General features: G+C 45.2%; 2 protein-coding genes across 7 annotated transcripts in view; both read left to right on the top strand.

Annotated features, from left to right (window-relative positions):
• The window catches only part of FAT3 (FAT atypical cadherin 3), a 644,128-nt gene extending 626,739 nt beyond the window's left edge, over window positions 1-17,389 (top strand). For 5 of the 6 annotated variants that reach the window (XM_084895365.1, XM_084895366.1, XM_084895363.1 and 2 more), the window contains 6 exons: window positions 1-32; window positions 3,243-3,901; window positions 7,700-7,813; window positions 10,229-10,288; window positions 11,092-11,127; window positions 11,740-17,389. The exon at window positions 1-32 is cut by the window's left edge and continues 122 nt beyond it. In XM_084895365.1, the coding sequence (XP_084751491.1) occupies window positions 1-32; window positions 3,243-3,901; window positions 7,700-7,813; window positions 10,229-10,288; window positions 11,092-11,127; window positions 11,740-12,362 (1,524 nt within the window). In that variant the 3' untranslated portion in view covers window positions 12,363-17,389. The remainder of the gene's footprint in view (window positions 33-3,242; window positions 3,902-7,699; window positions 7,814-10,228; window positions 10,289-11,091; window positions 11,128-11,739) is intronic. The other variant, XM_084895364.1, reaches the window with a different exon arrangement.
• Window positions 17,390-54,593: 37,204 nt separating this feature from the next.
• On the top strand, window positions 54,594-65,090 carry MTNR1B (melatonin receptor 1B; the record flags this gene model as incomplete). The annotated part of the gene is made up of 2 exons (XM_084893561.1): window positions 54,594-54,819; window positions 63,860-65,090. The coding sequence occupies 2 exons, from the start codon at window positions 54,594-54,596 to the stop codon at window positions 64,729-64,731; spliced, it is 1,098 nt and encodes a 365-aa protein (XP_084749687.1). The 3' UTR covers window positions 64,732-65,090.
• Window positions 65,091-72,089: the final 6,999 nt, after the last annotated feature.

The following is a 72,089-nucleotide window of genomic DNA, read 5'->3' as shown; positions in this document are numbered from 1 at the left end:
TGCAGTTGCAAAGCTGGGCTCACTGGAGTCACGTAAGTGAGATTGTTCAAGTCTTTTATCCTGTTTCTTGTTGTTAAGACAAAACAGTAAACAGCTAACTGGAATGAAATATTTTCCAGTGACAGGACAGAAGAAGGGTTAATATATATACTAATAAAAGGATAATATGCTAATTAGAATGGAAATCTTCCAGACATCCTTCCAGACAAAGCCACGGTGGCAGGAGCCAAGGAAAGAGGCAGTTAGGGATGATCAGTCGGACAAGGGGGAGTAGTTAGGGGTGATCAGGCCAGCAGAGAGGGAAGTTAGGGGCGATCAGGCTGGCAGGGGAGGGCAGTAAGGGGCGATCAGGCAGACAGGCAGATAAGCAGTTAGGAGCCAGTGGTCCCAGATTGTGAGAAGGGTCCAGGATTGGAGAGGGTGCAGACTGGGTTGAGGGATCCTCTCCCGCCCCCCCCCCCCCACTTCTACCATGCACAAATTCATGCACTGGGCCTCTAGTCTATAATAATAAAAGTGTAATATGCTAATTGGACTGGTCAACTGAATGACCTTCCAAACAAAGGCACAGTGGAGAGGGGCCGAGGCAGAGGCAGTTAGGGGTGATCAGGCAGGCAGGCAGGTGAGCAGTTAGGAGTCAATGTCCCAGATTGTGAGAGGGATCCTGGATTGGAGAAGGTGAAGACTGGGCTGAGGGATCCTCCTCCCCGCTACCATGCATAAATTTCGTGCACTGGGCTTCTAGTCTTTATATAAAGAGTGCTTACGAGTGACTAATGTTAATAGGGATTATTTCTGGGTAATGTGGTTATGAGTAATTTATCTAATTTACTTTATACTTCTCTATATTTTCAAATTTTTATATAATTACCAAGAAAACAATTCTTTTAAAGAAGGTCATCTCTGACCCCTAATGCTTCCAATATAATTCTGAGGCAGACATACTATCCATTTCCCTAGAAATTATTACCAGGACTCTACTGCTTAGCATTTTATGATCATTCTGAGAAACTAAAGCCTACCTTTCCTTTGCAAATCTTTTCTCTCCCACCCCAAAGAAATGAGGAAATTAAAGTGTTAGTTGAATGAAAAGGAAATATTTTAAATTTTTACTAAAATGCCACCTTCATCCATCCTTGATGGCTTTAACAGTCTATATATGTAATCTCAAGCAAGTGATAGACTAATTACAGATGAGACTTATGTATTCATTAAAGCAAATCTCCCGAGGACTTTACCAGGAAATACTTAACCGACTTTGAGTCTTTGGATGAAATTTAAAGTAATAAAGCTGCATTTATTTTTTAAATACTCAGTGATTCTGACTAATTTCCAACTGACTTCAGTCTATTAAAATTAGGGACATTTGACTACATTTTAAGAAGTGGATTACCAAAAATACAGGTGTTGGGGCCTTTTAAATGAATATAGCAGAACAATTGCTCAAGTACAGAAAAGGGAAGGAAAAATGGCTCTGTGTTCTCAAATAACTTCAAACTAAGAAAGAGTAAGAGTTAAATGTTTGCCTTATAATAATACTCAAAGCAAGTCTTGGATTGTTTTAAAGAGAATAAAAGTAATTTAATTACATTTCACTAGAATGTTTTAGTCATTTTTTTCCTAGTCATCTGCATTAGCATTAGCTTTTTTTTTTTTTAATCCTCACCTGAGGATATGTTTTGTTTGTATGTATTTAAGGATTTGAGAGAGAGAGAGAGAGAGAAACATCAATCGGTTGCCCCAACTCTGTATGGAACCAGCAACCCAGGTATGTGTCCAAATGGGAATCAAATCTGCAAACTTTTTGGTGTAAGGGAAGATGCTCCAACCAACTGAGCCACCCTGCTGGGCTGCAGTTAGCATTAGCGTTCAACATAGGCATAACTTCTGGAAGTTATGTAGACATGTAGCCCTCTATGCACCTACCCACCTATTAACCTATCACACCCCATTACCCCAGTTGCACAGAGGCCAAAATTTACTGTAACCATTACAGGATACTGTCAGAACTAAAGACTTCCTCCTCTCAAGAAACTCCATATAGGGTATGTAGAGTTTCACAGGTCTTTATCTGTAATTCTACAAAACCTAAAGTTCAGAGAACTGACAGGATTGTGGATAAATGAGTGGCAAACGAATGTGGTGCTCCAGACAGCCAAAGCTACTATAGAAGACTATTTCTAGATTTAATTTCTTTCATTTAGTGTAAATATCTATATGTTTTACTGTGGAAACACTGGTATACTGGTATTTGATTTTGGGTCCTATGCCTGTTTCTTGGGTGGGGTGGATATTTTACATCCTATCTAATAAAAGGGCAATATGTAAATTGACTGTCACTCTTACACACAAGATGATTAGATGCCCCCATGTGGTCAAAGATGCCCCCATGTGGTCAAAGATGGCTGCCCCCATGTGGACACAAGATGGCCACCACAAAATGGCCAGCAGGGGAGAGCAGTTGTGAGCAATCAGGCCAGCAAGAGAGGGCAGATGGGGGTGACCAGGCCTACAGAGGAGGGAAGTTGGGAGGGACCAGGCCTGCAAGGGAGAGCAGTTGGGGACATTTGGGCTGGCAGGGGAGCAGTTAGGCATCAATCAGGCTGGCGGGGAGTGGTTAGGGGCAATCAGGCAGGCGGGCGAGCAGTTGGGAGCCAGCAGTCCTGAATTGTGAAAGGGATGCCCAACTGCCTGTTTAGACCCGATCCCACTAGGATGGCAGTCGAACATCCTTCGAGAGGTCTCAGATTGGAGAGGGTGCAGGCTGAACTGAGGGACACCCCCTCCTACCCCACCCCTATCTCCCATGCATGAATTCCATGCACCGGTCATCTAGTAATATAATAAAAGACATGTACTATATGTCATTTCTAAAATTGCAAAACTTTAAATTCTGAAATGTATCCGGCCCCAAGACTTTGAAAACCAGAACCACCTCATCAACAGCATCCATCCTTTCTCTTTTTGTCCTCTTCTCTCCCAAAACAGCCTTTCCCTTGCCCCCACCAGGGTAGGGGTCAGACAACCTGGGAGAGAAATACCTTAATGCATGCTGGTGATCCAGGCCAACACACACACACACACACACACACACACATACACACCATCACACCCTTTTCGCGGTGCTTTCTTTTCTTTTCAAGCCATCGGCTTTCAATGGAGCTCCAGGGTAGGAAGGCGCCTGCGTGGTCAGGCCCGAGGCTGGAGAGAGGGCGCATGTGTGTGTGTGTTTGGCCCCGCAGGTGCGAAGAGGACATCGACGAGTGCGAGCGGGAGGAGTGCGAGAACGGCGGGTCCTGCGTGAACGTGTTCGGCGCCTTCGTGTGCAACTGTACGCCGGGCTTCGCGGGCCCGCGCTGCGCGCTGCGCCCCGTGCTGGTGCCCAACATCCAGGCGGGCCACGCCTACGTGGGCAAGGAGGAGCTCATCGGCATCGCCGTGGTCCTCTTCGTCATCTTCATCCTGGTGGTCCTGTTCATCGTCTTCCGCAAGAAGGTCTTCCGCAAGCACTACTCCCGCAACAACATCACGCTGGTGCAGGACCCCGCGGCGGCCGCCCTGCTGCACAAGAGCAACGGTGTGCCCTTCCGGAGCCTGCGGGGCGCGGGGGAAGGCCGCAACCTCTACCAGGAGGTGGGACCCCCGCAGGTGCCCGTGAGGCCCATGGCCTACACCCCCTGCTTCCAGAGCGACTCCAGGAGCAACCTGGACAAGATCGTGGACGGGCTCGGGGGCGGCGAGCACCAGGAGATGACCACCTTCCACCCCGAGTCGCCGCGCATCCTGACGGCCAGGCGCGGGGTGGTAGTGTGCAGCGTGGCCCCCAACCTGCCCGCTGTGTCGCCCTGCCGCTCCGACTGCGATTCCATTCGGAAGAATGGCTGGGATGCGGGATCTGAGAGTGAGTAGGAAGTTAGGCGACATTATCTATTACCTATACCAGTGGTTGGCAAACTCATTAGCCAACTGAGGCAAATATCAACAGTACAACGATTGAAATTTCTGTTGAGAGCCACATTTTTTAAACTTAAACTCCTTCTAACGCCACTTCTTCAAAATAGACTTGCCCAGGCCGTGGTATTTTGTGGAAGAGCCAAACTCAAGGGGCCAAAGAGCCGCATGTGGCTCGCAAGCCGCAGTTTGCTGACCACTGGCCTATTCCACTGGCAGTCATGGAAAGCCACAGGTGTGTGGGCACTTGAAAAGGGGATTCAGGGAGGGAGAGAGAACCCGCAGAGACAGGCACTCGTTATGACACGTTCTGATATTGTGCTCACAGATCAGCCGTGAAAAACTGCTCTCGTTCTTATCCCCATTTACAGATGGGGAAGATGAGGCCCTTATGTGGCTAGGGAGAATCTAAAAGCTAATGAGAGGTACTGCAGTGCAGGGCAGCCAAACCCTAAAGCCCTTGCTCTGCTCACATTGGCCCATGATGGGCGCTAAAGCAAGCAGTATAGCTACAGGAGTGATGCCCAGAGAGAACGCTGTGGAGGGTGAGAGGAAGAGAGTGTTTCCAGTCTTACAGAGTGCAGACATGAGGTCACTGAATGGTACTTGCAAATTTCTAAACTTCCCACCAAGACCAATTTCTCAGAGCAAAGTCTGTGGGGTAAAAAAGACTCAAACATACAAGTCAGAATCTCAGAATCTGCATAGGTAGGGATTCTGGAATCTCTGTTTTTAATAAGGCTCCAAGGTACCATGAACATCTGAGTTTGGATTATAGATCCGGAGAAAGGAGGACATTCCACATGACCAGAAGGAAAGAAAGATGTTCTATTTGACTGGAATGCAGGGTCCATGAAACAAGAGAGTGAACCACAGGCGGGAAGAGCGGTCTGGGCCAGATGGTGGTATTTCCCAGCCCTGAGCCTCATGCAGCAATATTCTAGGCCAGTGGTCGGCAAACTCATTAGTCACCAGAGCCAAATATCAACAGTACAATGATTGAAATTTCTTTTGAGAGCCAAATTTTTTAAACTTAACTTCTTCTAACCACTTCTTCAAAATAGACTCGCCCAGGCCGTGGTGTTTTGTGGAAGAGCCACACTCACGGGTCCAAAGAGCCGCATATGGCTCATGAGCTGAAGTTTGCCGACCACTAGGCAAAGGGAAGAGCCACAGGTTCAAAGGCCTGGGGGTGGGAAAGCCCTGGGCATGTTGAAGACCACGGAGGAGATCAATGTAGTTGGAACTTGGTGAGCACCCGGGGGGCATGGGTGCATTTGAACAAGCCTAGCTCGGGTTTTGAAGCAGCTGAGTGCCATAATCTAATTTATATTTTTAAAAGATGGCTCTATTCCTTGTAAAAGAGACTAAATAGGACCAATGAAAGAAGGAAGTAGACTAATTAGATGGTGTTTGTGAACATCTGAGTGAGGGATGGTGATTAGAGCATGGTCCCATACATCAAAAGGTTGTGGGTTCGATTCCTGGTCAGGTCACATACTTAGGTTATAGGTTTGATCCCAGTTGGGACACATAGCTGATTGATGTTTCTTTCTCTTCTTTCTCCTCTCTTTCTCCTTCTCTTTCTCTTTCTCTCCCTTAAATCAATTTATAAATATATACATATATATATATATATATATATATATATATATATATATATATATATATATCACCTTGGGTGACGATTAAGAAAAAAAAGCATCGCTGCAGTGTGGGGATCATCTTAAATCCAAATAACTTGCCTAATGGAAAGTAGCTAGTAAGAGGGGGAGGTGACAATTCAAACCTGGTGCCCCAGAGTTCAGAGCCTGTGGTCTTACCAACACTGCCTTTGGAAGCTACAGCAGGAAGGAGGGAGATGGATGTAAGAAAGAGAGAGAGAGAGCATCCCTTGATAGAGACGGGCCTCTGTTCTATTCTAGTGCTGCCCAACTGTTCTACATCTGCTGACTCTGGATTTCTAGAGACACATTTATATTTTAAGTTGATGTCTTTGGACTCTTTGCCATAAATATAGTCTCTCCCAAATCATCTGTAAAGTTAAACTTGCCAATCAATTAGATCAAGCATGTCAAACTCAAAAGCTAAAACGGGCCAAATGCTGGTAAATGAGGCATGCAGCCTCCAGGCCATGAGTTTGACATGCTTGCACTAGATAAAGGAAAGGCCCCTTTTTATTTAACAATGAAAAAGTGGGGTTTGAATAAATGGATACATGGAGAGAACAGTTTTATGCACAGCACCATATTCACCAGGATAGATCATTTGTCATTCTCTCCCTTGTGTTCAGGGCTAAGCCTAGTGCCCACTTTGTGCTTTTCAAAGGCACATCTTCATATTGGCTGTGGTGTGGCTGTTGGGAGGTGAATTTCTCCCTCTTGGGCATCTCTCTCCACTCAGATGAGTTGTTTATCTAGCTTAGGGGTGTCGAACTCAATCAGAGAAGGGGCCAAAATCTAAAATCCAGCCTAAATCGCGGGCCGAATGGTTTACTGAACAGTCATAAACTGACAATGTCATAAACTGACAGCGGAGTGCAGTGATGACAGCGCGGTGCGGGCCACATTGCAAGGCCTGGCGGGCTGGATTTGGCCCGCGGGCCTTGTGTTTGACACATGTGATCTAGCTCATCATTTTGCTGTGTCTTCAGCATCTGACAGATGCCCGGTACTGCCCTCATCCTTTGTGGGAGAATCAGGGATTTCCCCAGCCACAAGCAGGAGCAACTTTCCCTTGAGTCACAAGTCTCCAACTCTTCATACCATCATGCCATCATGGAACAGGGTGATTTGAAGCTTTCCTGGTGATCATTTCCCTCCACCCACTTCGTAATGTGACAGCTTTATTTCCAGAATCCACCTCAGGCCAAATTTCACATTTCCCCCCAAAGTATTATTGGGTTTTCTTTCTTTATTAAGCAAGGTAGTTAGCTGGCGAGACAATCTGTAGGTGGCTAATTCATTTTTCACTTGACAGTTTCAAAATATAGCTTGTTTTTATTGTTTTCCTTAGTCCATCAAGGAGAGAAAGAGAGAGAGATTGAGAGAAAGAGAAAGAGAGAGAAAGAGAGAGAGAGAGAGAGAGAGAGAGAGAGAGAGAGAGAGAGAGAGAGAGAGAGAGAGAGAGAGAAGGGTATTTCAGTCTGTCTTTGTATGGCAAAGGAGGAAGGGTGTGGATAAGGGCACCTCTACACAGCCCACTGCCCTCCTGAGTGCTGAACACTGTCATTCCCAAAGCTGATGCGACACTGCCCTCTAGAAGGCAGTGCTGAGAACTCCACTCGCTCCCCAGAGATGGAAGTCAGGATAATGCAAAGGCATTCTTGCCTATAAAATATGTATACCCCTGTTTTAAAAGGAGTCTCCTTTAACCCGGTGTTGACACCACAGGGGTTCATGTAAATGATTTAAATTAACTCTGAATGGCAGAGAGCAGCCCCAGCACTTCATCCCGGTTCACTCTTCAGTTAGACTTCCCTTTGAGGAGGGAGCAGCTACTTTGGGCTGTCAGCTGTTTGGAAGCTCATTTACCAAGGGTTAAGGGTTTGAATCCATAATGTAAATCACTTGATTGACAGACGGACCTTTGCCCCCAGTGGCACAATCAATTCTCTACTGTGGAGCTAAATTATTTTCTCTGAGCAAATGAAAGAGCTCCGAGAGGCGAACTCCGGGGGTGGCTAGGCTGGAATTACGCATGAGGTAACCAGTGTCATTTCTGCTTGTTCTCTCTGCTGTCCACCAAGACAAAGGAGTTGATGACCCGGGAGAAGTGACCTGCTTTGCAGGCAGCAACAAAGGCAGCAACTCTGAAGTGCAGTCCCTGAGCTCCTTCCAGTCGGATTCTGGCGACGACAATGGTAAGAAGTCACAGATCTGTCTCCCCGGGGTGGCTTCCGCCTCCTGTGCTGACATCAGTGGTTGTGAGGAAGGGGATGTGACCAGTTTGGGTTCTTGACCTGATCCTGGGCATTTGCACATGTTCACCAGCTTTCTGGTTGGCCCCATTGTTGGGCCTCGTTGCTGAAGGAGCATCTATTGAGCTGCAACTGTGAGCAGGCCCGGGGATCTGCATCAGAGGTTGTTGAGGTTCCTTTGGGCCTCCAGTAATGCGTCCTCTTTGATTTGGTTCGTGATGGAACTGCCTCATCCCAAATGATACCCACTAGCAAACAGTGTAATTTAGTTGTGTGTGTTTTTTAAATTTTACTAATGATTATCTCTTCACTATACACCCAACCTCCATATTAATAGAAATTAGTTAAGAGGCAAGACCTTCCCATAAAAACTCCTTCCCATAGAAGTAACATCTTTATTCAGTTGAACCCCCTTATGATCACTTGGGGTCAAGGGCCTCTGCAGAACCTATTGAATATGATTCATCAGCTCCTTAGAAAAATGCACATACACCCAGATGTTGCATGCAATTCCATGTGGTTCATGGATCTCCTTGACACTCCAAAGCAGCTACTTCTGCCTCTTGTGAACTTACATTAATGAAGAAGTTGCTGGACTGGGTTTCCAGGGCTGAGGAACCAACTTTGGGGGATGGGTTGTGCTCCTTGTAGCAGAAATGGTATTACTACAGAAAGAGTGGTGAACCAAGAATAATTTCAAATATTCGTCCACAGAGATAGTTAGCCTCACCTATGTCATTTTGTCATTTATAAGCAACCAAGGCCCTGTACACAAAATTCAAGAACTCAGGGGGAGGGGGGGCCTTCAGCCCAGCCTGCACCCTTTTGCAGTCCAGGAGCCCTCAGGGGATGTCTGACTGATGGCTTAGGCCCCCCCAGTGGGGAGCGAGCCTAAGCCAGCTGTCAGGCATCCTTAGCGCTGCAGTGGAGGCAGGAGAGGTTCCAGCCACTACCTCTGAGCACGCCAGCTGTGAGCCTGGCTTCTGGCTGAGTGGTGTTCCCCCTGTGGGAGCATACTGACCACCAGGGGGCAGCTCCTGCACTGAGCATCTGGCCCCTGGTAGTCAGTGCACATCATAGTGACTAGTCGTACCACCATTCATTTGATTTGCATATTAGCCTTTTATTATATAGGATTAGCAAAAGTTGAATATTTATTATTTTATGTCATCATCCAATCCATAAACCCTTGTTGAGTTTCTTCTGTGTGCTGAGCCCTATGCTGGACATTTTGTGCCCAGAAGTACAACGTCGTCTTTGCCCTCCAGGCAAATGCAGGAGCAGGTGAGCTCGAAGGCCATAGCAGTCATGGACATAAAATAGTCCACTTTCACCACCACCACCCCAAAATCACTTCCACCCCAAGACCTGGCACCCCTGAGGGTCCTCCGTTTATCTGGCTGTTGGGATGACACACTATGTAGCAGGGCATTTCTTCTGACCGTTTTTAGGAGGTCAAGTGCCTGCCTCTAGGTCTGTTTGCCTGAGTGCCCACTCCTTTTCTCATCCCCAGCCAGAGGAACAGCTGTCACCGGTTTGTATTTTGTAGAGGAGCAAACGAGAACAGATAGTTTCCAAACTCCTGGCAGCAAGCAGCTCCCGCAATGATGCCACGTTGACTTTTCTCGTGGGCTCTGCTCTGTGTGCTCTCAAGTCACACGCTCAGACTTACACGTTTAATATCCTGGATGGGTCCTTCCTGAAGCAGGAAGTACTTGGAGTTCTCATTAGTTTTTAACAAGTTGCTGGTACCCAGTGTTCATGCAACTCCTATAGCGAACAGAAATCTCCTTCCCTGATCCTAACTATTTCAGAGGTCAAATGCTGATGTCCGTCTACACTGTACTGGAGAGAACTGGGCCTTGGGTCATTCTAGGCTACTGTGGCATTGTGTGAGAGTGAAGCCACCAGTCCTGCAAAGGTTATCCTCCATCATGACATTTGGTCGTGGCGTCATGGCTGATCAACAAAGAATTCTCTTTGGGAAGAGTGAGGTCTCCTCTAGAGCTTCTGGGAGTTGCTAATGAGAAGTCAGCCTGAGCTTGACGAGCCATTGCCTTCCCAGATTGATTTCACTGGGCCGTGAAGTGTGAGTTTATGGCCCAGCAATCCCTGCCCATCCTGCCTTTCAGGAGGAATGGCCCCGGATGTGTGCCATTTCCCTTCGGTTCCCAGGATCCTGGGACACTAGAAAAAAGTGTCCACTGGATGGACTGTGGGAATGCTCTGGGTGTTCGCATGCTACATCTTTGTTGTTGCTATTGCTGTTGTTAAGAAAAATTAACATGTGTTTAAAATACATAACTAACCTGAAGCTGTCCTCCCCCCTCCCTCCTGTCTTCTTTTCCTGGCCACAAGCATCCATAGTGACTGTCATTCAGCTTGTCAACAATGTAGTTGACACTATAGAAAATGAAGGTATTTACTTTTTTTTCTTCCATAGCATTTCGTTGTGTAAAGAGTTATACTTTTGGAAATATCGCATCCTTGTTACTTTGAACTAGGGGTGATTTTGATCAGCCAGCAATAGAGGAGGCAATACACAGGTGCTTTCAAGGGAGACACTGGATATTTCTCCAGGAAATTGGGGTAAATTTTCAAATTTTGAAAAAGAATCGAGTTTATAATTTTTTCAAATAAATGGGATGCTCTTTTTATAAAATTTCTTCCAAGAGAAGAATACCCAAATACTTGGAATCGAGATTAATGCTAAGTTCACTCTGACATGCAACATGTATTCACTGAGCACCTACTATGAGTGGGAATACGTAAGAAATCATTCAGAGCTATGATATAATGGGAATCGATTTCAATCGGGGAACTTACATTAGTGTCATGATACAATTAGGGCCTAGTGTAGATGGGATTTATCTTTTTATTTCTTAGATCAGTGGTCGGCAAATTATGGCTCGCGAGCCACATGCGGCTCTTTGGCCTCTTGAGTGTGGCTCTTCCACAAAATACCACATGCGGGCACGCACCTACAGTGCGATTGAAACTTCATGGCCCACAGACATAAGTCAGTTTTCGGCTCTCAGAAGAAATTTCAATCGTTGTACTGTTGATATTTGGCTCTGCTGAGGAATGAGTTTGCCGCCCACTATCCTAGATCACAGTGGGGAGAAAAAGAGGCATGTTTTTAAGTCATCTAAAATGTTCTCCTTTGCCCCCTGCACATGGCTTGGATGATCAGCTTTACCTCTCACTTTGTGTTTAAACAGTGTCTGTCATGGATCAAGGACAGAACTACAACCGAGGTGACTCCGCTGTGACCCCAGCATAACGTTTTACTTCTGTGTTCTGAATTGCTGAGTTCGTTCTTACCCCGCCTCTCTCCCTCCATTTTTCTTTGATCGGAGTTTTGCATGTTCCAGGTGTCTTGTGAGCTTGGTATTGGAGGTGGAAGCCCTGCCCACATCCCTCCTCCCCCAGCTACTCCTCTGCGTGCGGTTCATCCATGCGCGTGCACACCTCCCTGACTTTTGTGGTCCACAGGACAGCTGACGCGTATCTCCCTGGGAGCATGCTGCCAGCCTGGCTCTGCACTTGGCGTAGGGATAGGAACAGAGGCCTAGAGGATGGGGTGGGGGTTCTGGGATCCCCAGCAGGCCCTCGCTGGCCATCTCCATGGCATGGCTGGGTGGAAGGTGCTGCAGTCCCAGCGCTCAGAGCTGCCATTGCCTTGCTCTCCCGGGGCCAGAGCATGGGCTGGCCCCTGATTGAGCCTGAGAGGAGCATGCACGTGACTTGGCTTCTTAGGGTCGGTCCCCTGGATGTGAATTGCATGCCAGGTCCCTTATCTGTTCCTCTCCAAACCCTGCCCCCACTCCAGCCTGGAGGAAATTAACTGTCAGCTTCTTTGCTCACAGCCTATCACTGGGACACCTCTGACTGGATGCCGGCCGCCCGCCTGTCGGACATCGAGGAGGTGCCCAACTACGAGAACCAGGAGGGAGGCTCTGCCCACCAGGGCAGCACGCGGGAACTGGAGAGCGACTACTACCTGGGCGGCTACGACATTGACAGCGAGTACCCGCCCCCCCACGAAGAAGAGTTCTTGAGTCAGGACCAGCTGCCCCCTCCGCTGCCGGAGGACTTCCCGGACCAGTACGAGGCCCTGCCGCCCTCCCAGCCCGTCTCACTGGCGGGCACCCTGAGCCCAGACTGCAGGAGGAGGCCCCAGTTCCACCCCAGCCAGTACCTCCCGCCTCACCCGTTCCCCAACGAAGCAGAGCTGGGGGGCCCGCCCGCCGGCTGTGAATTCAGTACTTTTGCCGTCCACATGAACCCGGGCACCGAGACGGCGGGCCCAGCAGACAGCGTGTCTCTGTCTTTGCACAACTCCAGGGGCACCTCATCCTCGGATGTGTCGGCCGGCTGCGGCTTCGAGGATGCCGACGTGGCCATGAGTGACTACGAGAGCGTGGGCGGGCTCAGCCTGGCCAGCCTTCACATCCCCTTTACGGAGACGCAACACCAGACCCAAGTGTAGGTGCTTTGCACCAGCGGGTACGGAAGGAGGCTGGCTGGGCTTGTGTCTCCGTGCAGAGCCGTGTGCTGAGCGCGGAGGAAATGCAGGTTAATGACCTTCTTCTCAAGTCAAGCTGTTTCAAGTCAGTGGGTGAAAAGGAAAAGGCTCAGAAATTGTTTCTGAGAGGGGACTGATCGCCCTTGTAGTATGGTACCTGCATTCACGAATCAAGAAAGCTCGCCGAGGTTTTAAAGGGGGAATACATGGCACCCCCCGAGGTACACGTCGGTCTTGGATGGCTTTGTGCAGTATTGTGCCCTGGAAAGTATTCCGGCATCAGCCCTTGCAGTATTAATAACTGGCGACAGTGCGCAAAGAGGCATGTGATTTTCAGCCAGTGGTGGGGGAGAGGGAATGGAAATACTAGTTATCATGGTTGGAAAAGTTAGTCCCTTAGGCAAAAGAAAAGAAAAACAAGTATTATTAAACAAACAAGGAAATGGGCGGAAGCCTTTAAAAATCAACTTTTTTTTTTTTTTTTTTTAAATAAGCTGCCCAATTTTCAGCTATAAAATTAGGTTTAGGTATCATGTTTAGTATGCTTAGTTATTTTTTGTTTGTGTTAAGCATCCAATATTATCTAGTTGGGTTTTGTGATCTTTGAGAAAGGTATAGTGAAGAGGAACGAGAGGATATTTGGGTACCGCTTTGTGGGCTGGGGGGGGGGGCATTAACATTGTTCAAGCATTAGAAAGAAGGTGATTATCTGTTTTCCATGAAACATTCCTGGCTGTAACTACAATTTTAACACTCCTGCAGCAATTGGCCTTTCTTCTGAGAATCAGGAAATAAAAATGGGGATGGGGGAGTAGCATTTTGGTACTTTATTCTCTAGAATGAGAGATATTTAGAGGTTTAAGCAGAATTCACAAATTTAGGGAGGGAAATCAGATATAACACTTTCAAAGTTTTACAGGCAGATAATCACAATTCTTGATAATGCAGATACAATTTGAGTGTTGTTCTACATTGGTTAGCATCACCACTCTAAGTCCAATTGTGTTTGTAGAGAAGTAGATTCGTTTTTGTGTATAAATTATAATAGTGTGCGTGTGTCTGGCCCATGTACAAGCACGTGCTTGCACTCAGTAAGGCTGCTCTTGAGGACCGAGAACGTGGGCGTCTTAGGCTATGGACTCAAAATGCTGCCTGCGAGGCGGACCTTCCAGTTTCTCTGATCTCGGTGATGTCAGAGAAACACCAAACGCCATATTTTACTCCGGTTCAGTTAACCTTATTTTGGTACTGCCATTTATATTAACTTAAAGCAAAACTGTGCTTTTAAAAACAAAAAACAAACAAAAAAAACACAACAGTATTTTGTTATTTTCCAGAACTAAACTCTTGTTTGAAAAATGTGTAATGTTTCATTACCCCCTGGGGTTCTCCTCTATCTGACATGTGGACTTTGGCCGCAGTTTTCCAAAACTGACAGGGGAATCATCCCACTGGAAGTACAATAGCTCAGCACTCGAAGGTGAATGTTAAGACGTTGAGTGACTTTCCTCTTTCGCTTCAATCAGATGGTGGCTGCATGTGCGGTGGCCATGGTAAGTAAATGCATATTTGCACTAGCTGCTTCATGAGCAACTCTGTGTCCACAGTTTCTGATGACACGTGGCATTGGTGTGTAATTGTGCCGTCCCAAGTCTGCGTATCACCCACTCAGACACATTTTTAGTTGTTTCAATTATATTGAATCCACTTCTTTGTAGGAGTCAGTGTTTCTGAAGTTTGTTGTGTTTAAAAAAAAAAAAAATCCTTTTCGTTGTCAAGCTTCCTGAGTCCACAGATACATTTCACAAATGTTTCGGCTTTTCTCCTCTTCCTGTCTCTTGCTTAGACCTACTCGCCGAAGCATTATCTGCACCATGGGCTTGAAATGCATGCATTTCAACCAGGCTGCTTTGCAGGATAAAAATCTTTGGTATTTTTTTTCTTACGTAAGAAGCACATTTGCCAGAATCATGGAGAAAATGACGGGCTAATGGTCTAGAATGGAATCACTGCTACACTTTTTAATGATGCGATGTCATAAAAACCATCAAAGTAAAACCAACAATTCATTTCTCGCCCCCAGGAAATATGAGAAGGAGATTAATGCCAGCAAGTCACTATTGCTTACACAGCATCCCCTGCGGGGAGAATGCCTGACTGACACTGTAATGAAGGAATAAATAGAACCTAATGCGGTTGTGAAGTCACCCAGGAAAACCGTGCCCTCCCTTGGCTCTGACCTATATAAAATACCTCTTTCATCAGGAGAGCTTCCCTGGCTTTCTGCAGAGTAGCTCTGCAGCTAAATGTGTACCAGACAAGCATGGTATGCTTTTATTCATCACCCTGTGAACACATAGCTTTCCACTTTCTGGAAAATTGGACTTCCCTGTAGAGTATGAAATGGTGTCCCATCAGATGGAACTAGGTGGGATGTCTGCTGATTTCAAGATCTGGAAGGGTCCTTAAGATTTGTCCAGCCCTCTTGTTTTTGTAAAAGAGGGAACATGCCCAAAGAGGGGAAGGCTCTAGCCCAACCTCACTCAGGAGGTTAAGTAGCTGGGCACCCATTTGGCCAATATTCTTTCCATGTGACATTGGTCACCGCCATACTGCATGGGACATGGCATCTGCTGGACCTTCTGACTTCCCACCCTTCTTGCTTAGAAATCCTGGAGATTATGTTTTTGGAAGTCTCATGAGTGAGATTTTTTTTTTTTTTTTTTTGAAACCTCATGACCTCATGTTGCCTAACAACTCCGCTAGGGAGCGTACAGTTACATAATTCACACATTTCTTTGAACAGGTATCAAAAAGCTGCTTTTACCAAATGAATATTTTCTAAAATGAGGATGGAAAGATAATTACAGAATGGAACCCAGACTGGTCATCAATTATGGTGATACTCAGTGTATGAGATGACCGACTAGGTGCATTTTGGTTCTTCCTTTTTCCCCCCATACCAGGCCTGGTGTCTGTTCCCACTCCCACCACTGTGCTGAACCACGTGGAAATGATTGAAGCCAATTAGTGTTTTCTTGTTTTGCTCACATGTATGTGCCGCCCCCTGGAAGCCAATGCCATGGCCTGCTGTAGGCACTTTACTTGTATGGTGCACATTCTGGTTAGAATGGATGTTTGTCCCATGGGAAGCAGGGCTCTGGGGCTGTAAAGGGTGAATGAAGTAGGTGTGGCTGCTGAGTTCCATTCCATGCCAGCTTCCCATATACTCACGTCCTGCCCATTCACAAAGCACCACTGCAGAAGACTTAGCAATAGGAGTAGGTCAAGCCCGAGCAATGGTTTGCCCTATCAGAGAACCAGCGTGAAGGCCCAGAAAGGGAATTGATGCTGCATTCCTGGAACTTCCCTGGGATTCCCCTTAGGAATCACTAATACAGCCTCGAAAAAGGCAAGTAAGATATACAGGGGTGAGTAAAAGTAGGTTGACAGTTGTTTGTATGGAAAAATATATATATAATTCAAGAATAAATAGTACAAGGATAAACTCCGTTCCACATACTCACAGCTAAAAACATCAACTATCTCCTGTTTACTTCCATCCACACCCCACCTCCACTGTCCCCATTAATGCTGTGTCTACATAATCAAAGTCAGGAAATTGAGGAAAGATATAGCAAAATAAATCATTTGAGGTCCAGAAAACTCTTTCATATGAGAAAATTCAGGAAGACTTAGTGTTCACTTTGCAAGGGTCACCCAGATAATTATCTTTTCTCTTTCCTCTGCTTCCCTTTCAAGACACAGATATTGATAAAGTGATTAGGCTTTTATGTCTTATGTTTTTTTAGCTTCAAACCATGGGGCATGGGGCTTGGGAAAGGCATTTCTTCAGCATCATCATTTTGTGTGGTCTGTGAGCAGGTGGTTCTGTGTTTTCCCCGGGTTTTGTCCTGTGATGTTCAACTGCACATTATTGTGGTGAAAATCCACAGTGTCTTGAAGCTTCTGGTTGTATAATTCTAGGGTTTAAAGTCACCACTGGTGGCTTTGGCATTGGTTACTATTTAGCCAATTGGCTAAGAGGTAGGAAAAGAATGAAGGTTTTCTTTCCTTAGGTAATAATGAAAGCAATAATTACAAGTATGTAATATTACACAAAGGCCATAATAAGTCTCTTCCAATGTTTAGGATGCACTAGAGAATCATACAGTCACCTGGAGCGTGTTTGGACCCATTAGTATGTACTGTAGTACCCTTCCAGCAAGCCAATACCTGAATTGCTACTATTGAACAATTTTATGAGCCCATACTACTGCATTTCGGAAAGTGAGAAATGTGTGGGGAACGGAAGCAGTTCTTTGGAAGCACTGTACTGGAGAGGTTGTCTTGTAAATGTACCTGTTGCAAACAGGCTGGTTTGTAAAAGATGTATGTTTTGGTGTTAAAAATGTTTATAAAATTGTATATAACGGTTTCAATTTTCCAAGCTTTTGTAGATAACTGTATTTGATGCCTATCAGGATGCTTTAATTTGGGGGTTCGAATACATTTCTAAGTCATCCATGCTGTTGGTCTGCAACCTTCTGAGGTCACACCATGCAGACACATACAAGGATGTGGGGTTTGAAAATGGTGTTTTCTTAATCATTTCAAAATGTACTGTCAGCATCCTTTGGTTCTACCGTTTCCATTCAACTTTCTCTGTTTTCAAGCAAATGTTCTTATTGGCATTTTTTAAACGAGTGTGTTTTGCCGAGTTACTCCGTCCCTAATATCAATGCCATTTCAGATTCAGGCTGAAACATATCATGTCTTCACACACATGTGCACTCACCTCAACTTGCACACACACATCACACACCAAACCTTATGCAAAGGGGAAAGCCAACACTTGAGGTAAATCTTGCCCCTGGTGGAAGTGGAATGTTTCTGCATCTATTGCTGTTGGCAGGATTCGTCTGGTGTTCTTTTTATATAAAAAAAAAAAGAAAAACAAAAACAACAAAAAAGACAGCCAAAAAACAAAATCCCAACAGTGTACAGGTTTATAACTTACAAAATTTGATGGTTACAACAAGTTTTCAAGTAAAAAAAAAAAAAATGAAACTAGCTGTTGTGTTGACTCTTCTTTAAGTGTCTCCTTCTATTTGTCTTCAGTCACAGGGCGTATGGCCGAAGGGCAGTCCGTCTCTGCAGGGTGGGTGGGTTTTTGTTTTTTTGTTGTTGTTTTTTGTTTTTTCAGAGACTTCTCACCTCCGAAAAGACTTCTACTGGTCCTGGTGCACATGTGCTGGAGTCGCATGCAGCTCCTTCCTGGGCATATAACGCTGTGGGGTTTTCCCCTGATGAAAATGAAAACCGGGCTGGAGACCAGGACAAGGGAGGACCATGGAATCCTACTGCTGCAGAAATCTCTGCTAGACACAACCCCACACCTTCAAGGCAGCCTCCCTTACTTGAAATCCTTGTTGTGCTGGCAGAGTTCAGTGTGCTGTACCCTTCTGATGGCCTGACCATCCCCACTGTGGTATGCAGGTAAATGCTTAAGACCAGATGCAAAACTGGGAGCACCAATATGTTGTACTTGCCAATGTCTATAAGTATTTCTATCATGGCTGATGGCAAGTTACCAAGGTAATGTGAACTCGCTCGCAGTATTTTTAACAGTGGCCCAGTAGGACCCACTGTCCACATACCACTGCCTGCCCACCAACACCATAAACTAGAGTTGTGTCTTCACTGTCTTTGTTTTCCAGGTTCCCAGGATAGTACTGAGCCTCATTAAATGCTTTTGATGGAAAAATAAATCAATGATATGTCCAGCTAAATCCCCTTGACCTCATAAATTCCTTCCTCACTTTGGTGAATTTAGAAACTTCAGTGAGAAGGATTTCAAGAGAGGTGAGAGCTAGAAGTCTCTTCCTTTTCCCTCAACACACTTACAGTGATACAGTCAGGAATTGAGCACCAGGAACATATTTGTCCATGTCTTTTACATGGACACCCTTGGCAGAAAGAGAGCTGGTTTACAGTTCCATTAATGCCTCAGAAATGGTAGAGCAACCCAGAGATGTCAGTTAAGAAATTGCATTGGGCCCTTGCTAGTTTGGCTCAGTGGATAGAACGTCAGCCTGCGGACTGAAGGGTCCCAGATTAGATTCTGGTCAAGGGCATATGCCTGGATTATGGGCTCGATCCCCAGTATGGGGCATGTAAGAGGCAGCCGATCATGATCCTCTCTCATCATTGATGTTTCTGTCTCTCCCTCTCCCTTCTTCTCTGAAATCAATAAAAATATATATATTTTTAAGAAAAAGAAATTTTTTTACAAAATTGATCGGTACATTGGGCAAAGGGGAAAAGAAAAGACTTTTCATGTCAATCTTCATTCTCTGCTGGTTACTGAGAAAAATGGCTAATTCCAAGCTTGGAAATAGGCCTCTGTGGAAAGGTCCCTTTTGTGTGTGTAACTGGGTCAGGGTCCCCAAGAACACTCCCAGGTTCAATTCCCTAGGACTAAGCATATACTTGTGCTCATGACTATCGCTAATCTGGGAAGCTTATTACACTCTCAGCACCGAGAGTTTTACTAGAGTCAGATCTTGTCAGCAGCCTCTGCCCAGGGTGCACCAACATTCCAGACTCCCAGGAAGAATGCAGGTGTTCAGCATAAATGATAGCCAGGCGGTAGAAATACTCTCAAATTCAGAACCAGCCAAGAGCCAACCCTGTAAGCAGGCCTGACAGAGGATAGCATTGGGCCTTCCAGTCTCTGCCCAGTCCCTCTGGAATTTCTACCTGGAGTGGACACTCCTGTTTGCCCAACCTCTCAATAATTAACAATTTCCATTTTTCATGGACCCTTCCATGTGGCCTGCCCAGGACTGCTTCTCAAATCATCTGTCTGCCAGCAGAGGAGCCAACCCACACAGTTCTGCCAGAACATCCCAGGTGAATGCAAGCTGGTCAATCAAATGTGACTATTCAATACTGGTTGGAGCAAAAAGTATCATTTTCAGTAACTAGTTCTGGGTAACTGCTAGTTTGAGAGGCAGTTTCTAACCCAGATATTTGTCTTGAAGCATTTTGGCCCAGTTCTCAAAATTCCTACATTTTTGTCTCCATACTTTTGCTTTTAAATTCTAATTAATTTCCAGCCAATTATGCTTGCTCTGTTCTGTTTTTAATAAAGAAGATTTGGAACAATCTAAGTATCCAACAATAAATGATAACTTGAAACAATGGCACAAAAATTAAAACAGTCTGACAAGCAGAGCAGGAACAAGTAGGTTAAAGGTAGAAAATTCAAGCCCTGGACAGTGATGTTCAGTGGTTGGTACATTGGCCCGTGCACACCCAGATTCGATTTCCAATCAAGGGCATATACCTGGGTTGCAGGTTAGATCTCTCTCTCTCTCTCTCTCTCTCTCTCTCTCTCTCTCTCTCTCTCTCCTCTCCCCTCCCCTCCCCTCCCCTCCCCTCTCCTCTCCTCTCCTCTCCTCTCCTCTCCTCTCCTTTCCTCTCCTCTCCCCTTCCTCCTCCTCCCTCCCTCCTTCCACTTATTCTCTATAAAAAAAAAAAATCAATGGACTAAATATCCTCAGGTGGGAATTTTTTTTAAATTATAAAATTCAAAACCATTTTTAAAAAGTGTTCCCTTATTTTTTCTGCTGCTATTTCTCCACTCCCTCTTTCTTTCTCTTTCCTTCCTCCTTTTCTTTCCCTTCTTTTCTTCCTTTATCTTTCTTCCCCTTCCTTCCTTCCTTCCTTCCTTCCTTCCTTTCTTCCTTCTTTCCTTTTCTTTCTTTCCAAAGCAGCACAAGGTTATTACAAAAATGAGCAAATGAAGACAGGCAAAAGAAGGTCATAACCCCTGTAGGGTGCCTTCAAAAATGCACAGATAATGAAGATTTCCCATGTATGTACATAGACACTTATGTAGATGGGAGGGGGTTACATAATGGATCCTATTTTACATATTGTCCTGACACTTGCTATGTCCCTTAACAATCTAGCTTGGACACCTTCACAGGTCAGTGCTGCAGTCTTCTTAATGGCTACCTTGTTTTCCACATTATGATCATTCCATGATCTATTTAACTGTGCCATTCATTACAGGGAATGCTCCCGGAACAGGTGGGCACCTGTGCTAGGGTTTCTGAAGAATAGGTCTCTGGAAGCAGAATTTTTAGATTAAAGAGTATTGCTTAGTGGATAGAGCATCGGCTTGGGGACTGAAGGGTCCCAGGTTCGATTCCAGTCAAGGTCATGTACCTTGGTTGCAGGCACATCCCCAGTAGAGGGTGTTCAGGAGGCAGCTGAATGATCTTTCTAACTCTCTATCCCTCTCCTTTCCTCTCTGTAAAAATCAATAAAACCTATTTTTTTTTAAAGAGTGTGTCCATTTTTTAAGTCAGCGCATTTCTCCCATTTTAATTGCCTTCAAAATGGCTTCATCCAAGACTAACCATACCATCATTTCCACACAGTATGTAGCAACTAGATAGCTCACTCCACTGAGTGCATGGAAATGGCCCATGTTCCAGAAGCCACTCTCCAGAGATTCTCAGAGACCTTCCTTTGGAAACTGCTCTGGCAGCTTACCTTCCCCCTGAGAACTGACCCATTAGGTCTCCACTTCTATAAACACTGTCACCTGTGATCCTCTCTCTGCCTGTCCAGGGCAGGGCTCACCGAGGAGGGCTGACGGCCGGCTGGCCGAACCACCGAGAACGGATCCTCTCTGACACACTAAATGCCTCGCTCTCAAGTCATACACTTGGACAGGAGGGTCCAGGCAAGACAGATTTTGCCAAGAAAAACCTGAGCACATTCCACAGAGCTTGAATGCTGAGGTGCTTATAACATCAGGTGTGTCTGAATGCTTGTTATTTCACAACCTTTAACACCTTTAACCTTGAGAATGTTCATTTCTGCAATGTAAACACACACACACACACACACACACACACACACACACACACACGGAATCCTTAAAACATGTCTTTCCATATGAGCTTTTGTCTGTTGAAAAAGAAAGGGGAACATTAAGAGGAACCACAGTGTAATACGTTAGAGGCTGTTTACAGGCCAGCAGCACTGACCTCACCAGGTGCTTGCTGTACAGAATCCCAGACACACCGAGCCCGAATCAGCACGTTAATAAGCACCCCAGGTGATTCGTATGCCCGTGAATACCCAGGAAGCACGCTGGATCTTGGACGTGGACTCTGATACCTACCTGCCGTGTGGACTTGGGTGAGTTACTGAGACACTATGTACTTTGGTTGCTTCATTTACAAAATGGGTCAGATCCAAGAAGATACTGATGCTATGCATGCACAGAAACTAGTACAGTGCCTGACAAAGAATGATCACTCAAAAATGGTAGCCACATGGCATTATTTCCTAATTTTCACCCACGTCCCACTGGGTAAAGGAGCTTCCTCCCCGCCGTCTTCCTTTTCATCATTTCCAGGAGTCCCATCCAGAGTGGCTGCTGGAGAAACAGTGGTCATAATGACTCAAAGTATTAAGAAAAGTTCTTTGAATTAAAGCTCAGGTGTTCCCTGGAGTCATGCTGGCTGAGAAAACCCTTTGGGGTCTTACCCAGCGTCTCGTTTAAATAAACGTGTTTTGCACAGATGGGAGGTTTGGGGCTTTGATGCCGTTGAATATCGTGTGGAGGCTCATGGTCTCTCTCATCCAGGCATTCTCTAATGAAGCTGAGCCGCTGATCAATTTCAGGAGCTGCTTCTTGCAGCAGAGCCGTTAATGCTGCATCATTGCTGTGACCCAGAAGGAAACGGCATTTAAGTAATTTAACGCAGTCCCTGAGGAATTCGGTGAAAGGTGACCGGATCTTGGTGTGTGGGAAGGCTACCGGGTCCGAATGCTTGTTCCAAATGGTAGGAAATTGACTCTGAGAGGAATGAGATTAAAATGACCACGAGGGCAGCAACTTCAGGGACAAAACTAAAATGCAGTGATGAGACACCCTGTGTAAATAACTCACCTCGCTCAGAACACGGCTTAAGATGGGCCCTGAGCACAAAGGGGCTTTTCACGTCTCAGAATATAATTAATTAAGAACTCAGGATAATTAGAGAAACATAACCTGGAGGCATGCCACTGAATTCTTCCGATCATTTTAACAATGAGAAGATGTAAGTTTCCCATCTTCTGGCATAGATTGTAGATTTGGATAATGTGAGGAGCAAGGTTCACACAGTGCAGTCAGCAAATTAAATTATTTCTTTTGATTTTGACTTTCCAGTAAAAATAGGGATCAAATAATTCAATTTAAATCATGGAAATGATCATCAGAGTTGAAAAACACTTGAGAGAAAAATGTACAAATTGCAATGGAATCTCGTGTCATTCTTAACACTAAATGGCCACAGTTGCTCCCTTTGTAAGTGTGTGTGTGGGGTGTGTGTGTGTGTGTGTGTGTGTGTGTAAATCTATTTCATTATCTGATGTTATATGCTGGGGTGAGGGTTATGAATAAATTATTCCTATATATAATGGAGGCAAACTCGAGTTACTAAGAAATTAAGCTCACATTCCTTGACAGGAAGAGGCTGTCAATTTTTAGTCTCCAATTAGTACTCATAGAGTTAAAAATTAAGAACTAAATTCACTTTTGATGAACCCAGCATTCACAGAAGATGTACTGTAATCTACTGTGCTTGAATTACCCACTTTTCACATTATTTCAACAGTGATTATTTAAATATTTTCAGGTGCACTTGTAATGCTTTAATTAAGACATCAGTTATCCAGCCTGCCTTTTCAAGACTGTGAGAATGATTTTACGATCTCCATTGCCTCATTTTGTACCATACAATCCCTACTTTAATTGTGCAGAGATCTCTCAGCGCCCCACCCAACAGCATAGATTTGGTGTCAGAGAGGCCTGTGTTTGACTCCCTCTGCTGTGGGTTGAATTATACTCCCTGAGAAGGTACGTAGGCCCTAGCTGGTTTTGCTCAGTGGATAGAGCATTGGCCAGCGGACTGAAGGGTCCCAGGTTCGATTCTGGTCAAGGGTACAGACCTGGGTTGCAGGCTCAATCCCTGGCCCTGGTCGGAACATATGTGGAAGGCAACCAATCGATGTGTCTCTCTCACATTGATGTTTCTCTCTGTCTCTCCCCACTCCCTTCCACTTTCTCTAAAAATCTCAAAAAATCAATGGGGAAAATATACTCAGGTGAGGATTTTTAAAAAAGTAAGTTGAAATATTAGCTCCACCTCTCCCATGCCTGTGAAAGTGACCTTATTTGGAAATGGGGTCATTGCAGTTGTAAGCAAGTTAAAATGAGGTCACACTGGATTGGGGTGACCCCTAATCCAATATGACTATTGTCCTTATAAGAAGAGGAAAAGAAACGGAGATACATACACACGGGAGAATACCATGTGAAGTTGGAGACAGATGGCAGTGACTTGTCTGCCGGCCAAAGAACACCAAAGACTGTCATCAACCAGTAGAAAGTAGGAGAGAGGCAGGGGCAGATTCTCCCTCAGGAACTCTGCAAGGAATCAACCCTGCTGACTCCTGGATTTCAAGAACTGCTTAACAAACCATATCTTCCTTGCAGAATCCAGGGTAGTGGTTAAATGAGATCCCGCTGATAGTTGCAAATACTATAGGTGCTTGGCACATGCTAAGATTCTAGTTTCTAGTTCAAGAAGGCCTAGAGATAAGAAACAAGCCCAATAGAAGTAGACAGCCCTGTGCTTCTCAGGCAGAAATATGTCATCCAGTTTTCCATTTTGACTGACACATGCTCCTTAACAAGCAACAACTACAGTGCTAAATAAGCTTTTTTTCCCTTTTCTGTTTAAAAAATAAAACCCCCTCTAAGCTTTTTTATTCTCTATTTGTAACATTTCAGAATTCTATTGCTCTTGGCCCCACTATAAGAAGAGTAAGAGAAAAGCACTCCATAAGTATCCTACCATTAACCCCTAAATTCTAAAGGAGGCCATGCCCCAAAAGAATGTGGCCTGGTATCCAGGCCAGCTGCACATGCCTCTCAGAACTATGGTAAATAAGCTTTTATTGGGAGAGAGGAGAACGCAACACACTTCTATCACCCTAACAATTTATTTTTATTTTCTATTATTACTTCACAGTCTTTCATTCATTTGTATAATTGTTCACAGTTGTAATCACAGTATTGACATTATTTTATATTCTATTTATTCACTCTGTAAATAATATTTTTCTTGCTTTTACAAAGCCATTGTACTTAAGTTTTGATGATTTGTCTTCAAATTTAAAAGATAGTCTGCTGACAGAATTCCCTCTTGCTCTGGGGAGGCTAGTAATTTTTCTATTAAAGGCCTTCAGCTGATTAGATGAGACTCATCTGTATTATAGAGGACTAGAGGCCTGATGCACGAAATTCCTGCACAGGTAGGGTCCCTAGGCCTGCCAACAATCGGGGCCGATCAGGGCCTTTTTGTTGCTGGCCAGGGCCTTCCTTTATTCCATGCCACCCCCTCATGGTCAGCACCCGTCATAGCGAGCAATCATACTCCTGGTCTCCCGGTCGAACTCCCAAGGGAGACTTTGCATATTAGCTTTTTATATATACAGATAATCTGTTTTACTCACAGTCCACTAATGTAAATGTTGATCACACTGAAAAAAATCTTCACAAAATAATTTTTGACCAAAATATGTTTGATTAAATACCTGGGCACTATAGCCTAATCAAGTTGACTCCTAATGCTAACCATCACACTCCTCTTAGTCATCTCTGAATGTTCAGTGCCCAAGGCTAGGGAGATGATCCATGTTCTTCATACATTTTTTAACTACAAAAGGAATTTGTACTCATTTTTAATCAGAAGATAACTAAAGAAAATGAAAGTCTTTCTTATCCCCAAATTATCTCCCATAAGGCTCCTCGAGGTAATATTTTGATGCATAACCTTCCAGTCTTTCTTCTATGTCTATGTGAAATTTACAAATATGGGATCCAACTATACACACTGTTCTGGAATTTGCCTTTTTCATTTCATGGGAGTCGCTGGACATTCCCCTTAATCAGCGTACTAGCAGCTACATAATATTCTGATGTGTGGATGCACCCTAATTTATTTAATAGTCCCCTTTTTGATGGACATTTTTCATTGTTTCCAGTTTGGGTCTCTCATATACAGCACTGCAATGTATATCATTGAACACATCTTAGCAATGCCGTGCAAGTACATTGTATGATAAAAACCTAATACTGAAATTGTTCAATCAAAGGGTATGTCTACTTTTAAATACTGTTAGATATTGTCAAATAATAGGTGCATAAGTAGTATTTGTTGAATTTCTCTGAAAAATAATCAGAGTTCTAAAGCAAGGACAGTAAAAAAGGAAAGGGGAGAGATTAGGAAAGAGATGGAGAATGTTTTTATACCAATTTGCATTTGGCTCTGCCAGTGTTATAGTTAGTCCATTGTACCTGTGAGGGTTATGCAAAATGACTCTGTGAGGTGATCTCCAAGAAGACAGGACTCTGGCTTGTTATTGATATAACACAAGCTCTTAGAACAGATCCTGATACAAAGAAGATATTGAATAAATATTTGTGGAATAAATGAATGCATGAAAATCAAGTCCCATTATGGGGAATGGGAATGGAAGCGAGTAAGGTATAAAGTTCTTGGACATTAAATTATGAAATGTATTTTGCATATCATATTCACTCAGTACCTGCTGGCTGCCTTTATAATAGCAGACACAAAATTATGTTATCAGTAGTACAACAGTTAATAAAACCAAGTTTGCTACCTCCAAACTAAGTGACTCCCCATGGCCCATATTGGGTATCCTTAGCGGGAGGGGGGAACCTTGCTAAGAGATATCATCTAGAAAAAGGGAGATTCAGGGTCTATGCTTGGATTGAAATCCACACAGAGGCAGAGTGGAATAACTAAGAGCAGCACATTTTGGAGTGATCAAGGCAAGGAAGGGAGGGGGTCCTGACAGACTTAGGCATGTCCTTGAACTTCATTTTTCACTTAGGCTCTGGTTACTAGCTGTATGGGGATGGGGAAGAGCATACAAATGCTTTCTTCTGTAGAATTTCCTCTGACAATGCGCAGGCCTGTTTTCCTTATGGCGTGAAGAGAAAGTGGCATGAACACGGCGTACGTAGGTGCTGCCACATACACTGAAGCCGTGGCAATTATACCATTTTGGGTAATTGTCTTGTAATTGCCACCGTGATTTAAAATCTAACGTTATCCTCCAATTGTTCTGATGTCTTTTCACGAATAATGCAACCGTCCCAGGAGCCCTCTGCCAGTTTCTCATTTAGATTGGCCCTGTATTTGAGTTATGCTCCATTGTCTCACACACCATCATCTCACAAAACTAATGTGGCAGAGACAATACAGGGAGTCATTAGGACTTGCCTAATTATGGGGAATGGGAATGGAAGCGAGTAAGGTTTAAAGTTCTTCTCTGGATATTTCCAACCTCCAGTGGGCCTATATGGAAAGGACGGAGGGCAGGTTGTGTGTGTGTGTGTGTGTGTGTGTGTGTGTGTGTGTGTGTGTTTGAGGGTATTAGTCTCCTGCGCTATATGTGTATGCCGGACATGCTTGCTCTGTCTGATGTCATGTGAGTTTTCTTTCTGGAACAGAAGGAAAACAGATTTTCCCATAGGGTGACTTTCTCAGTTGTGTTATGTTGTCATCAGCAAATGCAAATAGCTCTGTAAACATGAGCTGGTGTGTCTCCATCCAAGGCCAAAACACTAATTGTGTATGTGAACAGGCAATAGCATCTTGGATTTCTGTTTCTAGTATCTGGGACTTGGTTTAATGGAAGAAGACAAAAATCAACTGCATTCCGACAAATGACAGCAGAGTCGTTTCAGACTTCCAATTTCGCTTCTACCCCAGGAAGGGATTTTCTCGGTCTGGGAGAGTTTGCTCATTCGTTTCCATGCCAGCGACATGGATGCCCTCATTACGAGGCCCTCTCAGTCTAATGAAAGCGGGAGGGGGTACCCTGACCACAGAGCAGCGAATAGAAGTGTCAGATTTGGTCTATCATCGTGTTATTTTTACATGAGGGCCCCAGTGACGTTTCTGAGACAGCTCAAAGCCTGCACTGTTCATTGGGAGGAAAGGTATTCACCTGAGCACTCCAGGGCTCCTCACTTCCATCACCACCATGGCCACATGCCCTCAACACTAAGGCCTCCAAGGACCTGCCCATTCTTGATCGTCCCCATCTGCAGGCCAGCCATACTGCCCTCCTAGGCTGGCTCCCCTTTGGGCTTTTGGACATCCTCTTTGTAGAGGTCAGTGTTTCTAAGATGTTTTCTCTGATTCCTCAGCTTTTTTGTTGCCCCTTTTACATTCTTCCACAGCCTCCTGTAGTTAACCTATCACAGCGTTTCTCAATTCAGGTTATAATTTCCTAGTCACTTGTCCATCTCCCTTAGAGACGGATATCTGGGTGGGCAGGACTAAGTGTTCAACCACGCTTGTCATATGTGAATAAAAGAGGGAAAGAGCCGAAACCGATTTGGCTCAGTGGATAGAGCGTCGGCCTGCGGACTGAAAGGTCCCAGATTCGATTCCGGTCAAGGGCATGTACCTTGGTTGCGGGCACATCCCCAGTAGGGGATGTGCAAGTGGCAGCTGATCGATGATTCTCTCTCATCGGTGTTTCTAGCTTTCTGTTTCTCTCTCTTCCTCTCTGTAAAAAATCAATAAAAATATATTAAAAAAAAAAAAAAAAAAAAAAAGAGGGAAGGAATGCCTCAATGATAGGTAAGTGGCTCCCTGCCTTCCTGGCATCAGGCAGGTGTTGTAAGCAGGGTGTCCACAGTGAGTCCGCAGGATCAAGGGCCACTGCCAGGGCCTGGAGTGCTGAGGGGCTGGGCCCCGTGAGCAGTGTGTGTCAGCTCCCTTCACACAGGCGCAGACCACCCAGGGAGGTTGGGAGCTACAGAACCTCCTGAATCGGCCAGAGAAGCTGCTTTTTTGTTGTTGTAATCCTCACCCAAGGACATTTTCTTCCCATTGGTTTTCAGAGATAGTAGGAAGGAGGGAGGGAGGGGGGAAAAGAGAAAATGAGAAAGAGAGAGAAACATTGATGTGAGAGAGACACATTGATTGGTTGCTTTCCTCATGGGGGGGGGGGGCGGTGCTCTAACCACTGAGCTCCACTGGCCAGGGCAGACAGGAAGCTTTTTAGGGCGCAGGAATAGGAAAGATAGAGGAGAGTGCCCAGAAATCTGGAAGCCAGGGTCGGAGACAGTTGGGTCAGCTCTGCCTTCCAGGGACTGCCAGAGATAGCTGTGGGTACGGCAGGCTTTCACCTGAGAGGGTGGCACCCCAAAAGCTTCCCCAGCACTAACCATAACTGGAGCGAAGGCTGCTACCAGGGTAGCCAGTTAGGGTTTCTGGAAAGTGGAAGGGAGACTGGGTTGGGGTTGTGTAATCTCTCAGGAAGGAGTTGGCCCAAGGACTTCATATGGAGTTTGAATGTGACACGTGGTCTGTTGGATAGTTTTACACACAGTGGGGGTGGTTGGTTAACACCTGAAGACCCCGAATTGGGCCTACACACTCTATAGGTGGTTATTTAGCACCTGGCTGAGTAATCAGAAGCCCCCAAAAGCTTGGACAAACCTCAACCTTAACAAGCTCCAGTCAGCACCAGAGGGTTGTTGTTTGTCACAATGAGTATTAGTAAAGGATTTTCCCAGGTGAAATGATTACATTGACATATGAGTTGACTAGAAGTATTGTACAGGCACCTTCCTGTACAATGAACAGGTGAGCCCAGCAGCCTCCACCCTTTAAAGAGGCAGCCAGGCCTAAGGGATCCACCCTGTGTTTAGTCAGTTCCAGGGGATTATCTGCCAATGAAAGGCTAGCTTAAGCCTTCTGCCAGGTGCTGTCCTGTACCTGCACTCAAGATACTCATCAGAGACTGAAAGGAAAAATTGCTGAGACTTAATCAAACCCTACAATAGGCATAGGACTATTTTATGCTAATGGAAATGTGAGGGGGGAGGGCGGGGGGGTGGTAGTGGTGGTGGTGGAGAATTCAGTCCGAGGCCTGCTTCATTGTACCAAATGGTCTCAGGGACAGGCATGGGGAGAGCTCACAGGGAAAGTCAACAAAGAACCTAATAATTGTGACTGCCCAGCATGCCTTAGATCCATTTGCAGCATGATGATAAGGACTAAATGAGGGGGCTCTAGGCCAACAGGCATTACTTCTCAAGTAAAATGCCAGTGCTCTTACATGCCAGTCAGAACTGCTATAGTCCAAAACGCTGGTCGATTCTTGCAGCTCTTTGCAGAGCTGCAAAGACATGGTCTTGAAGTTTCTAATGAGAGGAGCTTACCCCTCTTACCAGCAATGTTTGCACTGGCTCTCCATCTTACACTGTACACTGAAATTAACTCAAAATGGATTAAAGCTTAAATGTAAGACTTGAACTCATAGAAGTCCTAGAAGAAAACATAGGCAAGTCAACTTTTTGCCATTGGTCTTAGTGATGATTTTTAGGTTTGACACCCAATGCAAAAGCAACAAAAGCAATAATAAACACATGGGATTACATCAAACTGAAAAGCTTCTGCACAGCAAAAGAAACCATTAACAAAATGAAAAGGTAACCCACTGGGAGAAAATATTTGCAAGGCATATGTCTGATAAAAAGTTAATAGGCAAAATATATAAATACATTATACAATTTAACAGCAAAAATCCTCCAGGCAATCCGATTTAAAAATAGGCAGGAGATCTAAATAGACTTTTTTCCTGAATGAAAAAAAAAAGGGCAACAACAATACACAGATGGTTCTCTCCACTCTCTCTAAAAGACAATGGGGAAAAATAAGGATTAACAACAACAAAAAACAATCAGAAACCAAGAGCTCTTGTTAGGAATTGCCACTTCCTACTTTGAGGCCAAAGTCTCAGAGGTCTCCCTGGGCTGATGGATGTTTGGAAGAAAGGTGGGTGGGTAAGGCCCAGTATTAGTTGTTTAATTAAATTGCTGGGAGGTTAGAGGTGATGGGAAATTTAAAACTGGAAATTTAAAGGTGAGATGGGGAGAAAATGCAGAATAAATTCTTCGCAGTGCCAGACGTTGTGCAGGTGACTCTCCAAGACTGAGGTGCAGAGTGGTAACTAATCATTCATTCATACACTCGTTCTTTCAGCATTTACTGAGAAAAGCAGTGCCCAATGCAGTGAGAGACTGAGCACCCCAAATTAGGGGGTAGAACAAATTAGAGAGACAGCAGGGTCTGCTGAGACTTGTCCAGTTTGTAATCTGATTGATTACTTAGAGGAAGATTGTTTGGGCTCACCTGTACATTGACTTTTTATGTTATCGATAAGACTTCTGGTTAACAGTAAGCTATTAGTAGTTATGTTTTGGGGGAATCAAACTTAATATGGGGATTTCAACTGTGAGTTGAAGGGAAGTGTTGATGCCCCTTACCCTGGCATTGTTCAAGGCTCAACTGTATTTCAATGTATTGAGTATGTCATGAGTGCTTTGAGTGAGATTATTTTGGATGTGTGGGCTGGTGAGGATAACTTCATAGGCAAATTGTGTTGGGCCTTTCACATAGTGAGCCTGCCAGGGCCCACAGAAGCAGGAGGGGGCCTGACAGAGAGTCAGCTGAGCATTGTCCTGCACTCAATTTGCCTGGAGGGCAGCAAATGGGAGGGAGAAAATGGTGGCTAAAGAGATTAGGAAGGGTGGGGAGAAAATCATGCTTTAACTCCTCAGAGTTTAATTTTTCTAAACTGTAAATTTAATTATGTAATCACCCTGCTTAAATCTCTTAATTAGTCTTTATTGTCCTCATGGGAAAAATTACTCTCTTCATTAAGTGGTGAGAAGCTTGGAGAGACTGAGAGAGGCGGCAGGGTGCTACTCAGGAGGCCACTGCAGAAGTCCTGGTGGAGGTGACGGGGCCTCAGCCAGGTAGGGCAGGTGATTCATATTTGGCACAAGGAGAAAAAAGGGCCAGAGAGAGGAAAGGAGCAAAAGTTTTAATGGAGGTAACTGCCATCAGGATGGGGGGTACATTAGATACATTTTTCAACATCTTCTCCTTCATCACAAAGTCAGTGTCAAGCCCTCGATACAACAACCTAAAGACTCTACCATGAACTCTTAAGGGTCAGAGTTTAGACCCCTTCCTGACACGATAGCCCACCCAACTGGTGCATTTGAGCTGGCCTGGCCACTTTTATTTTATTTTTTTAATTTTTGAAATTGATTTTTAGAGAGGGAGAGATAGAGAAACATCGATGTGACAGCTCCTGCATGCCCCCTACTGGGGATCAAGCTCACAACCCGGGCATGTGCCCTAACTGGGAACCAGCAACCTTTCAGTGCGCCCAACCAACTAAGCAACTCGGGCCAGGGCCAGCTGGTTACGTTTTGCTCTGGGTCTGAAATTGCCAATCTGAGCCTAAGACTATATTACCATCTTCGGTATTTCGGCCTCTAAAATAGCAGAAAGGCAAATTAAATATATAATCCTGCCTCTACTACTGACCAGCTAAGTGAACTTAGTGTTTTTGAGCTTCAGTTTTCTTACCTATGAAATGGAAATAATACTGATTTTTTGCTTAACATGAGGGTTAAATGAGCTCCTCATGCACAGAGCCTGGCACAGGGCAAGTGATCAATAACTGCTTTCTGCTAATGAAGAAACAGCACAAATCTCCGTCCAATGGGTTTCCAGGCTGCTTCTGAGCCAGATGGTTTCCCCATTAGGAATTATTATTACACTTCTTCCATGTGACCCATTTACATAATATCTCTGTGCTGACTCAGAACTGCAGGGATAATCAGAAGTAAGAGGTTTTCTGACATTGAAATAGGCTGAAGGATAAGTGTTCCCTGTAGAATGACTTTCCCTGCCTACTGTAATGGACTGTGGCTAGGGGAATATTCCCAATATTTACCAATTTGAAGGGACTTGGCGACTCTCATTTTATTAGAATGGCATTTACAATTCATAGATGTGAAGTTATCAGAGCTTCTGGGATGGGATGGTTAAGAATTAGAAATGAATCTATAGTGGCTGTCATGCAGACTTCAGGCAGTTAGGATGAAATAAAATCATTTAGAACAGCAAGCACAATGCAATAAGAAGTCACAGGGATAAATGAAGTTACGTTAGCAAAGTGTGCTTGTTGGGCAACTGCATCCTACAAGGAGAAGTGACTGTCTAGGGAAAACCCAGCATGAGGGTCAATGCCTCAGGGATTAAATGATGTCACCGATATGGGAATATGAATTCAGTACATCTATCTATTAATTTATCTCTCTAGATGACTATGAACCAAAGTCCCTTGATCTCTAGAGTTAGTGAGCAGAGGTATAGCCATGAGATTCCCATACTCTGTCCAACTTTCAGGACATGAAACTCATTGCAGACATAGACTGAGTCTGAACAATAATACCAGTTTATTCCAGGAGAAACACACAAAATGAAGCAAACTGGAGTTAGCAACGGGGAACTTTGATGATGAACATTCAACACCCAATGACAAGAAATCAGAAGAGCACAGCAGTGTGTTTTTGGTGAGCCATGCAAATAGCCCTAATTTAAACATGCAAATAGCCCTAATTTAAACTGCACTGTAACTTTTGTGTCTCTGGTAGGAATGAAACTATTTTGTTTGGGGCCAGTTTAGGTTAGAATAGGGGTGTCTTCCAGAAGTGGTTAGGTTGAGGTAGACTTGGGGAAGGTTCCCCTTTTACCATGTTTCCCCGAAAATAAGACATCCTCCGAAAATAAGATCTAGTGCATGGAAAGATAAGACATCCCCTGAAAATAAGACCTAGCGCAACTTTGGGAGAAAAAAATTAATAGAAGACACTTATTTTCGGGGAAACAGGGTAATTCCTCCTAGTAACCAAGTTTCTCTTATCCTAATTTATAAAATGGATTTTTTTTTCCCCAGGGAAATAATTGCTCTGAAATAGTTCAGCCCAGTTTCAAGTGTGTACATGAGTAGAGGAAGCCAACTCTCCCAGGATCTGATCTGTTACCTGGATAAGGAGATATCCAGTTTGTAGACTTGCAGAAACAGAAAACTAAATTCTGAGTAGAAGGAGTCATTTCTTTACAACAAATTCTTAGAGAGTATCTTGCACGGTGTAGTCTTGGGGCATGTACAGACCATGATCCGTGCTCCCACTGAGTGAACAGTGGAAGGTGGAAAACAGGGATGGGTCACCCACACCACACCAGGGAGCTGGAGTGGCAGCACTGGAGGAGACAAAGGACTTAATACTTTAGTGACTTTTGATTAGTGATTTTCTGCACAAGCCACCCTCTCTGTGGTGGGGAATGTTCCAAAGCTTGACAACTTTAGGAAAAAACTGTAGTATGGGTAGTTTTAATCAAAGCCCATAGAATGGAAAGCAGACCCAGCCAGTGTGGTTCAATGGCTGAGCATTGACCCATGCACCAAGAGGTCAGGATTCTATTCCCTGTCTGGGCACATGCACAGGTTGTGGGCTTGATCCCTGCTGGGAACTGATTCCAACATGTCATAATTACAAGAGTTTCATGGAAAGGTTGGTGAAGCTCAACAAGGGCTGAGCCACATATGTAGTTTACCTGTTGGAATGGCTGACCGGCACTTTCCCCAAATCTGAATAAGATTGTCTGCTGCCAGACAGCTCAGGGCATCTTAAATCTTTAGTATGCCCCCTGTTGGCCAAACACCTAAATAGCGTAGACTATTCCCGGACTCTGACAATGCTCCTGTAAACCCTACCCTTGCCTTAGGACAAATTGTACTAATAAAAGCAGGGTCTGAGTCAAGGGAAAGTCTTTAGCTCCTTTAGCTGAAGCTCCTCTGATCCCCAGTGGCTTTCAAAATTATCTTTCTACCTTGGACTCCTTCTTGAATCTATGCGCAGCTCCTTTCTCCAGGTTGCTGAGCCCTTTGTAATGCTGGGACAACAACCTCAGCAGATCCCCAGCTGCAGGATATGCAGGAGTGTTTCTCTCTCATCAATAGACTTTTTATATTTCTCTTCCTCTCCCTTCCTCTCTCTAAAATCAATTTAAAAAAAACATATTTTAAAAAATGAAATGGAAAGTAGTTCCTCTGAACTATTTGAACATCATTCACTCAACAAATATTTCCTGAGCTACTTTGATAATGTTCCCCCTCTCCACCCCCCCACCCCCACCCCAATGCTGTGGATGGACATTTTTTGCCTTCATTTACAAATGGCTCAGAGAAATAAAATGATCAGTCTAAACCACACAGCTAGTACATAGACAGTGGACCTGGAATTTTAATCAGGACATGTTCTTTTCTAAAAATGACATTCTCCTCCCAGCCAGAACGTATTTCATTTTTAGAAGTCCCCCAGGCGTCATTCTCGTACAGAACCTTCATCTTAGATGTGGAATCTGAGGCTCAGGCAAGTCTGATTCAATCTGATTTGAGTCCATAAACATTTATGTGCTAGGCACCGTGCGAGAAGGATCCATACCTCCAGGAAATCGCTGGCTAACTAGGGTTACATCCTTATCCGCACACAAAGCAGGCATTCCAATACAGCGGCAGTGGGATGACACTCCCTCCATGGGTCCAGCTGATTGATGTGACCGACCACAGGAGCATCCATCCAACAAAAGAAGCCCCTGATAATATTCGCATAATTAACTTCCTTCTCCAGTGCTCCAAAGGCAGCTTCTGCCAGGCTGCCATTCATTTTGAAACTCCCAACCTCTACTCACATTGGGTCACAGGCCAGATAGGAGCATAAATCCAAAAGTAAGTAGATTTCTGAACTTCAGAGGCAGGGCAGGGCCCAGATGGGAGACTGAAATTGTCAAAGCTGCTGCATCTCTAGCCCCAGGATCTCCTCAAAGGAGTATCTCCTCAAAGGAGTATCTCCTCAAAGGAGTATCTCCGGAGAAGAATTGGAACAAAGCGGGGCTCCTTTCTTCTGTGGTTCAATGGGGGATGGAGAAGCAAGCAGGATGAAGTGGTGATAAAATGGGTGGTAACAAGAGAAATGTTAAGGACACAGTTAAAATTAAATGTCCCAGGGCCTTCCTTTAAAGACACAAGTATTTGAAAAGTCAGTAGAGGATATCAGCGTACAACTTTCTATTCATTCATTCATTCATTTATTCAATCGTTCATGTAGCCATAGAAAAGTACGTTTTCAATTCTAACTGTTTTCATTGTGAAGCATGTGATGTAGGGGAAATGAGATTGTAGATGTCTCATATTTGTGAGCCCCCTCCCCTCCCTGGATTCTAGATGTCTTATATTCAGGTCCCGCCTCTCAGTTTTCACTGTAATAAGCCACTGATACTCTCTGAATCATGAGGTCTTCCCCCGTAGAGCAGGTCTGAAACCATCCCTGCCCTGTCCCTCTACTAGTCCTTAAAATAATGAAATAATGGGTTGGAAGTAAAACTTTAAACTTAACTCCGCAGTGCTGGTGAAAATAGACGTTATTTCCAGAGCTATAGAGGAGAAAAGGGGTTATGTCAATGTTACCAGGTGCTTCCTTTGTTTGATGGGAGTTTGGGGATCATGACGGACTCATTCAGTGCTGTTTCACAGTGATTGCACAGAGTCCATTAATGAAGGACCGAATGAAGTGCTCAGATGTTTATTAAGTGTCCATTTATTAGTTAATGGACACATAAGTTAAAGCACCTTATGCAGTTGAATGCAAGCCTTCAGTCCATGAGTACATACATGTTTTATGAATACCTTGTTTTTCTTTGGAAATAATTTCATTTGATAGTAATTTTAGACAGCAAACCAAAGTCCTCCTTCAGGGATGCTCCTAAGGGTAGATAGACCCTGCCCTCCCCCTACTTAGTTCCCCAGACACACATCTGCCCTTTTTCAGAGTTGATACTACATCAGGTGAACAACCAAAATATTATCCCGAGAAGTGTCAGATTCCACGGCATAGTACTTATAATTTAACTGTTATTTAGCATTTATGGATAACATACACACACTTACAAATTGTTTTACAATCATTTTATAGTTGCTGTGTGAGAGATAATTAAAACAAAACCATTTTAAATGAAGCTACTCAAAGGGACAAAGCTGTTGTGCCAATAATGTGCTATATAAATGCAAATTACCAAGATTCGTATTCTAGTGAAAACTGCTTATATCATTTTTCATGAGGCCAACATGTAAATATTATAATAGTTTCCTGATTTATAGAGCACTTGTCTCCCTAAAAGATAACCATACCTAGCCATGCATTATTAAACGGATCTTCCCAACCCCCAGGGATGAGTAAATCTGTTAGTTCATTGATCCTTTCAGTCAGATCCTACAACAATGTCCAGCTCATAAAGGTCCTCAGTGTTTAGCAATTGACTAACTGACTGACTGGCAGACTGACTGAATAAGGCAGCATTTTAACAAGGTTCATAGCCCTGACTGGGTAACACAGTTGGTTAGTTGGTTAGAGCATTGTCCCATTGAACCAAGGTTGCAGGTTCTAACCCAGTCAGGGCACATATAAGAAGCAATGCTCTGACACAGTGTTCGGCAAATTCATTAGTCAACAGAGCCAAATAGCAACAGAGTACAATTGAAATTTCTTTTGAAAGCCGAAAACTGACTTCTGCGCATAGGCCACGAAGTTTCAATGGCACTGCACGTGCACACCTGCACATGGTATTTTGTGGAAGAGCCACACTCAAGGGGCCAAAGAGCCACATGTGGCTCTGGAGCCGCAGTTTGCTGACCACTGCTCTAACCCACTGAGCTACCTGGCCATGATGAAGAAATCTATATTTCTAATGCTCTGAAAATGAAAATGAAAAAGAAGAAATAATGAGAGAATTTGCTAGTAGTTTGGTGAGATTAATGTTCTGGAGAAGTAACCACAACTGAACAACAATCTGCACCTTTTAGGTGCCCAAGAAGCCAATAAAAATGTAATCTCGGGGTATCTGTGTCTTCATTGGTATGGATAAAACAGCAGCCTCATCAGTGGTGTGAACAGAGCAATCTACAGTTTACATTCTAGAATCCCTGTTTCATAGTAAAAACAAAGCTCACCTTAGATTCACCACATATTTAGGGAACCCTGTATTAGAGGCACACTATTAGCCACTCGTGGAACTAATGTTCTGAGAAATACAGTTTGAAAAAATACTGGTTTAGAACACAGAAAAAATAGAACAGAAAAAGCAGTCCCCATGGTGGTTGCATTTCTCATAAGGAAACAAATCACACTCCTGTTTATCTTTGGCACTTAATAATCACAAGAGATTTTGAAACCTTGAATCCCCAGATTTCTTTTTTTTATTTTTCTATGTTTTTAAAATATATTTTATTGATATTTTACAGAGAGGAAGATAGAGGGATAGAGAGTTAGAAACATCGATGAGAGAGAATCATTGATCAGCTGCCTCTTGCACACCCCCTACTGGGGATGTGCCCGCAACCAAAGTATATGCCCTTGACCGGAATCAAACCTGGGACCTTTTAGTCCGCAGGCCGACACTCTATCCACTGAGCCAAACCAGTTTCGGCTCCCCAGATTTCTTAATACCACCTATAGCATACCATTTTTTTTTTCCTATACAATGTAGTATGACTGTATCTGGGGCATTTAAATGACCCCTTTGGCCTTTATTGATTCTGTAAACGTAAGAACAAAGTCATTTTAGTGAAGCCATTTCTGTCATTTTCCCCCCACATCATTAGAGAGCAGAACAGTGCCCTGTCTTTGACCATTGGATCCATGTGAGCTATGCCTTGGCAGAGCTGTGAGTCCCATACAGCCACCATGGCCCTGGATTGGGACGGTGATGGTGCATGCCTCTGACTGATTTTGATGATAGTTGAACCAAGCAAGAGCCTGACTGTGTAAACTGCAAAGATCATCCCTACCGTTGCCATGCCAACTTGCTTCACTATAAAATAACAAAAAGAAAAAAATAGCCTTGACCTTCTGGCACAGATTCGTTTTATCCTCACTACAGCCCTATGGGCTGGGCACCATTACAGCCCTTTCCCCACTGAGACTACTGAGACTACAGAATCCCTTTGGAATATTCGTTTCCTAGTATAATGCTTCTGCTACCCCCAGATTTTTTTTTTAGCTCATTTTTTTTAATCCTTACCTGAGGATTCCATTGAATTTTAGCGAGAGTGGAAGAGAGAGGGAAAGACAGAGAGAAACATCGAAATGAGAGAACCACATTGATTAGTTGCCTCCTTCATGCTCCCCAACCAGGGCCCAGGAGGAGCTTGCAACTGAGGTACGTGCCCTTGACCAGAATGGAACCAAACAGTCCACAGGCTGACATTCTCTATCCACTGAGCCAACCAGGTAGGGCTGCGATTCCCAGATTTTTATGGTAAAAGTGTCATTTTACTTTGGCCTTTGAAAGAACGTTGGATATTTTCAACCGTGATAAGTAGGCTGGAACTCTAAGCAAGAGAAGGTTTAAAAGATCCCTTGAGCTTGAAATGAAGGTCACAAGGTCAACTTTCAATACATCAATAGTCCTCTTCCCTCCAATAACTTAATCAACTTAGGCACAGAATTGATCAAATGATTGTAGCTTTCTTTTAAGTCTAGCCTGAATGAAAAGAATGATTTTTTTCATTTTGAAATGACTGGGGGGAAAAATCAAAGGAAAAATGATGGCTTATTGTATGAAAATCAAATAAAACTCAAATTTCAGTGTCCATACGTAAGGTTTAATTGGAACATAGCCACATCCTCTCATTGACGTGTATCATTGGCTGCTTGGTGGCTATCCCAGCAGATACCAGGTCCATAAAGCCTGAAATATCTGGACTCTTATGGGTAAGTTTGCTTGATTTAGTGCATTGTGCTTTTTAGTGCTCATTCATCAAACATTTTTGAGTACCGCTCTCTCCAGGCATTAAGGAGACTGAGATCCAGTGAGGTAGGGAAAAAAGGTGACACCAAACATACAGCATCCAAAGTGCTTTAGTAGAGAGATGAATACACAGCTCAGGGGACTTTGGAAGGAAGCAGTAACTGGGGTGAGGCAGTGGGAGGGTTCAGCAAAAGCTCCAGGAAAGTTTCTCCAACATAACCGTCACACAATGAGTGATAGGGTAGACCATCTGGAGTCACTATTTTGCAGATGAAGATACAGAAGCTCAGAGGGGCCAATGGCTTGCTGAAGAACAACTGGTAAAGCCGGGTCAAAACAAAACTAGAACCTACTTCTAGGCTTCCCAAGTCCAGACCTACAGAAGGAGGCTGCGTGACAACAAGGGAAGAACCCTCTGGGCAATAGGGTGGGGGGCCACCCAGAGGGGAAAGGTCAGGTGACTGCCTCAAGGAGGAGCTCAGATTCAGTCCTGGAGACTAGGAGTGGGAACTGAAAGTGCTTGCTAATCCGGGACAAATGTCACTTCTGAATGACCATTCAAACATGTAGGCAGTTTCTTTGAACTGGAAGATACTGTTCCAAGAAGTTTGTGCTTGTTTGTACGTTAGGAAAGCTGGTGCCAAAGCCTGGATTTTGTTACCTGCTTTGAAATCATTGGGAATAGCCCAAGTTTTCTGTCTGGCTTATTCCATCACTCCGTTTGGGACACATCCATGGAAGCCTGGAAGAGGAGAGCTGTCCTTTTAAGTTTAGCCATTTTCCAAGCATTTTTCATTTGTTTTGTTTTAGCAAATGTGTTAAATGTTTGCAATGTGTCAGAAACTGTAACATTACATTATTTCAATAAATCCTGGTTAGGTGTAAAAGGCTGAGCACATACATATTTTATTTCATTCCTGTAACAAGTCTGTGAATTGCAGGTTTATAAGTCTGGAAGTGGAAGATCAGGACAAGAGTGGGAGAGGAAAAAAGAATTGGCCTTAATTGAGTGCCACTTACAGAATTCAGAAGCTGTTTCCCATTTTTTGCTATTATGAATAATGGGGCAGAGAATAACATCCTACAATAACACTGAAATAAAAACATTTTATCAGGCAAAAATATTTATCTAAATTATTGATTAGCCTTGATACTACGTGAGACTACCCTATATTCCTCCAGTGGCTCTGAATGTCCCCAGGAGAAGTCATAGATCAAACTGATACTGAGCCTGACCTTGGTAATGGCACCCATACCTCCATCTCCTGCTCCACATGGGAGAACATGAGCACCTATTGAAAATCTGGGGACATAGTATTCGGAGGACTCCTTAATCTTGAGTCCTTATTCTCCTTTCTCCTTCTCCCATCCTAGTCCTCACAATCTCCAACTCTGACCTGGCTTAGACTGCACCTGGGGGTCCTTAGAGCTTGATGCTGGTGAACCCATGGCCTGAGAGAAGGAAAGGGATTCTCTACTTTCACTTTGGGATTTGGGCTTTTCCTTCCTAACAATGGGAACTAGAGCATTTGCAGAAAGTCAATATTCTTCCTAATTAAAGTTCACAGCATGTGAAAAATTCACCGTTAGGAGTTATGATTTATTTTCCCATCCAGACTCCTTGATATTGTAATTAATAAATGAAAATCCAATAACTTTCTTTACCACTGAGATGCTCTTTGTCTTATCTCTGCATTCCTGCATTCCTATGTCTACAAGAGGAGACTGAATGTAGAAATTAGACATGGGAATATTAGTCAGTTCCAGGATTTGATTGATAACTAGGGGGCGCTCAGGAGGACGTGGGCTTCTGTCTCCACCACAGCACAAGGTACAGAGCTCAAGCTGCCTGGGAATGTAACTCTAGTTTGCTACTCACTAGCTGTGTGAGGTTGGTCAAGTCATTTAATTTCTCTGAGTCTTGGTTTCTTCATCTGTATAATGAAGATGATATCGGTACTTATATTTAGATACCAGTACCTAGGGTGATGAATATTAAATGAATTAATCCATGTAAAGGGCTTAAAGCAGTGCCTGAACATAAGCACCCAGCAGATATAAGCTGCTATGGTTACTTACACTTGTCACTGAATTACAGAAAGGAAGCATCAAGTAAGAGCTGCCCTGAGAAGAAACATGTCATCCTTCATAGATTACTCACTGGGCTAGTGGATCTCCACATCACATAAGATGTATTCTCATTGAGGAGATTGATGTGCATGAACCATTCATCTGTGTTTTTCATCCAGACACTCCATGTGGCAAATGCTGAGGTGCAGGAATAAGATCTATTCATTCATTTATCAGGCTCTGGGCTACAGTGCAGAGGTCCACATAGCATGTGTCTAAATATTTATATCAACTTTATCAAAATAGCAAATCAATACATAAAAAGTTTTATCATACTTCAAGAAATTCACTTTCAAGATGACCTGGAAAGCCAGTCGCACCCCCTCCCCCCACTACCATAGATGATGCAGTGGAGTTCCCCCATCTAGGGAAATCATATATCCAGAGTGCAATGGATAAGCCTCGCCCTGGGAAAAACCACCTTCATGATCATGGTATCTCCCCTGCCAGGTAAATATTGGAAATCCAGGTTTGAATTTGGAATTCCTAGAACTCTTAGTGTTCTGTGCCCAAATGTGGCATTAGTGCAAGGATTGCCAGCCCTGACACTGCCCCCTCTCCCACCCAACCCTGGCACCTTCTTTTCCCACCCATTCAGTTCTTCAGTTCTGCACCTGTGTCCTTGCACACTGGCATGTGGATGCGCTAGCTTGCATGTCCCTACTCTGTGTACGGCTCACCCACATCAGGGATTTGAGGAGGTGGAAGACCTATACAGCCAGCCCCTACTCCCAGGAGGCCCTGTACAGGTATAGGGAAAGACTCCTGGATTTAGAATCCTAATTGGGTTCAAGTTTTCCATCTTCCACTTGAGAAAAAAAAAATAATGCTGAAGGAGGGGAACTGCTCTGAGCCTCTGCTTCGCTCCCTAAAGAGGACAATACTATGGGCAGCCGAGTACACAGGGATACCTCCAGGAATTTTTAAATATTCTGTGAGTCAGCCACTATTGTGAGCATGTCTTATATTAACTCAGGTTAGCCTTAGAACCCTCTGAGAGGGCACTATTTTCATCCTGTTTTGACAGATGAGGAAGCTGAAGCACAAAGATGTTAGGTAATTTGCCCAAGGCCACCCAGCTAGTCAGGGCTGAGCCAGTCTGTGCAGAGCTGGTGTGCTCCTTACTGGCTGCAGCTGCCTTCAGGCACCAGGAGACGTCCCACTTACAGAGAACTGCCCACCCTCAACGCTAGGGACAAGATGCAGGTAGGATGGGGCATTTGTATCTTCTGGCTGTTTTTGTCCTGGTGAAGGTGCCAGCTGAGAGGTGAGAAGCAGCAGTGCTTTATCTTGTTCCATGCTTTTGCTCCTGTAGACACACTGTTTTTGCTTAGAGAGGCTCTAGCCTGGGGCTTTGGTGAGAAATGCTTCCTTCCTGACTTCACTGCAAGTAGTTCCTTTCTCTACCACCGGGGGTCACAAGTGCCCGCAATAAGGTACCACCTCTTATTAAGAAAGCCAAGTTCTTTTTCCTGAATGAGAGCTGTGCCTGGCTGAAAGAAGCTATTTTTGCTCTTTTGTTCATGAGCGATAAACGGAGTAAGGGTGGGGGACATGGGTAAAGGGATGGGTGGGGAGAAAAAAGAGGGCAGAGCTTGCAGTCACAGGGCAGGGAGGTGTGTCTCCTCTCAGGAAAGCTGCCACCCCCCTGCTGGTGACCACTTGGGGTGGGCATAAGTGGGTGCTAGCCTAACGTAAGTGTGGGGAGTGGGAATAACTGCCCTGGGTTAACCACACCTCCATCCCCAGGCTGAGAAGCCTTCTTATGTGCTGCTAATTGGGCAGCCAGGGTGAAGAACTAGCGTAGGGTGAGGTTGTATTTTAGAGGAGAATCACCTTAAAGGAAAATATTGCATAAAAAGAGGTTTGGGATGTTCTTGTATGTGGACAGTGGGTGGGTGATTGATGCTCAGGAAACAGTTCATTTTACTGGCCCTTTCTTTTCCTCGAGGCTGGGAACCTGTGTTTTCAGACTTTGTATTCTGTCAGCTAATGGTTGTTGGCACCAATTCAGCACCAACAGGAATCCCTAATTTGGGATGCGGTGAAGAGGGAAATTTCATTCTGTGCAAACAACTCAATGGTGATGCACCATGGCTGCGAGAACAGCATGGCTTGGAAAAGGTTGACAGTGTTACAGCTCAATTATGGAGCGGCATGGCTGTGAGATAGCAGGGCTGCTAGGAGGTGCTTGGGCAAGGTGGCCCTGGGGGAGGCGGCCCGCAGCCAGGCTGCTCTCCAGCTAGGCAGCTCTGCTCCCTGCCTGCCCGTCTGCTCTACCCTGCACTGGTCTGCTCTTTTGCGATATCTTTGGTGTTTCTGCTCCAGCAAAAAAAACAGTCTTCAGTCTTCCATGAAAAGAGAAAGTGAGCTCTCTGAGCCAGCAGGGAGCTGAGTTATATAGATAACTAGTGGGCCCATGCATGAATTCGTGCACCTTGAAAGAAACTGTGGGCTGTGAAGCTGCGGTGGGCACAGGGGCTGGTCTCAGCCCATCCTCTGCACCCCCACCCGGCCCCTCCCACCATGGCCCCTGGTCCCCTCTCTGCCGGCCCCACTCCTGCCACTGCCACCACTCCCAGGATCTGACGGCATGATCCCATTCACACCCACTGATGGCATGGAGCGATTGGGGCCAAGTAATCAGTAACATTGCCAGGTGCTGGCAGTAGGTGCGAGCTGTGGCTCTGGTGCCAGCAGTGGATGTGAGCAGGGCTGGCACCAGCAGCAGGTGGGAGCACTGGGCTGGACTACAGTGTGCTGGAGCAATGAATTTTTAGTAACCACCAGAGGCTCGCCCTGATGCCTGATGACATCGATTAGCATCCCACCTTGGTCTGGTGCCCCCACTCACCTGCTCTACATCCTGCCGCAGCCTGCCTGCCATGTTCTGGGCTCTGCCACCTGCTTCCAATGCCTGCCATGGCCCACATGTGTCCCCTGGTGGTCAGCACACATCATAGCGACCAGTTGTTTTGTTGTTTGGTCTATTTGCATATTAGGGTTTTATATATATAGATAATTCCAGTTAGCCACCAGGAGCCCTTCTTAGTAGGAATCTTCTTTCATAGGGTCCACAATTCCCAGTGCCTGATGTAGTCCCTGATTGGTCCATCCTTATGCAAATGAGGACTCCAGATCCTCACAGTTAATCCAAAAGGGATTGTCTTTGGTTGGTAAAGATGTTAATGGGGGGGGGGGGGGGGGAGGGGTTGAGTTAGAGTTATGCAGCCCTGATTAGATGGGGAAAGTTTCAGTCCTTTTGGTTGAAATGGAATTCTAGAAACTCCTCTGTAAGGACTGGCTCAGATGGCAGGACATAGTGCAGCCAGAAGGTGGCAGGCAGCTTACTGCTCCCTGAAGTGTGGTTTGCATGAGAACCCTGCATAGAAATGACTGCTAGGCTCTGTTTTTTGTTTGTTTGTTTGTTTGTTTGTTGTTGTTTTTTGGTTTTTTGTTTTTTTCAATTTGAGCTCAGTTAGCCACCAGGAGCCCTTCTTAGTAGGAATCTTCTTTCGTAGGGTCTACAATTTCCAGTGGCTGATGTAGCGCCTGGGCCATGGTAGACCCACAGTAAGTGCTAGAAGGAAGCAGTGAGAGAATGAGCAAGGACAGAGGAAGGAAGGAAGGATGGAAGGTATGTGTAGTAGATGGCCTCCCGTGTTCTGGTATCCATGTCCCTGAGCAACCTCTTCCCTTCACTTCTAATAAATACAATATTGCAAAACTGATGCCTGTGCTGCCTCCAAGATTAGGTTCAAAAAGGCCATAGCTTCTGTTCTGAGCATACTTTCTTGCTCTCTGACTCTTGCTTGGAGGGAAGCTGCCAAGTATATGCTGCTCATTGGGAACATGAGCTCAGAGGCAGGGGCACAGGGCGAGGGTGGGCACAGCCAGTGAGATGGGAGTCACAGGGATGTGTGCTGGGACACAGGCAGAAGTGAGGGTCAGGCAGGTGTGGGCTGGTGGAAAGAGCACTGGAGGCTGTTTTCCTCTTTACACACATGGGGTTTACATACAGATATTAGACTGTCATTGAAAGGATCTAATAACCCAAAGAGCTCTGCAACCTCATGGCATTTGCTCCAAAGGTGGCATTTGCTCCAAATGTCTTATGAAGCTAACAAAGCCGTGGGGGTCTCATTCAGATGCTTGCAAGAGCCAGGCAGGCACGATGGGTAAGTATACCAGCTGAGGTAGGGCCTGAGGCACAGCCCTTTCTCAGAGGGCAGCTGCCATGCAGGCTGTGCTGTGAGTCTGGCCGTGGGTGTCAGAGCTTCTGATTTTTAAAAAGCAGACACACAGACCCTGTAAATGTTGGCTCAGCATTTTTTTTTTTTTTTTTTACACTTCCAAAAAGATCATAGCTGCCAGTAGCAGATTGGGGAAGGCTTTGGTAAATTCCTTTTTAAAGCATTCAGGATAAAGCACCAGAGACTGGTTTGAGGTATGGGGTGAGGAAATTTGAGAGCATCCATCAACAGCTGGGTTGGTCCTGCATGGTGGGCAGCGGGCTGCATTCAGGGGCCTGCTTTCCAGCTGGCTGCCCCTCCCGGCAGCCCACACCCCCAGGCTATGATGATGCTCACCTACACCCCTTCCTTCCCTGAGGGAAGAGCCCTGCCCTCTAAGAAACAGCTGCCACAGCACCTGCCTTGGGGAATGGCTTCCTCCTCGATTTGAGGGCAGTAAAGGTGTGTGAGTCTCCCAGACTCAGATGTGCAGGAATTGAAGTGGGAAGAACTGGAGGCAGGGCTGGCTTCTCCCTTCCAGGGTCCGCATGCTACTCAGTCTCCCTCCACACGAAGGGGGAGAGTGAGGAAGAGCTGTGAGAGGGGACAGAGCAATGGGGGAGTGAAGGGGGGTTTCAGCCAGTTTCCACTCCAGAAAAAGAGTTTCATTCCTTCAAGGAGCATTTTTAAACACACATGTTCGATACCATGTCAGGCACTAATGGGGCTAAAAGGGGAAACTGAAGGCACAGTTCATCCTCAAAGTGTTCTGATCTAATGAGGGAGAGCGTGTACATTTGTTAGAAGCTCATAGGAGCCAAACGGGTCTAAAATAAAGGTGAGGTAGACTGGAGAGAGATGTCGGCATAAATGAGAATGAAATCAATATTCCTTCAAGGACACTCCTTCCCTCAGCCCAAGCATCATCCTTCTCCCTCAGCCTCAGGATTCTCTGTCTTTCCCAGGGAGCATCAATTGTATTGGAAAAGGAGCTAAATGGTTTTAACTATCATATTTTCTAAAACAAAAAAATCTAGAGAGAGAACAAAACAATAACATTTTTCTCCCTGATTCTTAAAATTATTTATATGAGAAGGCTTACAAAGGCATGCCGATTAGATCACATCTGATTACTCAACTCACAAACTGTGTGCATTGGAAAAGGCCCAGTTAGGTGAATTGGAACGGATGTCCTGGACTGTCATTTGCTGCTTCCTCAGTGCGTTCCCTGTTCCCCCTTGGTGTGACTGCCATAACTGGCCAATTCTCTTTGCGAAAGGGAGCCTAAGCTGAGTACTTTAAAAGATCCTAAATAAATCTCTAAACTAAATTGACTGATCAAAATCAGCCAATTTAGTCCAGACACATGGCTGGTGTTTTTTTTTTGTTGTTGTTGTTTTTTGGTTTTTTTGTTTGTTTGTTTGTTTTTGTGTGTGTGTGTGTGTGTTTGTTTTTTTTTTGTTTTTTTGTTTTTTTTGTGTGTGTGTGTGTGTGTGTGTGTGTTTTCCTACTATACTTGGCTTTTAATTACCCAATAATTGGGAACTGCCATGGTTTATGGATAGAGTACTGCTAAGACATTTTTAAAATATCTTAGTCATTGGCTTTCATAGTCATTGACATGGCAGAAGATTTGGGACTCCCTGGCCTAAAAGGCACTCCAGGTTTTGTTGAGGGACTGAAGAGGTGCTACTTCTCCTGGGCCACATGAGGGAAGAGGGAAGGAGAGTGCATTAAGCTTCTTTGAGGCTTCCTGTGGGATTTATTCCATTCCTTCCAGTTCACCCAAATCCTGGGATACCTGCTACACCTCAACATCAGCACCAAGAAGTTAGGAGAGGAGGGCTCAGTAAAATGGCCTCACAACTGCAAAGGCTTGCAGGGAGCTGCCAGGTAAGACCCGTGAACTGGTGGGTAGGGGCAAGGAGCACTTAGCATCCTACGACTTTTACTTACCTGTGTGGTAAATATTAGATTTTCTGTTTGCTATAAGGACACAGTACAAGCATGATGATAGATGACAACTGATTCCACTTTGGTATGAAGAACAGCAGTAGTAGTAGTGGGGAGAGGGCTCTGGTACCCTGCAGAGTGCAGGCCCATCACAGGTCGTTGGGATGGCAGCTTCTATTACCCTTGTCAGGTCAGGCATGCCAAATCTCCAATTTTTCAAGAGAAGCCAGATGTCAATATTTTTATGTGAGATCTTCATATACCCAATTGTTGACATCTAATCAAAATATGTATAAAGTGCCTCATGATTCATAATTTTGTGGTCAAGCAAAACTGATTTCATTCCCTGAAGAAATGGACCCTGCTGTTCATTAAGTTGCCTTCCTCCTGGATGGCTAATACATGCTAACTTGAGCATGTAATGTGAATGTCTCTGGTATATAATGGGCACTTAACATATACAGTATTCAAACATTGTCCCTTCCTTCCCATTATAAGGCAACTAGAGGCCTGCCACATGAATTTGTGCATGGGTGGGGTGCAGCTGGCCTGCCCTGATTAGGAATGGGGGAGTGGCCAAGGGGAGGGGCCGTGGGTAGTTGGCTAGCCGGCCCTGCCCCCTGGTCGAACTCTCAAACTCCCAGTGGAGGGAACTATTTGCATATTAGCCCTTTATTATATAGGAGGATATTTATGGAGTAGGAAAAAAATCAATCAATATAGGTTTCCCATATTTTGGTATTAATTTCCAAGAAGGGTGAACTTTCTTCCTCCAGGTGAAGAAAGAGAGTGGGCAATAGAAGAATCACTGGAGTGTTCTGGTGAGGGTGATGGGTAAGGGGGCTAGCAGAGGGCTACATTTCTCTACTCAAGAATGGACTCAACACAGAAAATCTGGAAAGGAAGAGAGAGGGTGGGGCAAAGGAAAAAGAAAGCAAGAGAGAGAGATTCAGGACAATTGCTGAAGAGAAAGCAACTTTAAGAAAAGGAGGGAGAAGCTTAAAAGGATCTTAAAATCTTTTGTCATGATGCATGTACATAATCTCCTGCCCTATATACTCAAGACATTAAAAAAAAAAAAAAAAGAAATCTACATTGCTCTTCAGTGTGCTTGTAGTCATAGCTGTGTTTGCTCTGAGGTAGAAGGAGACAGCCATCCTGGGTTACCCTGGTCTGTGGCTGCCACAAGGTGACATGCACTTGAGAGAAGGTAAATTTCAAAAGGCACACACTGAATTTTTTGCAGCCTTTGAGAATTATGGTAAATGAGAAAATCCATTATGAGTCACTTGCTTAAATTATTTGGTCTTAGCAAATATGCTGATGAAGCCAGTAGTAAATCCATTTGACTCACAGAAGACCAAACTGTACAGAAATTTTTGCCATCATGAATTTGAGGGGAGGGAGAGGGAGAGCTATAATCTAATAGATGGAGCGCCTGAATTAAATTGAAAAGTAATCATACTATTTTAAATCTTAGAACACATATACTTATGTGAATAGGGGGTTAAAATTATTATATTTGAATAGGGGATTACGTTTTTCTTAAAGTTTCCTTTTCAAAGCCTGTATGAAGCAATTGAGGAGAGATTCAATTGTGAATCCAGCAAGCAGAACCAATAAGCATGGTCAGGCCAACCCAACAGGCGTCAAAACATCATTCAACAACATCATCTCATCGTCTGGTAACTGCAATAGCTGATGTCTGTGGACCCCCAGGCCTGCAGGTAGCTGCCTTCCTCACTCAGCCTCTTCCCCTTTATACCCTTGTCCCCTACACCTTGCTGGAAGGCAGGATTGTATGCTGATAAGCACCCTGTCTTCTTGGTTGGCAGCCTTCTCAATAAACGCCTAATATGATTCACCCTGCCTTCGTTATTGGACACAGCAACAGGCAGCCCAAGCCCACCCGGGGGTTTCCAGTAACATATTTAGTAAGTGCTTCTCAGAATAATGACTTCACTGAATTTGAAAAGATTCTGAAAACAAATCACAGCAGCAGCACGGATGACCCTTTCATAAGGGCACACATTGAAGAGCTTTTGTGAAACACAAGGGCTCATTAAATTAATTAAGACTTACACAAGAACACATACTCCTTTTATTCCTAAGGAGATAAGGATAGATGTAGCTGATGTGGAGCATTGGCTGGTGCACTACATATTGGATAACACTTCCTGGCTGAATTCATCAAGTCAACCCACTCCTTGAACTGGATCATTGGAAGAGACTGGGGCCTGATATATTGCATTAGACCAGTGGTCAGCAAACTCATCAGTCAACAGAGCCAAATATCAACATTGAAACTTCTTTTGAGAGCCAAATTTTTTAAACTTAAACTTTTTCTAACGCCACTTATTCAAAATAGACTCACCCAGGCTGTGGTATTTTGTTGAAGAGCCACACTCAAGGGGCCAAAGAGCTGCATGAGGCTCATGAGCCACAGTTGCCGACCATGGCACTAGATAAATGGACCAACTAACTAAATTCTCTCAACCAGGCTGAAGTCAATAAACTGGCTTAACAAGCTTTTATAGACATACTCCAGACAACAGTACAGAGATGTCATCCTTACAAGAACTGGGGATGACAAAACTACCATCTGTGGAAGTGTCTTGAAAATTATTGGAGTTAAGATGGCAGAGGTGCTTTTTAAGATCAACTGGTTTGTGTTTTGCTGCTGCATTTATCCCAAGAAAAACAGCCTTACTCTCCAGAATAAAAGCAAAATGCCACAGACTGATGCTCTATCCACTGAGCCAAACTGGCGAGGGCTCCTGCCCACTTCTTTAGCCCCGTCTCTAGCTTCTCTGCCCTGAGCTTACCCCTTCTGAGGTGTCTTTTCAGTTCCTGGATGGTAATACCCTCTCTTTTAAACCTGAGCACTCCTCTCCATCACCCCAGATGACCCCATTCCAATCTAGATTTGCTTGAACTTGTCTGCTTGATAGCTGTGTAGATTCTGTTTAGACTGAGGATATATTGCCCCCCTGGGCACTGCCACACACCCCTCTTAAATAGACTATGTTTTAGAGCAGATTTAGGTTCAAAGCAAAATTGAGTACAAATTTCAAAGAGTTCCCATACAACCCCTGCCCATACACATGTATAGCCTCCCACACTATCAACATCCCCCACTAGAGTGGTGTACTTATTATAATCAACTTACATTGACATATTAAGGTTCATATCTGGTGTTGTAAATTCTATAAGTTTGGATAAATGTCTAATGACATATCTATCATTGTAGTATTATATAGGGTAGTTTGACTGCCCTTAAATATACTCTTTGCTCCAAATATTCACTTGTTTACTCTTCCTAATGCCTGGAAAACTCTGATCTTTCTATTGTCTCATAGTCTTGTCTTCCTTCCTCTGGCTGCTGGCACCAGCTTCCCTCTGGCACCTGGGACCACAGCTTCCCTCGCAGACCTGGCTTCTTCTGGAAGGTCATACAGAAGGACGTATGGTCTAATTAGCATATTACACTTTTATTATTATAGATTTTATTTATTTTTTAGAGAGTGAGGAAGGGAGAATGAAAAAGAAACATTGATCAGCTGCCTCCTGCATGCACCCCACTGGGGACTGAGCCCACAATCTGGGCATGTGTCCTGACCAGGAATCGAACCCCCAAGCTTATGGTGCACAAGATGATGCCCAATCAACTAAGCCACACTGGTCAGGGTAGTATGTAGCCTTTTTAGATTGGTGTCTTTCATTGAGTAATAGGTACTTAAATTTTTTTCAAGTCTTTTCATGGCTTATAGCTCATTTCTTTTTAGCATTGAACAATATTGCATAGTATCAATGTGCCACAATTTATTTATTCATTCACTCAATGATGGGCATCTTGGTTAATTCAAAGTTTTAGAAATTATGAATAAAGTGACTATAATTATCTGTCAGCAGATTTCTATGTGGACTTAAGTTTCAACTTTTTTGGGTAAATGTTGTGGACCTCAATGAGTAATATATCTGTCAAAAAGGACTCCTCATAGTCAATGGGGCACAAATTTATAACTAGAATCTAGAAGCCAATATTAACAGAGACCTCTCACTCATGCTGATATCAGGGAAAAGCTGAACTTCTAAACCTTGTGCATTGTGTTCCTATTGTCTGAGCCAAACCCCATAAAGGAGTTCCTTGAATCATATTTCAACCAATGGGCTGAGACCTGCCCTGTCCAGTTGCAGTATAACTGACCAATCAGAGCAGCTCCATAATGACCAATCAGGATGGAAGACTTTGATTGATCAGGACAGTGCTATTTGGACCAATCAAACTGTACACATTTGGATTCCTGGTCTGCATAAAAATGGACCAATCAGGGATCAGGGCAGACACTTTCTCTATGTAAGCTGGCTTCCTGTTTTTGTTTGTGTGTGTGTGTGTGTGTGTGTGTGTGTTTTGCGGGGGAGAGGCTGGGCAATTTCAGTTTCCCTCAGTGACTGCTATTCCCAGTTTGATAACTTTACCTGAACTAAGTTTCTCCTTTTTCTGCACCCTGGGTTGGGGATTCCTATTAGCATTAGGTTGGCGGCAACAACCTTTTGTTGACAATACCAAAAAGTGCAATTACCAGATTGTATGGTAAGAGTGTATTTGTTGTTTTTAAGAAACTGCCAAATTGTCTTCCAAAGTGGCTAGGTCATTTCCCTGCCCTTTTTTAAGTCACAGCGTGGTCATTTCCCTGCTCTTTGAAGGCATAGTTTGGTCAGTTGTGCCAAGGCACAGCATTGACTCCTTAGGTAGAGAAGAGAGTACCCCAATTCTCAGTGCCCATAGGTCTTGAGATATACTGTCGTGGATATGCAAGGTGCACATTCTGGGGCAATATAGGACAAATCTGTCTCATGCTCAATTAATCAAATGCGTGTTATTAGTGTGTCCCAGCTAGGGCAACTTATACTGTATTCAATTTATCTATTGCTATAAGGGTTGTTGAAAGTCAGAGAAGCACCCTTACCTTTTCATACATGTGTGTGTGTGTGTGTGTGTGTGTGTGTGTGTGTGTAAGACCCAGAAAGTATGGCTGTCCCTTCTTCCTGAACTCACACGTCCAGCTGTGTCCTCTTCCCTGTAGCTCTCCTGCCAACTAGCTGGGCATTCCTTCTCATTCATTGGGGATTTGCCTTTTGACATAGTTGTTGGTGGTGTTTTATCTCGTCATCATGAAATCTACCCCCTAACTTAGTTCTATAAGCTTCTCATTTCAACAAGCTTTCACTCGCCTTTTTCCAGCTCCCTACTCCCATAATCACTATCAGAACCCTCACATCAGTAGAATCTGCACTGCTCAGAAATCTCCATTTCCAACGAGTCGCCCTCTAAAATACCACAATTTATTTTTTTCAGATTCACTCACCACAATTCTTTGAATTCAGTCCCTCTAATCCCTTGATCCCACATCTTTCTCCTGATCCATCAGCCCCCTTCTGACTTCTCATCATCCCTTATTTAATGCAAATCCTAGAGTCCATCTTCCTGCCATGTCCTTGCATTTCCTTCAGTTATTTACTCCTGGCTGGCAAGCCCGGATCCTCACTGAAGTTCCCTCTGCCTTCTCTGGGCCTGTCCTGAGCCGCTCCAAGTTTCTGATTAACAACCTTTGGACAAAGCTTCATTTAAAGTCTCAATCTCAAGCCATAGGGCCACTTGTTCTCCTGACATACCTATCATGCTTTCCTAGGTAACTTCCCCATTTTCTGAAATGACATTTCATACCTCCTTCTGTCTGCACACCACCCACACTCTCTTCCCCAGAGTCCCCTGAATCCTGGCTAATGAGGAGCCTCAAACTCCCTGAGAGAATAGCAGCCAGAGAGGAATGTGTTCCTTCATCTTCTCACCCAATCTAGAGACACTCTGAATTGGCACCTGGCTTCTGCTTCCTTTCTCCTGTAGGGGAGAAAGTTTCTCTCTCCTAACAATCACATTCCTTCTCTGGATGAGCTCATCTCTCAAGGAGTTTGTTCCTTTAATTATCATCTTCTGCATAATCACATTATCAGAGTCCCTCTCCAAAGCTTCCTTTCTCTTTTTATTTATTTAAAATTTTATTCATTGATTTGAGAGAGGGGGGATCTATTTAGTGTTCTGCTTATGTATGCTTTCATGGTTGCTTCTTGGATGTGCTCTAACCAGGGATCAAACCTGAAACCTTGGTATATCTGGACAACACTCTAACCGAGCTACCTGGACAAGGCTCATTCTTCCTTACATTATGATTCATTAACAGTAGCAAAATTACAATTATGAAGTAGCAACGAAAATAATTTGCTAATCCATCTGATTTAAGACTAGTTAAAACCAATCTGCTTTAAGTCAAGCCAATGCTATTCTAACAAAGGCATGTGTACTGATTTCTGTAATTTGCATATTTAGTAGGGCATTGGAGGGCACCTGGGTGAGGAAGGCAGGTGGCATGGGGAAGATTGAAAATACCAACATGAATTATAAGGTCCATCTATTCAGTAAGCTCTGAGATCATCGGGGGAAGCAAACCTCCTTCTCTGCAATGTTTAATTAGCTTACTCCATATAGCGAGTGTAACTTTCCACCCTACCTCGCTCTGGGCTATGTTCCCATAGCCTCGGGATTACATTCTCTTTAGACTTAGGCTTTGCCCTTCTGTCAACAGCTGATCTGGATCACCAGCACCTTATCCAGTCTGCAAACCCGGGTGTCCCCATCTAAGCGCAGCTTCTGGGGGTCGCGGGAAGGGGAGAAGGAAAGATCCTTGTGCTCAGAAACTGAAGTCTGAGCGGGGCCAGACAGGAGCTGGTCTCTGGGTGGCAGAGCAAGCTGCTCCTGAGCAAACTACCAAGGGACCCACTCCTTTTGGCAAAGCCTGCACCCCAAGTCCTCCTCCAGTTCCCACATTTTCTCCGCCCCCTGCCGGGGCTTAATTACTCCTTTAGCTCCCTCCCCGCTGGCCTCCCGCCAGGCCTTGCGGAGCTCCGCTGCGCCCTGCGCCTCTCCCGGCGGCCAAAGGGGGCGGCGGCGCACGGGGTCCGAGATGCCCGGGAACGGCTCCTTCCGCAACTGCTGCGAGGCGGCCGGGCGGGCCCTGCGCCCGGGCTGGCCCGGAGCGGGCGGCTGGCAGCAGTCCGGGCACCCTCGGCCCCCCTGGGTGGCACCCGCTCTGTTCTCCGTGCTTGTCTTCACCACCGTGGTGGACGTCCTGGGCAACCTGCTGGTCATCCTCTCGGTGCTCAGGAACCGCAAGCTCCGCAACTATGCAGGTGAGTGCCGTGCCCGCTTCTGGGCGCTGGCGGTCCCCTTGCCCTTGACCTTGACCTCGCAATCTGCCGCCCAGTCCTTCCTCGGCGCCAGGGTCCCCGTTCCTTTCTCTCTAATCTAGCCCCCAAGTTTGGCCATGAGCTCAAAAGTTAGGGTGAGTGCCGAAACCGGTTTGGCTCAGTGGATAGAGCGTTGGCCTGCGGATTGAAAGGTCTCAGGTTGGATTCCGGTCAAGGGCATGTACATTGGTTGCGGGCACATCCCCGGTGGGGGGTGTGCAGGAGGCAGCTGGTCAATGTATCTCTCTCATTGATGTTTCTAGCTCTCTATCCTTCTCCCTTCCTCTCTGTGAAAAATCAATAAAATATATATTTTTTAAAAAGTTAGGGTGCGTTGCTGCCTTCCCCTCCGACCTGCGTGCGGCTCTGGCGCTCGCCTCTTGGAGTTGCCGAGGGTGCACTTGGCACACCAGTGCTGGCATGACTTGGTAAGGTGACCAGACGTCCCGCTTTGGGCGGGACAGTCCCGACAAAAGCGGGACGTCTGGTCACCTTAGTTGGGGAAAGTTTTTCTGGCGCCCTTGGTGGCGGGGCGCAGGGGCTGTGGGTACCCACGCGGCTGGACAGCCTCGCCTCTCTGGAGCTCCAGCTTGTGCAGGTCCAGATTGGATTGGGCCCCTCTCTGGCCACCGAGATCTGAGGATCTGGAATACTTCTCCTTCTCCCCCTCAAGCCTGTGGCTTTAAGCAATAGATGCTTAGGAAATATTTGCTAAGACAATGAGTGAATTAATGGAAGCATTCCGGTGGTTTTGTGTCAGGAACTTATCTCCAGGCCCTTGGAAGATCCAGTTTTAACCCAGAGAGTGCAAATGCAGAAATCTGCAGGCTCCGCCTGGACCGAGCTGGATTGCTTTGAGATGGTGTGTGTGTGTGTGTGTGTGTGTGTGTTGGTTGTTTTATTTGTTGGTTTGCTTTTGTCCTGAGGACAGGGCATTCGTGAGATGGATCGAGGATTAAAACAATGATTTGGCCAAATCGTGCTGCAGTCTTGAAAATATTGTCCCCTTTCCAGCCCACTCTCCTTTCTGTTTTCCCACTCTTGGGTCTGCAACGGGATACAACCAGAGGGAGGGAGTGGTGAACTCTGGCCCTGGAGGGTCCTGGGAGTGTGCTGACCATTTCTGCTTGGGAAGAAGCTCAATGGCTTGTTTGTCAATTTGTAATTTCCCAGTTTGGGCCTTAGAGGTTACTCATACACTGGTGTGAATTAAAATGAAAAGATAACAGCAGAAAGCCAACTATGTAGCTTTACATGCATTCCTAAGAGCTAGACTGTTCAGAATGGCCATTTTTAGTCAATGGCTCTGTGTTTACATTAAGGATGGCCTTGTGACTCTAGGATTTTTATCTAAAGAACAAACAAAAGTGAGCTTCTGTCCCTAATATGGAAAACAATATCTGAAGAAGAAGCAAGCTTCCTAACTCAGTCCTCTCAGTGGTGGCTAGTATTATTTGGAATATTTTCAAGATATTATTGTGTCCTTTGAGGAAAAGCCTGTATATTAGGAGAGAGCAAGTTATGATTCGAAAGCTGCATTTAATACTGTCCATCACAAGGTCTATTTGCAGCAGCCACAAATATTCATTTCCTTCCCAGAGGCACAGGGGCAGGGATGACTGTGCCCTCCAGGTCCTGACACTGGCCACCTCTCCCCCGGACGGATGGGGTGTGGAGAGCAGGCTGTGGCCCTGCTCAGTACTGTGGGCCGCCTGCCAGGAGAGAGGTGGTGGCTGAGGGCAGAGTGTGCCTCTCCCCCTCTCCTGTCCTGCTGGCCTTTTCTGCCCTCGTAGCAGAGCTCACAGAAACCTTAGTGATTTGAGATCATGGTGGGAGCAGGTCACGGGTGTGTTACATTTCTGGCACGTCCTCTATTCCATCCTTCCCGCCTCCTGTTGAGTCTGTGCAGCTCAGCACCAGAAAATAAAAATTTAATACTATCTTTACATGACATGGATTCCTCGCACACCGGGGACTGCTCTAAGCATGCAATTTAACCAATTCTTATTTTACCATTGGCTTTACTAATGATAGTAATGAAAAATCACAGTATTTACTTAAAATAATGTTGGCAGAGTGAGATTTCAGAAGATGCTTAAAAACTTAACTTTGAGCCCAGCTGGTGTGGCTCAGTGGTTGAGTGTCAACCCATGAACCAGAAGTTCATGGTTTGATTCCCACTCAGGGCACATGCCTGACTTGCAGGCTTGATCCTTACCCAGTCGGGGGTATGCAGGAGGCAGCCAATTAACCATTCTCTCTTACAGATGATTCTACCGCTCTCTTCCTCTCCCTTCCTCTTGTTAATGAAAAAAACAAACAAACATTGAAACCTGTAAAGAATTTTAGTGAGTTTATTTGAGCTAAACTGTGGACATATGCCAGGAAGCAGAACCTCAACAGATTGAGATAATACTCCGAAGAAAGACGAGTTATATTTCTATATTTATACATTGCAATCAACGGAAAGGGATGTAGGTGAGTTACATGAAATTCATTGATGATAGATTAGGGAGGTGGGACAGAGTGAAGCAGGGGAAACCTCTGGGATAGGGTAAAAGGTGAAATGATGGACATGAGCTTCTTTTACAGAGATGGATACAGGATACTTTAATGTAATTAACAGTTGACAATTAACTTAATAACAATGAGTGAATGTCTCAAGGCCATTTGTTGTGCCCTGAGGGGTTGGGGTAAAAAGGAAGTTACAAGTTACCCAAACATCTCACAGATATGTTATCTTAGAGGCGGGTAGGCAGATGGAGCTCAGTAAAGATCTTAAGTTGATTTTTGTCAGGTGAAATATCTGGGACATAACTACCCACTATAACCTGTTTGTAGTTAGATATTTAATTTTCAAACCATCTTTTGTGGTTACTTTAGGTCTCTGAGTTTGCAAGACTGCCACACAGGCCTTCCCTGAGCCTGTCTGGTTAGCATGTGGCTCTTTTCTTTCACACTCTTAACATCTTTCTATAGTTAAAAAACTGAATTTTGAATAGTTAGCACCATTCATTCCACTATTAATCAGGTCTTCTCTTATTAAAGAGTTTGGGTTTCCTTTAAGAAACACTTTTCTCAGACCGTTCTATAATTAAGTCTGGTTCCTTAATTCCTTGGTGTTAAGAAGGTAGGCATGACAATGAGAACACACATTTCCAATAACCAAGGCACACAGTTCATATTAAGGCCACAGCATCTTTCATAGCAGACATCAGTATCCTTTACTTGACTATTACAAACCTGGTTTCTCTGTGGGGCAGACCCCTGTCATTATTAATAGGGTTATTCCTGATAGCAAGGTAAGTGATCAGCGTCATTGTCCTCTTTTTTCCCCCCCAGGACTGCCCTGTCTGCCGCTTCTGTTGCTGCAGGCCTTGGATTGACTTTTTCAGAGGTGGAACTAAAGAAAGGCAGACAGGAGGGATGGAGGGAAGGGGGAAACAGATCCAGGGAACTGACTGTACTTAGAAGGTCAGGCCAGGCATGTGCTCACTCTGCATAGCACACTTGGTATCTCATCCTTCTCAGGGTGTGCTTCCTGGGTACCTGTCACACTTGGGGCTCTCCTGACAGTAGCCGAGGACTTTCCCCGTACCTGGCACTGCTACTCTTACCCCAGACTAGACCTCCCCAATGTCAGTCCCTGGAATTTTACTATCTCTTTCTTCCCATGCTGTTCTGGAACCTTTCTCCATCAAAGTTCTTCTCTCTATGTTTTTAATGTCTGCCTCTTTCCCTTTAGGCAACACATTCACACACATACAGGGGTCTCCAGTGTTTGAAAGGAAAAGAAGCTTTGCTGAAACCAGTTTGGCTCAATGGATAGAGCGTCGGCTTGGGGACTGATGGGTCCCGGGTTTGATTCCGGTCAAGGGCATGTACCTTGGTTGCAGGCATATCCCCAGTAGGGGGTGTGCAAGAGGCAGCTGATTGATGACTCTCTCTCATCGATGTTTCTAACTCTCTATCTCTCTCCCTTCCTCTCTGTACAAAATCAATAAAAAAATATATTAAAAAAAAAAAAAGGAAAAGAAGCTTTCCTTGATTTTTATGTCTCCTTCTACCTTCCTTCCCTTCTCAGCAGACATCTATATTTATAAAAGTCTAAGCGACCCAACAACCGAAAGACCGGTAGCTATGCTGAGCACTGACCACCAGGGGATAGATGCTCAATGCAGGAGCTGCTCCCTGGTGATCAGTGTGCTCCCACAGGAAGGGGACACTGCTCAGCCAGAAGCCAGGCTCATGGTGAGAGCACCGGCAATGCAAGAGCCTCTCCTGTCTCCGCAGCAGGGCTAAGGATGTCTGCCTGGGAAGTGGGCTTGTGAGGAGTGGGCCTAAGCCATCAGGTAGGCATCCCCTGAGGGCTCCTGGATTGCCAGAAGGCTCAGGCCAGGCTGAAGGACACAGCCACCCCCCAGAGCGCATGAAGGCCTCTAGTAAGCAAATAAATAGGCTGGCCCCGGACACTTCCTTCCTTTCTTTCTTTCTTTCTTTCGTTTTTTTTTTTTTTTTTTTTTTTTTCACTTTTTCTCTGTGTGGCTATAGGCAATTAACATAATTCATGTGTTGGATTTTTGGTCTAGAAAATGGAAATCACACTCTGAACATTAAGGGACTCTGTTGAGAAACATGAGTCAATTTATGTAAATACACATCATGAACTTTAAGATGCTTTACCAATTGTTGTTCTGTTATGACATATAATTCAGGTAGTAAAATGCTACTCTAAGAGTCTCAGAGTGATCTCTTTTGATGATTCTGGCAGAATGTTTTGTAATAAAGTTACTTTTTTTTTAATGAATGCTTAAGCTCTTAAACATATTTTCTTTTTTTAGCTTGCTTTGCCATCCTTTCCTCCATTAATTAAAATGAAGTTAGATTTCAGTTCAGCCCTTATGACCCATCCACATACTCTAGGATTTTCATAAATGTGATTTTTTAAGAAAATAATTCCTGCCTTCAAATAACTTGGGAACCGGATTAACAGTTTACATTAACATAAAAGATATTATTTTAGTATTTGTAAGAAAATCAAGTTTTTGATAAATGATCTGTACACAGTGATCTCACATGCCTATCCTTAGAAAGTAATAAAGATTATCTCACATTCATTTCTTATGCCCTTTCCCATACAAGATCCTATCTGAGGGGTCCAATTTGTGGGATGCAGGCAGCCTGCTGCAGGGTCTTGGTGGTTTTTTCCAGCTTCTTGAATTACCCTGCATAAGTAGCCCCATCCCCCGACACTACCCCCAGTCCCACGCCAGCTTATTTATTTCCCACTGTTCCCACCATCTCCTCTGGCCTTCCTCCCAGCTCTCACCACACCGAAGGGACACTGTTTCTGTCTGCTCCCCAAAAGCACAGTTGGCATCTCAGCAATAGGGGCTGTGTCTTTCATTAATCACTGTGCCTACCCAAGCATGGTAGGCACTCAATACTGTCAATGTATTACATATTTGAATGGGTGGAAGATAGAAAAGACCTCAAGGCACCGAAAGTTTAATCCTGTTAGAAATAATAGACCATCTGTTGACTTCCTTATCATAATCCTCACTGCATCTTGTTTTTATTTAAGCACCTCCTCCTGAGACCCTGCGCTTTGTAAAGGGAGGGGGTGTGCCTATCTTGCTCACCACGTTTCCCTGAGCCCTGGCCAAGGCAGAGCCAGTACTTAGCAGATACTCAGCAATATTTGTTGAGTAAATTACTCAATAGCTTTGTATTTCTACACAGTGACGAGTGACAATTTAAATCCAACAAACTATTCTCCCGGGCATGCAGGGTGGGCATGAGGATGAGAGGTAAGGGCTTAAAGGTAGCTTAGTCTTCCAGAATTCTTCTATCTGATGGAAACTAGGTAGCTCAACACTCGCTGGCTCTTTCCCAGTTTACCAGGTTCTCGCCAAGAAATAGGTTTCCCAGAAAGAAGGAGAGAGGAGGGGACAGGATAGGGAATCATGATAGTTGATATGTGAAAGGTTGTGCTTTGCGTGTGAATGTGGAAAGGAATTACATATTAGTAAACAGAACCCTGTTGTCTGTGTTTGCTCATACGCCCTGTCTGATGGAGGAAAACAGAAATAAGTTGCATGGGGACTTGTGACATACTAAATATTCATCAGAAGCCTGTGCTCGGGGTGATGACCAGGGCTGTGTGCATCCTGGTTGGTTCCTCACCTGTCTGGGGAAGAGATGGATAGAGAACCAGATCTTTCCTTGACTGTCATCCAGATAAAACCTGACTTCTTACAGATGGGAGACAAAAATCAGAATTTTATTCGCCTGACTTAGAATGATGTCAGGAAAACCAGAAGATAGTAGGACATCTGGGCAGATAACTGTGCAGCATGAACTCGCTGATTTCAGCCTTTTAAGAACAGCCGGAGTAATAGGGGAGAGTCATTGAATCACTTTCCATGTGGAGTTGGATGTGTCCTCCCCACTGTTTAGCAGCTGTTTGCCAGCCTATGGGGCATTATGAAGGGATGAGCCACATTAACATGGCAGAGCTTGACTCACTTTCCTGGGGAAACAGCTGGACAGGCTTGCACCGGCTCCCGGCAGCTCTTGACTTTCTCCCCAGGTACTGGCAAGTACCAAAAGCTTGTTTGCTGCCTAGCAGGCCTGGCAGAGACCAGTATTCCTGTGCTGGAAAGAAGCGCTTTTCCTCATCAAAACAGTCGTGTAGAGTGTGCATGAGGAGGGGCAAGGAAGGAACCGATCAAGGAATCTTCACAGAGAAAGAAGTTCATGAACTCACCCAAGTTCACGTGGGCACAAAGTGTCTGAACTGAGATTATCCCAAGTCACTCCAGCTCCCAGCACCACCTCAGCTGGGGACATTTAAAATTCAACTGAAAATAAGAACTGTGAGAAAGGAAATCCCCCACTCTTTGGGGACCAAATGAGGTTGAGTAGGGGAGTCAGAGACAGAGCTTACCGGTGGAGACAGCCAACAAGGCTGGGAATTAAATGGAGAAGCAAGAGACCCCTCCACACACCAGGAAAATCCTCAGGCATGCATTGCTTGCCTTGCAGAATCAACCAGAAAGAAAACACAAGGGGGCTTTATCCCGTTGCTTAAATAGATTTCCTAAAATAGCACAGAATCCTGCAGGTCAATCTGAGGCCGGAGTCTCCTTTCTATCAACCTCTATGAGAATGTCTCAAGGGACAGGGACACTCACTACCTCACAAACACTCCAATTGTCCAACTCTTTCTCTCCTCTCCATCCTGTCTCCCTCGGGCCCTAACCTAGTTTGTCTGGACTTAGGAGTAGTTGGGTCCTGAGAACTCCCAGGGAGCGAACAGATTTCTTTCCTGTTGGTTCTGAGTGGGGTTGACCCCTTACCTCTGAGGCCAAAATAGGCACTTCAGGAAGGCTGCCTGTGGGCCTTCCAGGTTGCCAAGGGAACAGGGAACATGTCCCATGGAAACCCTGTTGAGATGGGGTGAGAATGTGTGTTGGGACAGGGGAGGGCTGGAGAACCTTGTAGGCTCTTAACTGCAAGTTGGAGTCCACCTCACCTAAAGGTCTGACCCAGAGGCACCCCCCGCTGGGTGGCTCTGGGGCTCCCTTTATCTGAATCCTTTTGGAGCCAGACCACAGCCCGGCCTCTCTGTGATTTTTGGACTCTTCCATCTGCCTGACCTTTGGGTCCCTGGGATGGTCACATCGGCCTCCGGAGCGCAGAGCAGATGCACGGTGGCAGTGGGGCATCAATGTCCTTACCTTGTTGGAGAGTCCGTCCCCCTGCGAATGCATTTCTCCTGCCCTCTGTGGTCAGCCACTCTTCACCATGTGGCAAGAGGGCAGAGGACCTGAAACACTGTGTCCAGCACCCACTGCATCCCCGAGAGCCTCTGCCGGTGGGAGAGTGTCTTTTGAGCACACCGTAGGGGCTCAGAGAGTACGACACTCGGTGCATACGACAGATGGCATTAGGAACTTGCTGTTGTCCAAACAGTCAGGTTTTTGGTGCTTCATTCATGAGTCAGTGTTTGTTTGGAAACAGAGACTGTGTTCTTTTGGATTAAGTCCTGTCTCCTCCCTAGGATGCTGGCCCAGAACCTGCCTGCAACATTCTGATCGATGGCTGTTGAGGTTTACTGAGGCTCTCCCTAGATGGCTGAGCTTGGTGATGCTGGAGAATGTTCTGTTCAGAGGCGGGAGGCAGTCAGGAAGCGAGGGAATGTGCAGACACAGCTGGGAGGCCCGTGGATGCTGGGAGACAGGGAGCAGCCACAGTCCCTCCCCTCCATGGAACTGGACTCTGAGCCACCATGCCAGGTGTCTGCAACATGGCAACATGGCAACATGGCTTTGTGTAGGCCCCAGATAAGGCAGACTGTGGAACACCAGAACTCCTCTTTCCCATTCTCAAAACCTTTCTTCCATGCCACCTGCAAAATACAATTCACACTTAGAAAAATGAATTAAAAACTCTTGGAAAGTGCCTGCTAACCAGTGGGAAGAGGATGCAGAAGGAAACTGTTAGAGAGAAATGTGGGAGTGGGACAGAAAAAGGGGAGGGATGACAAGTCCATACTCCTGATTCTCAGATTCTTCTCCCCAGAATCATGGCCGGAGTTAAATGATCAAAACCACGGAGCATCTGTGCCTGTCATGAAGCCAGTTGCCATTCATGAGCACCCGCTGTGCCCCCAAGCATGATGAGCCATTATTTAATTCTCACAGCTACCGTATAAAGCAGCAGCAGCATCCCCAGTTTACAAATGAGAAAAATGAGTCTCGGAGAGTCTGAGCAACGGCTCCAGTCGCACAGTTAGTGAGCAGGGGTGCAGTTGGAACCCAGATCTCCGTGTCTCTAAAAGTCACATGGTTTCCAGTCCCCATTCTAACAGTGACCCATAGTTAGTTACTATGGAAGAACTGGACAAAGACTAGAACACTTTACAGAATAGAAATCGCGAGGTCTCATCCTGACTCCTGCTTCCTGTTTCCTGTTCTAGGTAATTTGTTCTTGGTGAGTCTGGCATTGGCTGACCTGGTGGTGGCCCTGTACCCTTACCCACTGATCCTCGTGGCCATCTTCCATGACGGCTGGGCCCTGGGGGAGGTGCACTGCAAGGCCAGTGCCTTTGTGATGGGCCTGAGCGTCATCTGCTCCGTCTTCAACATCACGGCCATTGCCATTAACCGCTACTGCTACATCTGCCACAGCGTGGCCTACAGCCGGCTCTACCGGCACTGGCACACCCCGCTCTTCATCTGCCTCGTCTGGCTCCTCACCGTGGTGGCCTTGGTGCCCAACTTTTTCGTGGGGTCCCTGGAGTACGACCCCCGCATCTACTCCTGCACCTTCATCCAGACGACCAGCACCCAGTACACCGTGGCGGTGGTGGCCATCCACTTCCTCCTCCCCATGGCTGTCGTGTCCTTCTGTTACCTGCGCATCTGGCTGCTGGTGCTCCAGGCCCGCAGGAAGGTCAAGTCCGAGAGGAGGCTGCGCCTGCGGCCCAGTGACATCCGGAGCTTCCTCACCATGTTCGTGGTGTTTGTCATCTTCGCCATCTGCTGGGCCCCGCTCAACTGCATCGGCCTCGCCGTGGCCATCAGCCCAGAGGAGATGGCCCCTCGGGTGCCGGAAGGGCTCTTTGTCACGAGCTACTTCCTGGCTTACTTCAACAGCTGCCTCAACGCCATCATCTACGGGCTCCTGAACCAGAACTTCCGCAGGGAATACAAGAAGATTGTCTCGGTCCTCTGGAACCCGTGGTTCTGCTTTCGGGACACGTGCAGGGGCGGCCACGCTGAGGGGCACCAAGGCCAGGATCTGCCTGTTGTTAATGCCCAGCACCCCGTCCAGCCAGACGCTGTCTAGCCTGGATCGGAGACACACCGGCTGGGCGGCACACTCGGCACTGGTAGGAGGGAATCTGCTCCAAGGATGAGATCAGAGACCCTGCTGCGCTGTCCTATTAGCGTGACAGCCCATGGCATGTGGAACTTCATCCTGTGGACAGGAGCCTGTTGCCACCCTTGGTTCAGGCTGGTCAAAGGGACAGCTACAGGTACTGGGGGCCATGTCCCGCCGAGCATAGGCCTGGACCTGGCAGACACTCTCAGTGGTGCATTCGAGGCTTGACGGCTACAAGGTCTAAAGAAGAGACAGAATCAGGAAAGGCCTGGGGCAGAAGAAGCCAATTCTTTCCCATCGGGCGCTCTCAATCCCGTAGTCTCCTTGCTGCTTTCTCTTTTCTCCCCTGAGTGGTGGCAGGAATGGAGATCTTCCAGTTAGCAAGAATGAAAGAGCAAGCTCTGCAGATCTGAAAGGTAGGTAGCTGTGTAGGGGCCTCAGGGGGCTGGGGTCGGTGCAGAGGGCAAGCCATCTATATTCTTCCCCCCGACCTTCCCTACACACACATGCATGCATGCACCTATACACACACCATCATATATACATTGTACATGCCACCACATCACACTATAGTACCTTAAGCGTAAAAATATCTATGATGTTAACACCTTCAGAAAATTTGACAATGAAGTTTTGAAGCTTGCTGTCAATACAACAGAATAGCATACATATCAAATCACATATATATAATCAACATATATGTAGCTCCATCTATTGAAAAAAATTTGCATTATTCATTGGTACACCTAGTATATGTGCTCTGTATATATGTACATATCACACTATACATGGACACATACCACAAATGAGCTGCACATCATTCTTCATGCGCTTGAAACACATGTCTGCTTGAAACACAGGTTTCCTTCCCTGATTTCACAAGTTCAGTTGAGGGACTTGCGACAAGTTCCCTAACCTCAGTTACTCGCCTTAACATGGGATCATCCAGTTCCTTATAGGATAGTTGTAATGAACTGCTGAGGACAATGCCTGATACACGACTAGCACTGAGCAATCACTAGTTTTTACTCTGATTCTAACTACACAAAATGAAAGACAGCCCTGCAGGAGAGAAGCGATCACACACACAAAGGAACAGGAGGAAAGAGAAAGGGAAGATGTGTGCGGAAGTAGGAGAAGGGCAGCTCCATCCGAATTTCTGACGGCTAGTGTGTTTATGGACTTGCTATTTGTAGACATCAGGTCTTCATTAGCACCAACAGACGTATCTGCCTCCTTCAAATCCACAAATACTAATCAAGTACCAGCCTATCAGAAGCAACAAAGGGCATGTTGTCTGCCCTCTGAGAAGCCATAGTATGTTAACAAAATATACCAGCTAACATTTATTGGGTGCTAGCTTTGTATCAGGCATTGCGGTACATGCGTGGTATGTATTATTTCACTTAGTCCTTATCAAACTCTTTGAGAGGATATTATTATTCATTATTTTTTGTAAGAAACTGAAACTCAAGGAAGTGAGATGATTTCCTGAGTTCACAGAGCTGATGAATTCAAAGCTAAGAGTGGAGCCCAAGTCTGTCTGATGGCAGCGCCCACTTTGGCTCCCTTCCCCCTATACACACACCTTAGAATGTGTGGCAGCGACAAAGTGGAGTGGAGTACTTACCCCAAGTATATAAAATGCCTAGTGGCTCCAAAGAGAGAGAGAAAAGCTCCCTCAGCCAGCCGCTGATTCTTAGAGAAAGATTCTTAGTGGGTTGATCCTCACTAGGCTGGATGCTCTCCTTCCCACTTAATGGGAGGCATCAGGCCGGGTGCTGTGGTTAGTCACCTTGTTGCCTGGGAGCTTGTTAAACATTAGCAAATGCTCTGGGCTCACAAACAAGGTTTCCAGCGTGGAAATATGGGGAAGGCCCTGGGAATCTGATTCAGCCCCTGGAGGTCAGGACCAAACTAGTTAGAAGTGTAGGTGTTCCAGCTTTGGTGGAGAGTCCTGCCCAAGGAGGCCTCCCAGTTCTATCTGAGAGACTTATGAGGCCTAAGGCTTTTCCTTGAGCTACGACCCCTTTTCCTGGCTCTGGGCAGAGCATGAGCTGACCAGGTAAGGCATATATTTGCTCTGCCAAAGGCATGGATTTGCCCTTCACTCCTGTCTTGGAGGTAATGAGGTGTCCTCTCGTGCTCCCCTTATCCTTAGCTTTGAGCTGAGCGGCTCACTAGATACAGATTGGAGGAACAAAAAGCTCTCTTCGGTTTCCTGGTTTGCCAGATCCCGGCACTGACAGTCCACTCACTGGGACTTTTTATGTTTCTGCAGGTTTTGGATGATGGCCCAGGAGCTGAGAGAAAGAAGGGGCACGGGGAAAAACCTGGGAATTGGGGCCATGTACATATTCACATGGAACGGCTGTGACTTAAATAAAGACAATTTTGCTATAATAGTGTGGGGTCTCTATCCATCCTCTGATTTCTTGACTCTGGACAGTTTGTTTGACGGTACCGCCTTGCAACCTTCCTCTCCATCTATATCAGTTTACGGGGGCTGCCATAAAAAGTACCACAGAGTGGGTGGCTTAATCAAGAGGAAATCCTGTAGTTCTGCCTTCAGAATGTTTGCAGCTTAGTGCTGAACAGAATCTGACTAAAGTCGCAACAAAGGGTAGTCCCAGATCACTACAAATTAGACTGAGGCTGACCCCTCACCCCACTAGAACCCTGACAGGAGAATGGGCGTGTCCTTTCCTGGGGGTTAGTGTATTCTACTTCCGTTCTGACTGTTCTTTTCACATTATAAGACATGCACAGAGGAAAGGCAATGTGGCCCAGGAACAAGAGAAGAATCATCAATAGAAGAAGATCCACAGATGGTGCAAAGGTTGGAATCAGAAGACAAAGACTTTAAGACAACTTTTGACAGATACTATGTTAAAAGCTGTGGTGGAAAAATAGACCGCATGTGATGGCGAATTTTAGTGTAGAGATGCAATCTATACCAAAAGGGATTGTTGAAATGAAAAATATAATATCAGATGTGGAAAGTTTATTTGAAGGGCTTAACAGAAAATTGGACAGCGCAGAGAAAATTAAACAAAGCAAAATTAGTAACGACATGGGGAAAATCTGGCTGAAAATAGGTACCAATTTCCAAGAGACCTCTCCTGATGGAGTCACATGGGAAACAGTTATTCTGGCAATAAGCATTATCTGGCAGAGAACCTGGCATGAGCCTAGATGTCCAGGATTTTTATCTGGAGGTTAGTCACACAGGCACGCTCTGTCTGGCAGACTCCCCAGAGAAAGTTGGTGGTCATCATAAATCGTAATATTTGTATAAATAGTTTATGTTCATTGGGCCGCTCTTATCAGGTGCAGAATGGTGGAAACCCTCTTGAAATCCAATTCCCAGGTGCCACCAAAGCCAGCCTCACAAGCAGGCCTTCCTAAGGATGCCAGTCGCAGACCTGCTATGTTAACTCTTTCCTGTACCTTTCCGTATTCCAAATTAAGCACATCTAAATAACCGTGGTCAAAAAAAATAATAATAATAATCACAGCAGAATAAAATGTTTTTTTTCTCAGGGGGGCAATGGAAAAGACTACAACTAGTAATAGAGTTCTCTTTCCTCTCTTTGAAATATCTCAAGCCGATAAATTATAATCAGATCTGAAGTGCACTTAGAGAGCATTGGTGCAGTTTCTTTTATGATAATCAGGTAGAGGCTTGGAGATCAGCAAGCCACCAGGTCAAAATATGCACAGTGGGCAACCCCACCCTGAAGCTAGCCCCACAGAAGGCCTGCTGAAATGAAGCCTCTGCCACTGACCTGCGTCTGGTAACCAGTGTGCACAGCCATATCTCAGGCCAGGGATGAGAGGCAGATGGTGGCGCTGATTTGTCACGTGCTAAGGCGGCTGCCACACTCGGACTCTTTGCCTCACCTGTGTCAGCACTGTGCTCAGGGTTTGGCAGGACGGGGACTTCAGATGAGTCACGCATGGTTTCTGCTGCCCGAGCAGTTCACAGTCCCATGAGAGGTAGGGACTAGTAATGCAAGGAGAAAACCCTTTTCTAGGCTCTCCTGCTAGAACCCTGACTGTGGGGGAGAGGGGCAGTGATGGGAAGGAGAGGAGTAGAGGGATCACAGCCATAGTTACAAGGCCATTTACCACTGACTGAGTGTCTGCTGCAGGGTGGCCCTACCCAAGCACTTTCTATGCATCATTTCCGTGGGTTAGGTGTTGTTATTGCCATTTTATGGAGGAATAAGGGAAGCTCAAATTAAGTAACTTGCATAAGTGTATACACGGATCCACCTCACTGAGTTCATATAGGAGAGTATGGGCCTCCAAGCCTCAGCTATAAAGCAGAACAATCGCGTCTGCCCACCACTGTGGGAGTTGGTCTGAGACAAGACTCGTTAGATATGCATCCATTATGAGGTAGCGTGTGACTGCTGAGATAGGGTCTGAGTCATAGCCCCATTGCGTAAATATTACATAACGCACCTATTCTTTTGACAGGCACACTGTCACTGGTATCTGTTTAGATTGCCTCCCAGCAAGCAATTTTTCCTTCAAAAGATTCTCAACTTGGACTATCTCTGAGAGGGTGCTTTCTTTTCAGGCAATCCCTAATCAGGAGTGCTTGTTCTTGGAATGGCCAGGTAGCTCTACATTTTTCTAATTGCACATAAGAAGTCAAGAAATAGAAGCTCATTAATCTTTGATCAAGTTGCAGTTTCCAAATCAGGTTCTGCATCAACATCACCCTGCAGACGGGGCCTGCACACCATTGTGGGTGACAGAGGCATTCTAAGGAGGATTTTACTTAGCAGGGAAATTCATCCTGTGGGGCATGAGAATTCTCTGCCCTCGTGTTTCTTTTGACTCTTTGTTTTCCTTAGCACAGATCACAGATCACATTGTTTTCTTCTTCATTCTGCAAAGAGAAGGATGAAGTCCATTCTTGGAATGGCACGAACACTAGGTAAGAGTGCAGACAGTCACTGTGCATACACACTCAGCAACACTCACACGAACAAAGCCCCACCTGGGCCAGGAGAAGAAAGCAGGAGATAGGTACCTGATGTCAGCCAAGATGCCCGCTGGGAAAGGCTTTCTTAGAGGAGTGTCCTTACAGCTGTCCTGAGCCCTACAGCCTTGCAAAATGTTTACTGTTTCTCCTTAGCTGCAGTAGCAGGTGTAAGTGGGATAATCAAATACTTTGGAAATAAAAGAAGCAACGGTTAATGAGTATGTAATGACAATAGGTGCAAACCAACCACCCCGGCTACAGTGGGCCCTGTGGTTGCCCGAGGTTCAGGGAAAACATTCCTGTTACAAGGGAAAGCTGCAGGAGAACTTCTGAGATGACAGATCTGTCAGAATCAGAAACAGTTATGTTAGTTTCTGTCTATGTGAAGTAAAATGCTTATGGAAAAAAAAAATAACGGAAGAATTCAAGCTATTAATGGTTTAAACTAAAATGCTTTCGTAAATGCCTCCAAACCCCCTTCCCCTGTCCCACTTCCCAGAAGGCAATATAATAATGTCTGCAGAGTGCTCAGATGACCCAGAGGAAGTGCTCATAGTATTAGCAGAGTTTGAGGAACGAGGGGGGGAGGGGGCAGCCAAGGGAAGAACAGTATCAGTAGTAGCGTTGTGCTGGGGAGAAGAGGTATGAGGGGAAGGCCTTCCGTGGGCTATGGCTGATCAACATAAGCAACCCGGTCACTGGGAGGAGGAGCGGGTGTACGAGAATGAGGCAGGCTGCTATGGAATGGAGATGGATGGAGTTGCCGTGGGGCCCTTTGAGATCTGGGTTTGCAAATTCAGCCTCCAAGATAGCATGATCTGGGGGTCAAACAGATCTGAAATGGAATACCTGTCACGTTCTAACAACGAGAACCTAGCTTGCTTTCTGGGTGCAATTCCCAGCACCCAGGTTCCCTTCCTGTGAAATGTGAAGAATAATAGCCAACTCTTCTGGTCATGGAGTGGGTTGAAAGACTGTGTGTAGTCAAGTTCCTGACACTGGGCCTGGCACCAAGTAGTTGTCCCATCCCTAGAACTTCATCAGTAATGAGGGAGAAACTGGTAGGCAAGATTGAGGGGAAGCGCTTTATTTACACTTTCTCTCTCTCTCTGTCTCTCTGTCTCTGTCTCTCTTGTTTTTGTTTTTGTTAATTCTCACCAGAGGATGTTTTTCATTGATTTTTTTTTTAAGAGGGAGTAGAAGGGACTCAGAGAAGAGGGAGAGAGGGAGGGAGAGAGAGAGAGAGAAATATTGATGTGAGAGAGACACATCAATTGGCTGCCTTCCTCGTGCACCAAGAACAGAATGGGGATTGAACCTGTAACCTAGGTGCACAGCCTTGACTGGGAACCCACAACTCTTCAGTGTTCAGGCCAATGTTCTAACCAGTGAAACACACCAGCCAGGGCTACACTCTTAAAACCAGGTTTTTGTTTGTTTTTAGTACACTGAGCACACAGCTTAGAAAGCCACTCCTAAAGAAAATAAAATCTAAAGTCCACTAACACTCAAGCACCATGCATTGGTTTTTATTTGAGTCTTTATCACAGACTTCAGGAGAGTGTGTCTTAGTAAATCACACCCTTCCCCTCTTAACATGGAGACCCCCTCCCACCTCATCCACAGTGTCCTCTCAGCTCCTCAGACATCGGGGTGAGGTACGAAGGCATGGCAGGTGTTCATAAGCACACAGGATATTGCAGGGGTTGGAAATGAGTGGGAAGGGTCAGGACTTAGCAGAAGACTTACTCATTAGAGTTCAAGAGCTCAATGATCGGAGGTAGGGATGGGAGTGAGAGGATGACAGGGCACAAGTCATTTGTTGGCAAGAATCCTCTGAGAGCAGGAGGTAGAATGGATAGAAAGGAGAGAGACCAGAGGGTGGGGGACCATTTAGAAGACACTAATTCTAGGAAAAATACAGAGGAAACTTGACCTGGGGTAGTAGTGATGTGAAGAGAAAGCAGATGACGAAAGCTAGCGACATTGCAGTGATAAAGTGTACAGATTTCAAGTAGGTTATTCCAGCTTATTTATTCTGCTACCTGGCAGTTAAGTCACCATGGCCTAGAACAACCCACCCTTCCGGCTTCATCTCCTGTTATCTTCTAATGCATCCTAAGCACTGACCTGGAAATTGAGACTACCTGCAAGCTCAGACCTTAACTATGAAACGGAGACTAGAGACCATCTGTGTCAACAAAACCTCACCATTTGTTTCATGAAATTTTTTGCCCAGGAAGATAAGATTTTATACTCATATCTAATTTCACGGTGTGTTTCAGGAAATCCTTATAAACCGATAGCTTCAGGCAGAGTTTGT

Source organism: Pipistrellus hanaki (genome assembly GCF_964339955.1).
Source record: "Pipistrellus hanaki genome assembly, chromosome: 9".
In the NCBI taxonomy this organism is placed as follows: domain Eukaryota; kingdom Metazoa; phylum Chordata; class Mammalia; order Chiroptera; family Vespertilionidae; genus Pipistrellus; species Pipistrellus hanaki.
The sequence above is the reverse complement of the archived record's forward strand: the minus strand, read 5'-3'. Positions and strand labels throughout refer to the sequence as shown.